General features: G+C 40.5%; 1 protein-coding gene across 1 annotated transcript; it reads left to right on the top strand.

Moving 5' to 3' along the window:
- Window positions 1-29,037: 29,037 nt before the first annotated feature.
- Window positions 29,038-71,622, top strand: IP6K3 (inositol hexakisphosphate kinase 3). Its single transcript, XM_070745262.1, has 6 exons — window positions 29,038-29,334; window positions 42,272-42,670; window positions 65,490-65,700; window positions 67,765-67,943; window positions 68,837-69,012; window positions 70,199-71,622. Exons 2-6 carry the CDS (start codon window positions 42,472-42,474, stop codon window positions 70,649-70,651), a joined length of 1,218 nt encoding a protein of 405 aa, XP_070601363.1. The 5' UTR covers window positions 29,038-29,334; window positions 42,272-42,471; the 3' UTR covers window positions 70,652-71,622.
- The last annotated feature ends 467 nt before the right edge of the window (window positions 71,623-72,089 follow it).

Genomic DNA, 72,089 nt, shown 5'->3' with positions numbered 1-72,089 from the left:
TTGGTTGTGAGCCACCCAGAATTTGGTATAAGATGGGTGGCTATATAAATGTTTGAAATAAATCAAACTAATAGGCAGGCAAATATGTTTAAAAGTTCACGTTTTTCTTATAATATCAGCTCTTTATCTCTCCTTGATATGAATCAATGTTGCTAAGAAGAATCTATTCCTTTATTCATCATATTGACCTTCAGCATTGCTTTAGGGTATGCTCTAAGTGTGCCTTTTAATGGTATAACAAGCCTGTTAGAAAAGAATTGTGTTGAACCCATAATGTATATTTTTCAATTCAATAATATAAGTTCAGGGTGAGCTAATGTTACTTTCCTGCTCCAGAGAACTCTATTGCCGTGAGTCAAGGATGTGCAATGGGAAAAACAGTGACTGAGCCACACTTTTATTCTGCTTCCCAACTCCATCTCCTGACACAATGAGCTCTAGATGTTGCTGGTATCTGTGTCATTTGTGGCAGATGATCTTATATGTGTTGATCCTCCACCATGACTGTTTGTCACTTCTCATCCTAATAAATCTGAATCTTGAAGCTTTGTCTCAGGACCCTTCCCAAAGAATTATGAGGCTGCAATGCAGTAGCTATAAGTGATGTAGCCTTTCCTTTTTACCAGGTCTGTTTAGAAGTTCTAAATGGAGCTTTTGAGCAGCCTAGAGAGGTTATAAATCATGCCTATACTATGAGAATTGGGATGGGGATCCCTGACTGGTGACTGTATTATAAATCAGCATCTTTGGTATGGGTCAAAGAATGGATTAATCTAAGAAATAAACAATTATTAACATTATAGGGACATGATGATCTGTTAAAAGTGTGACATACCTTCCTTTGGGATAAAGGAGACAAACAATATACTGTACATACTTTAGAAGACACAAAATTAGAGAAGCATTGATGCAAATATGGCAAGAAACTAAAAGGAAACATATAAAAATCCCTGGGTGGGTATCCCCAATGGAAGTGATAATTCACCCAAATACTTTAGATGGTTGATTACCAACGACTTTTAGATAGGCAATAATTGGAAGACCAGGGCATAATGATAGATGGGTGGCCATATATGCAAATTCAATCACGATATTAAAAAGATAAAGATGGATATGGATTCGAGACAGTTCCACATCAATTAGACAAAGTATTGACAGGACTAGATGAAAAATCAATAAAAAATATATACTTACCTATTACAATTTCACCCAGCAGCAGACATAGTACAAGGAGTTATGATAACATGGGCAAAAAATATTGGATGTGACATAGAATTAGAGGACTGAGAGAAAATATGGAAAAGAAATTATAAAATAACGAATCGGCAAAATATAAAGAGAATCAATATAAAATAGATGGTATATGCACCAGCAAGATTGGCAAAAATGTATCCAAGCCCAGAACCAAACTGTTGGAAATAAGGTTTTAAAAAAAGCATTTTTAATCATATATGGTAGTCATGTATAAAGTACCCAAGAAATATTGGGTAAAAAATCATAAATGGCTCCAGGAAATAACAGGTCTTCAGGTAGAATACAGACCAGAATTATTCTTGTTAGGGATTGTCAAAGGGGATTATAATAAAACTACTGTATACATTATTCTATATGCAGTATTATAATAGCAGCAAGAATAGCATTTGCACTATGTTGGAAACAAAAAAAATATACCCTTGGAAAGTTTGGTAATACAAAAAATAAATGATTGTGCTGAAATGGATAAATTAAGGATTAAACTGAAAGGACAAATGGACTCGGAATACTAAGCAATATGGAAGCAATGGTATGAATGGATTGAATATAGAAAATGAGGGGGGAAAAGAGGTAAAATGTAAGAGAAAGTAAAATGTATAATTGAAAAGTATGGAATATGTGGATTTGAATGAAAGGAAATGTAAATATTATGTATGAAATACTCTCAAATTTGAATGTAATGATATGTTAAAAATAGACTTGTAAGTAATAGCCAAATGAGGACAGTTATGTATAAAGTATGGAAATTTATTAAATGGAAAAATACAATAAAAATCTTGGAGGGCAGGAGGAGAATTGCTAGCTATGCACAGAGCGGCATTTAATATGGCAGATTGGATGGATGGATGGATGGATAGATAGATAGATAGATAGATAGATAGATAGATAGATAGATAGATAGATAGATAGATAGATAGATAGATAGATAGAGATAATAGATAGATAGATAGATAGATAGATAGATAGATAGATAGATAGATAGATAGATAGATGATAGATAGATAGATAGATAGATAGATAGATAGATAGATAGATAGATAGATAGAAAGATAGATAGATAGATAGATAGATAGATAGAAAGATAGATAGATAGATAGATAGATAGAAAGATAGATAGATAGATAGATAGATAGATAGAGATAGATAATAGATAGATAGATAGATAGATAGATAGATAGATAGAAAGATAGATAGATAGATAGATAGAGATAGATAGATAATAGATAGATAGATAGATAGATAGATAGATAGATAGATAGAGATAGATAGATAGATAGATAGAGATAGATAGATAGATAGATAGAGAGAGAGAGAGAGATAGATAATAGATAGATAGATAGATAGATAGATAGATAGAGATAGATAGATAATAGATAGATAGATAGATAGATAGATAGATAGATAGATAGATAGATAGATAGATAGATAGATAGATAGATAGATAGATAGATAGATAGAAAGATAGATGTTGATTGAATAGACAATTGTGCAATGTTTTCCAGGCTGAGGTTCTGGGATATGCTCTAGAAATCCTTTCCCACTAAGGTAAATTTTTCAGCAATCTCCACTAGGAAACCCTGGTGTTTCTTATGTGTCCCGGCTAACACAATCCTTGACTGATAGGCTTTGATACCATAGTATTCCTAAAGTTGCTGTGGAAAAGTCTGAAGCTTCTATGCTTTTAAAATATTTTTTCCCAAGCATTTTTGTTTGGTTTCCATTTTTCCTCCAGATTGTGCCAAAGAATGATATTTTCTCTCTTCCCCCACCATTTTTTGTTCATGAGACTGAAATATGGGGTTGGTGTGAAATCAATGGACAATTGACTATTTTTTCATGACCTTTTAAAATGTGCCATATGTGTCTCATGATCTCAGGCTGTCTTAAGCAAGGTTCAACCCAGGGGAGGTAATTTTGCTTGTCACTAAATAATTAGAAGTAGACTTGGTCAGTTTCTGCTCTGACATCTTTGGGCTGATTGGGGCAAGACAGGGATTATCACCAGTAGTTGACCTAGTTACATGGTGCTCTTTCGTGGCCTGATCGAGCCCAGCTGATATATCAGAGTAAGTAACACTTGAAGATGACGTCAACAATTAGGCAGGCCAGAAAGGATATCCTCAAAGTTGTGAGGGACAGAAACCAAGCAAACAAGTTATGTTATGATCATTTACCATGGAAGAAAATGGGCAGGTATAGAATTTAGTCAGAATTATTGAATGGCATGGAAATAACTAAATTAATAAAAGGAAACTCACTGCCTGATTCCAATACATTGCCTGAATTACACATTGCTGTAATTCTTACTGATACTCATTAAACTTCATTTAAATGTTGTAATTTTGCATATATTCTTATCTATATTATATGCTATTGTACTTTTCACATTTATGTAACTGCACCTAAAGAGAATTGTGGATGCAAGGCTTAGAAATATATTGTGTTTCAGGATCAGATGCCATAGGCCAATCATAATGTTGTGTGTGTGTGTGTGTGTTGGTCTATGAGGACTGGCTTTTACATACCTGGAACTTTTTTTAATATATTAGATTTGTTCTATATGCTTTGTTTTATATCTATTCTGTGAGCCGCCCCGAGGCTTCGGAGAAGGGCGGCATACAAATCTAATAAATTGAATTAAATTGAATTGAACATATGTATGTATTTTGTGTGTGTGTGTATGTGTATACATGTACACATGTATAACATATAGCATATATCTAAGGCAGTTTCTCTCTTTTTGAATAATTTTATTAAAAGTAAAATATAATACAATCTAGAAAAGAAAAAAAAAAGTGCAAGGAAGAAGAAAATAATGGTGAAAAAGAGAAAAACAATCATGAAAGGAATTTCCCACCCTCATCTGAAGTATAAAGAATTTTACTATCTCTTTGTCTCATCTAAATTCACAGATATAATACTGTTCAATCCCTAAATAACTAATGTCTTCTCCAATCCAAAAAATCTAGACAGAGCCCTAAAACAATAACATTAATTAACATATATAAAGTCAGCATTTCACATCTCAACTGTTAACATTTAGAAAGTAATTTGTATCCTAGTGTGAGCAAAATACTAAAATTTAACATGCCCTTTAAAGAAAACAAGCTCATAAAAATCCTTATTTTAAGTGAAAGAATATAATTAGATACAAAGTCAATTTAAATGCTGTCAGATTAGGGCACATAAAGAAACTGTAGGGAAAGGCCTAAGCATCAGGCTTAGCTGTACGGAAATCTAATATACATTTTTCCACTCCAGAAAATCCCCCAAAAAAGGCCTTGAAATAGCATGTCCCATTTTAACCCTGATCAAATAAACCAATTTTGTGTTCTTTCTTTTTATGTAAAACAATCTTATTCTTTAATCCATTCAAATGATTGTTGATCCTTTTTAAAATTTCTTCAATACTTTAAACAGCCGCTTTTGTAAATGCAATAAATAAAAATTATTCCAATTATTCTCTAGAATTTTTATTTTTATTTCCTTTTTAACTGTTAAGCATCATCAATTTTTAAATGTTTAATAATAAATTCCTGTTCAAATTCTTGTCCAATAGATCTCAAATAGATTTTATTGTATATTTACCCTAACATCTTCTTCTGGGAACAAACTCTTTCCAGGAAGATAAACACAGTTGACATTATTGATTCAAAGTCCCAATGCTGTTCCCCAAAAATGGCTCTTAACACCATTATCTTGCAATGTTGAAAACTATCCTCCAATATTGAAAACTATATTCTTTCCCACAAAAATGCATTTATTCTTTAAAATTTATGTTAAACTCCTAATACAAGTAGTCATTAACTTACAATTCTGCTTGTGACTTTTTGAAGTTACAACTGCATTGAAAAAAAAATGACTTTTCCTCTGGTCTTTGCACTTAAGACCATCAAGGTTTCCCGTGTGATCAAAATTTGGATGTTTAGCAACAATATGTAATTACAACAGATCAGGGATGAAATTCAGCAGGTTCCGACAGGTTCTGGAGAACTGGTAGGGAAATTTTGAGTAGTTCAGAGAACCAGTATACCATGGCGGCCCCAACCCTATGGAACCAACTCCCCCCAGATATCAGAGTTGCCCCCACCCTCCTTGCCTTTTGTAAGCTCTTAAAAACCCACCTCTGTCGTCAGGCATGGGGGAATTGAAATATTGAAATATGAAATATTCCCTTCCCCATGGCTTATAAAATTTATCTATGGTATGACTGTATGTATGACTGATCTCTTAAATTGGGGTTTTTAGATTTTTTAATATTAGATTTGTTTACGTTGTCTTTTTATTGTTGTTAGCCGCCCCGAGTCTGCAGAGAGGGGCGGCATACTAATGAATGAATGAATGAATGAATGAATGAATGAATGAATGAATGAATGAATGAATGAATGTCTGGCTGGCCCCAGAGTGAGGTCGGAATGGAGATTTTGCAATATCCTTCCCCTGCCATGCCCATCAAGCCAGGCCCACAGAACCGGCAGGGGGGAATTTTGAATTTCACTCCTATTTCTGTTGCAGTTCAAGGATCTGTTTATCACCTATAATATCATTCATGATATACGACCTGGTTTCTTGAGGAACTTCCTATCCCTAATGTGTCCATCCTGTTGAGTCTAATAGAATTGGCCTGTCCCAGGTCACATCAATGTAGTAGTGTCACCTGTTCTGCTGCAGCACCAGCCCACTGAAGCAGAAAATCCCCCAGCTATCCATACAGCTGTCACTGTGCCTGCATTCTTGCTTGTATCCAAAGCCTGACATAGATAGGTTGAATGGATACGATGAAGCTATATTGTCTTTTTGTAATTTCCCTCAATATGCTGAGTTTATTTATTTATTTGTTCAAGTTTTTTATACCGCCCTTCTCCTTAGATTCAGGGTGGCTTACAACATGTTAGCAATAGCACTTTTTAGCAGAGCCAGCATATTGCCCCCACAATCCAGGTCCTCATTTTGCCCACCTCGGAAGGATGGAAGTCTGAGTCAACCTTGAGCCGGTGATGAGATTTGAACCGCTGACCTTCAGATCTAGCAGTCAGCTTTAGTGGCCTGCAGTACTGCGCTCGACCCACTGTGCCACCTCGGCTCTGAATATCCCATTCTTTATTTGGTATTGTTTTCTAATATATTCTTTTACTGTATGAAGCTGCCCAGAATTGTCTGGGATGTGGGATGTAATAAACAAATAGTATATGATAAGGATCAATTCTTATTTGTACAAGAAAAGATTGTGTATAGTAACATCCTCTTGCTTTGTTTAGATACATATCTGAGACAAAATCCTAGACATCACATGGATTAGCTGTGGCTCCAGGGGTTTATCACTTGCATTCCAGACTCAAAATTCTTACAGCAACTAATAGGTTGAACTTTCTGTAAGCCTGTGCAAAGATGGTATATAAAGCTTTGATAACCTATTTTGCAAAGCAATCAAGTGCCTCATTTGGAAATTTTGATCATGCTTGCCCCAGGCATGGCGAGAATAGCTGGAAACACCTGCTTGCAAGTATCAACGGGACCTTTGTCTCCCAGTGGATTCTCTCCTCCTATCATTTAGCATGTGCTGTGCCCTAATGATTCTGAACACCATTGGCTGCCAATCTGTCTAGTTACCTATATTTCAATCATATGAATTATGCCACTGCAAGGATACTGGTGGGAGTTAGCATGGGTTAAGTAAACAAGCTGAGCCATTTTATGCTAATTGCTCCGCCACAAGGAAAGAAACTTCCTGAAATGTCTAAGAAAATGTTAGCATTATTTGAGCTCAACTTTTGAAATATGATAAAAGAAAACCAAAAAAGACCGTCCAAATGGTCCCTTTGCTCCAACAATGGTACTTGATTGTCTAAATATATTATTATTATTATTATTATTATTATTATTATTATTATTATTATTATTATTATTTCTTAGATTTGTATGCCACCCCTCTCCGTAGACCTCGGGGCGGCTCACAACAGTGATAAAAACAATACATGGTAACAAATCTAATAATTAAAATCTAAAATAAAGAACTGGCCTTCTGTTTCCCAGCATGAGCATGCATGGCAGTAATTGGAACACTGTTTCATAAAATTAGGAAGCCAAGTTTAAGGGAAAACAAAAAGATGCAAGATACATTAAATCAATTGTCAGACTCAATATTCATTCTATCACACAAATCATTAATGGACAATGTATGCCTAATATAAATACACTAATTGTGGGGGGAAATGATTTTATAAGAAAACATCTATATTCTTTATTCAGAGCATAAAGCCATATAAGTGTGTAAGAATCACAAAAGGCTATTGCATCTGATTGTAATTGTCACACTGGCTGTGGAATTCTGAGAATAGGAACCTACACATCCAGAGGTTATTCAGGCTGAGAAGGGCTACTTTCAGTGAAGGGCTACAAAACTGTTTACTACCACACTGTGGGCATAGCTTATTGTGTGGGTGTGGATTGATGGTCATGTGACTAGATAGGAGTGGCTTGCCAGCCATGTGACCAGTAGGAGTGGCTTAAAAATCGTGACTGGGTGGGTTAAAGGTCATGTGACTGAGTGGGAGTGGCTTACCGACCAAATAGGTGCTTGGACTTTTTTTAGGTTGATTAAGTCACATTATTTGAGTAGCCGCAAAAAGGACAAAAAATAGACAGCCTTATTTGTTGAGGAGCACAGTAACATTTTAAGGTTTTTGTACTGAACCCACAAGGTTCAGTTGGATAACAGATTAGGCAAGTAGCTCAATTTTCTTTAATTGCTATAAACCATTTGGGTTGTCACCAAGTGCTCCTCGACAAGAAGTTGCTTCAAATAGTTGCCATCCAAGGAGTACAGTTTTGCACATCCTGCAAACACTGATGAAAAAGAGAGAGAGAGCACTGAAGGGGAAGAGGTCAGAAAAACATTGCAGGAAGGTATTGAGATAACCTTTCTATGGTTCCACATTTCATACCACAGAGTATAGTCTGGAATCTCAATTCCCTCTTCTGCTCCCCGAGCTATAAAAAGAAATGAAATCACTTGGAAAAACACTGCAGCCCATTCAGACTGGTTTTCCCAGATTGGGAAGCATTATTGTATGGTTAAGGAACTACATCATTTTAAAAAAAATAAAAATCCATCTGTGGAAATAAACTGCTTTTGCAATATACACACATAAACACACACACATTTGGGATCAATCAATAAAAGAACCCTTGGATTGTGAAGTACAACAATAAAATGCTAAAGCCTTGTTATTGTTTTCAGCATATGATGTTGAGGCCATACAGCTGTGATGTTTATTTAGATAACTTTATCCCTGAAAAAAGCTTTGGTTGGCCGTCTTCATTTATATCAAGTTCTCACCATAACTGCCAGGTATCTTCAATACAGGAACTCTGTCTTGCCTATGGCTACCCAGCAATTTGCAGTAAACTAACATACTATTCTTCCCCAATTCAGTTTTCTCCAAATTGAACATCATTCCTGTCTACCACCATTTTCAGAATTCTTGGTGACTGCTATGGTAGTCAGTTCAGAAAAAGCTGTACTAGATGCTACTGGATGGTGCTGTGTTCTGTTCATGTGTATGTTGCTGTGAACTGCACCTTTTGTGGGTATCTTAAGGAGCCAGGATTTGCAGACGGAGGCAAATACCTTTTTGGAATATGGCTGTATTCATTTCCTATTGGCAGATCTGTGCAATAGTTATACTTTTGATACTTTATTTGGAAATAACAGATCAGACTGCACCAGGAAAAGAGCTCCAATAAAGTTTTTAAATGACAGGCTAATTTTCTATCTGTAGGCAATTTAAGCAGAGAAAAAGGGAAAGGATTCTAAACCAGTAGTCTGGAGATTATCACCTTCTCCACTGCACTGGGAAGGAGAGTCCAACATGGAACATGGGTAATTACCAATCCTATTGGTAGAGACTGAGTTAATTTAAATATTTAAATACGAGGTAGTCACCGCCCCTTAGCAGCCCCCAATACCTCAGTTTTAAAAACTCAGTCTAAGAGTAGAGATTTGAGTTTGTTCCTCTACATAAGTAGTAGTGATTGTGTATAAATAAATAACCTGTTTAATGTTGTTTTTTCTTCTCTTCCTTTCTATAGATCACAGATTGAAGAGGAGTATTCTTCAAGGGGTCTCTGTCCTCCGTGGACACCACCCCCACCGTTTTTCTCCCCGAGTTTCCCTTCCCTCAGCGGGTACAATTCTAAGCGGGGAGCGACCCAGCCTGGGGTCACTGGCCTCAGTGGCCAAACCTGGCTGGCGGCCGAAGGTGAGGGGGTCCGTCCCCCTCACTGGAAGGTCTGTGGAGCGCCTTCTTGGAGAGCGGAAAATCTTGGCGCGGCGCCAGCGCCTCTCAGCTGTTCGGCGGTGAGAGGGAAAGCCGCCGCCGCCGCCGTAATCGCCATTCCTGGGAGCCTTGAAAGCCGCTCTGATCGGCGAAGAAGGCATTATAAGGAAGGACGGTGGGCTCGCTTCCTTTATTGGGGTCATTGATAAGCCCCGAAGGAAGCTGGCGGTGAGATTGCGGATCCGCCATTTTCGGCGTCTTTTCGCGCGCGCGCCATTGCTGTGAGGACAGGATTGCGGCTGGCCAATCAGCAAGCGAGGTTCAGGCTGCAGGGCGCATGCGTGGATTGCTGAGGTGATTAGTCACCATTTTGTGAGAGTTATTGTGACGACTCGTTATTTCTGTGACTCTCCAGACCTTTGTTGCTCATTAACAACTGTTAATTGTAAGTAATGGAGGATAAAATGCCTGAAAAAATCTCCTCCCCCAGCGTGGTGCCCAAGGATAAGGGCAAGCCAAAGCCAAAAGATAAATCTAAGCCTTCATCTACATCGCTCAAAGAGGCAGAGAGAAGGATTAAGGCTTTGGAGCAGAGGCTGGAGGCAGCCATTCTGACACCTAGAATTGCCTCGCCTCTCCCTGCGCAATTGGTGTTCCAGGCCAGGGATTTGCAAGCTCCCCAGTTGGGACCAGTGGAGACCTTGTCAGAGAGGGATTGGTCCCCAGAAAGGCAGACCCCATTTCTGCCTCAACCTGTTTATTCAACCTCAGGCCTCAGTCAACCTAGGCCTGCTTCTGCTTCTGCTGCTCCTTCATTTAAAAGTGGGCCTACAGCAACTTTTACTCCCACTGCAGCTGGACTCAGAGTAAACCCTGATACCTGGCAACAGATGTCTCCAGCCTTACAGGAGCTTATTACTGATGCTTATTCGCAGGGGATGGCAACAAGAGTGCAGGACACACGCCCTGGCCCAACCAGAAATCCTTGGTCAGTACCGCCCCTCTCGGGTATGGGGTCCTGGGTTGAAGAACCTTCCCAGCTAGAAGACACAGAGAAGGAGTATGATTTCTCTGATGACGAGACCGCTCCTGAACCTCCAGTAGTAGCAGGTCTCTTCAAGGCGTCCTTTTTTAAGGTGTTACTTCATAAGGCTAAACAAACAGTGGACCTGCCAGGCTCTACCAAAGCTACAGATTCCACTGAGGATCCTAAACCATCTACAGTCCTCTTTAAAGAACCCCAGCCTGAGACTGACCATGTGCCATCTTCAGAAATCTTCAGACAAGGTATTAAGCGTCCCTGGCTAGCTCCAGCAGCTGCTCAGGGACCTTCGGTCATGGAGCGTAAATTCTATACGCTGGATGAGGATATGGAAAAGTTGTTGGAGTTTCCGCCCATTGATCAGCCTGTAATGACTCTGATTTCAAAGGCTTTAGTTCCTTCTGAGACTGGCGATAGCCTAAAGCCAGAAGATAGAAAGGCGGAGATTTTATTGCGTAAGTCGCACTTAATGGCCAGTTGGGGGTTTCGGGCAGCTGCGGCTGCTTCATTTTTCAACCGGGCCTCTATAATATGGCTGCAAGAGGTGCAGGCTCGTCTAGGCCCAGATGATGGCCGTTTAAGACAGGACATCAGTAAGCTGTTAGCGGCAGCTGAATTTTCCGCCGATGCCACCCTGCATGCAGCGAAGTTTTCGGCTCGGGGGATGGCGACTTCTCTGGCTTCCAGACGACTCCTTTGGCTGAGGAACTGGCCGGCGGACCTCAAGTCCAAGTGGAACCTGGCGTCCTCTCCATACCAAGGAGAGAAATTGTTTGGGGAGGCGTTGGATCCAGTCCTCATTGAGGATAAGGACAAACGGAAGTCCCTTCCCAGAGCGTACAGACGGCAGGAGCGTCGGGCTAATCCTTATAATCGTCGCCAGCCATTTCGACGGGACTCCTCCTCGTCGGTGGGTCAGAATGTCAGGCCATTTCAGCAGGGCCAGTATGGGCAGTCAGGCTTTCGAAGTGACCATGCGACATTTCAAGACCGACCAAGGGGGTATCAGCAGGCGAGGCGACCCTTCAGGGGAAACCAACGAGGCTTCAAACGCAACTCCAAGTGACTTTCCTTCGCTGGCGCCCATAGGAGGCAAACTACAACTTTTCAGTGCCTCCTGGAGAACTATCTCCACCGACAAATGGGCGATAGCCACAATTTCTCACGGGTTGCATCTGGAGTTTCTTCAGCCCCCACCACAACGTTTTGTCCAATGTCCATCGACCCGCGATCCGTTGAAAAATCTTCATTTGCGGCGGGAAATAGAACATCTTTTGCATATCAAGGCGATAGAGAGAGTGCCCGAGCATGCCAAAGGAACAGGGTTTTATTCCATCGTTTTCCTTGTGCCAAAGGCATCAGGAGGGTTCCGCATGATCCTCAATTTGAGATCCCTGAATGTCTTCATCCGGTATCGGAGATTTCGGATGCACTCTCTCCAATCGATTCTCGCCTCTATTCGTCATCACGACTTTCTTACGTCAATAGACTTGAAAGATGCTTACCTGCACATTCCTGTTTGGCCGGCTCATCGTCGCTTTCTCAGATTCTGCCTAAACGGTACGCACTACCAGTACCGGGCAATGCCGTTCGGCCTGTCATCTGCGCCTCGGACATTTACAAAGCTGATGGACATCTTGACGGCGCATATCAGGGCCCAGTCTGTGCGGGTGATGGCATACTTGGACGACATCATCGTTATGTCCAAGTCACTGCCTCGGGCGCAACAGGATTTGACTCTCACACGAGAGGTCCTGGAGCGCCACGGCTATACCATCAACGAGGAAAAGAGTCATCTTGTTCCTTCTACAAGCATCCAGCATCTGGGGTCTATTATAAATACCACCCAGGACACGGTCTCTTTGACACCGGAAAGGCTCCTCAACATTCGGCGACTGGTCAGCAATCTGTGTCGACAACATCAGGTATCGTTGGCCATGTTGTCCAAGGTACTCGGGACTCTGGTATCAGCTATTGGAATCGTGCCATGGGCTCGTCATCACATCAGGAGGCTCCAGTGGTTCCTACTCCCGTACCAAAAGAACAAGGTCAGCCATTCTCACCGGCAGGTGAGGATTCCGGCATGCGTAAAACAATCACTGAGATGGTGGTTGTCCCCAGCTTTGTTTCGGGGCTCCCCTCTCCACAGTCACGACCACCTGGTTCTGACCACGGATGCGAGCCTGTCGGGTTGGGGGGCTCACATGGGTCCTCATATGGCTCAGGGTCTATGGTCCCAGGACGACCTAGCTCCTATCAATATCAACTTTCTGGAGCTCAGGGCAGTGTTTCTGGCACTTCAGGCCTTTTCTTTCTGGGTTCAAGGCAGAGACATACTGGTTCTAATAGACAATGTAGCGACCAGAGCCCATCTCAATCATCAAGGGGGCACGAAGTCACAGCGTCTCATGCTCGAGACTACGGCTCTCTTCGATTGGGCCGAACGTCATCTGGCTTCGTTGAGGGCGGAGCACATTGCGGGGACCAGCAACGTGCAGGCGGACTGGTTGAGCAGGGCGACCCTAGATCCTTCGGAATGGAGACTCGCTCCGGCTCTTTTCAACAGCATAGGCCGCCGCTTCGGGGTACCATCAGTGGATCTATTTGCAACCCCGGACAACGCCCAATTGCCCAGGTTCTATTCCCGGTTCACAACGCCAGGTGCGGAAGGGGTCAACGCCCTGTTGTCTCCCTGGCCCAAAGGTCTGCTTTACGCATTTCCACCTACATGCCTGATTCAAAGAACATTGGACAAGATGGTGCAAGAAGGAGCGGAGTTGATATTGATGGCTCCCCATTGGCCGAGACGTCCTTGGTTTGCCGACCTGACAGCCTTTTCTGTGTCTTCCCCGTGGAGGATTCCAGATTGCGAAATATCGTTGAGCCAGGGGTCAGTGTGTCATCCGAACCCGCAATGGTTCCAGCTGACCGCCTGGCACTTGAGAGGCTCAGGTTGAGAAAACAACTTATCCCGGACAATGTGGTCGCTACCATGCAAGCTGCTCGTCGTCCGTCTACGGTACGGATTTACCAAGCTACATGGGCAGCCTTTTGTAGGTTTTGCTTTGAGCAGCGTGCTAACCCTCAACAAGCTTTGGTTATTCTGGTGTTACAGTTTCTGCAAGCAGGAGTTGATAGGGGTTTAGCGCCAAATACCTTGAAAAGGCAAATAGCGGCTCTCGCGACCATTGTACAGGTACCTTATTCCCGTTCACTAGCACAACACCCTTGGATAAGGGAATTTGTTAAGGGAGCAGTCAACTCACATTCACCTCCGGTACATAGGTTCCCGACCTGGGACTTGTCCCTCGTGTTGAAAGCTCTTACTGCACCTCCCTTTGAGCCGCTAAGGTCTATTCCACTTCGTCTGTTAACATTTAAAACGTCATTTCTTGTGGCGATCACATCAGCGCGCCGAGTGTCCGAATTGTCGGCCCTGTCTACTCGATCGGAATTGTGTGTGTTCCACTCTGACAGAGTGGTGCTGAGACTAGACCCGGCCTTTATACCCAAGGTCAACTCTGGATTTCACAGATCGCAAGAATTGGTCCTTCCTGACTTTTGTACACACGGCCAACATCCTTTGGAGTTGAGATGGCACAAGGTGGATGTTAGGAGGGCCTTAAAGATTTATATCAGAAGAACTGCTGAGTTCAGGAAAACTGACAGGATGTTTGTGTCATTTGCTCAAAGATCTATGGGACTTGGGGTCTCATCTAAATCCATTAGTCGCTGGCTTAGGGATTGTATTGCCGAAGCGTACAAAGCTAGGTCTCAATCTCCTCCGGCTGGCATAACTGCGCATTCCACCAGAAGTGCGGCTGCGTCTGCCGCATGGAATACCCAAGCATCTATTGAAGACATTTGTAAGGCAGCGACTTGGGCTTCGCCTACAACCTTCATCCGTCATTATAAACTTGACTCGGCTGCTTCGGCTGAAGCTTCCTTTGGGAGGCGTGTGTTGCAAAGGGTGTGTTCCTCTCCGTCGACCATGGCACAGCCTTTTCCCTCCCAAGGGATGTGAACTTTGGTATATCCCATGTTGGACTCTCCTTCCCAGTGCAGTGGAGAAGAACCGTTGTACATACCTGAACAGTCTTCTCGATGCACTGGAAGGAGAGTCCAAACCCACCCGGCGTAGTTGCCAGGTCGCCGGAGTCGTTGGGTTTGCGAGGTTTAAAGTTAATTGTTATATGGTTGAAGTTCAATAAATTGTGTTACCTCTATACTGTCTTCGTTTTTAAAACTGAGGTATTGGGGGCTGCTAAGGGGCAGTGACTACCTCGTATTTAAATATTTAAATTAACTCAGTCTCTACCAATAGGATTGGTAATTACCCATGTTCCATGTTGGACTCTCCTTCCAGTGCATCGAGAAGACCGTTCAGGTATGTACAACGGTTCATCCCCCCCCACACACACACACAAATTACCAGGTAATAGCTACAATCCATACCAAGGGTTAAAATGAATAAGAAGGTTATTATACCCTTTTCTAGAGAGATTGTATGCCAGTGATTGCATGACCTCTATAGATGCTGTATGCTAAATAAAGGATAGATGGTGGATAGATAGATAGATAGATAGATAGATAGATAGATAGATAGATAGATAGATAGATACAGACAGACAGACAGACAGACAGCCAGACAGCGTAAGCAGCTGCATTGTTCCAAAGAGGAAGCCTGTAAAAAAGGTGATAAAATGATGTACAATCAGCCCCAAAAAGTTTTAACAAGGAAGATCAGAGCAGCAAAAAGAAGCTACTCTGAAAGCTAAAGAATCAGTTCTCAACAAATGAATCAACAAACATGTGGAGAACTCTTTAAAATATCACTGGATACAGCAAAGCACCTTCCCAGGCTGAAGGAAATCAACAACTGGCAGATGACCAGAACTTACTGCAGGTTTGAAAGGAAACTACATCCACCTATCTCCAGATATCCCATATCAGACACACCAACAATAGCCAAGCCTCCTACAACTGACCCCATACCATTGGGGTCACAACCCCTAGTGATCACAGAAAAGGAAGTGCAAGACAAAAGCTCTAGGCCCAGAGAAGATAACTTACAAGTCTGTGCTGACCAATTGGCCCCTGTCATCACCCAAATCTTCAATAAATCGCTAAAGATGTGCTATGTTCCTTCTTGCTTCAAATGGTCTACTATCATCCCAGTGCCAAAAAAACCCACCCTCAAGCAACTGAATGACTACAGAACAGTTGCTCTAACATAGTTATGAAAACTTATGAAAGGCTAGTGATGTCCCTCTTGAAAACCATCACAGATTCACTGTTAGATGCTCCACAATTTGCATACCAAGCAAACAGATCAATGGATGATGCTGTTAATATAGCTCTGTATTACATCTGTACTACAATATCTTGAATCTCCAAAGACCTACGCAAGGGTCCTCTTTGTAGACTTTAGTTCAGCATTCAATACCATCAATCCAGACACTTCTAACTAAGCTGAACCAGCTAGAGGTAACTGAACACACTTGTAAATGGATCATAAGCTTCCTAACAAACAGGAAGCAGCAGGTGAAGATAAGCAGAATCACAACAGGGGGCCTCTAAGGCTGTGTGCTCTCTCCACTTCTCTATTTATACCAATGACTGCATCTCTAATGATCCATTTGTTAAACTACTGAAGTTTGAGATGACAGTGATTGGCCTCATTTGAGACAATGATGAATCTGCATACAGACAGGAGATTGAACAACTAACTTTGTGATGCTACCGGAATAATCTGGAATTGAACACACTCAAAAACGTAGAAATGGTGATAGATTTTAGGAGAAACCCACCCATACTTCCACTTCTTACTATACTAGACAACATAGTGTGAACAATAAAGACCTTCAAATTTCTAGGTTCTACCATATCTCAAGATCTAAAATGGACACCCCATATCAAAAATGTCATCAAAAAAGCACAACAAAGAATGTTCTTTCTGGTCCAACTCAGAAAGCTGAAACTGCCCAAGGAGCTGCTGATACAATTCTACAGAGGAATTGTTGAGTCTGTCATCTGTCATTAAGTGTTGCACCTTATAATTCTTGACAAAATTATCTATAACTGTCTGGTTTGGTTCTGCAACCCAGAAAGACAGACACAGACTTCAGAGGATAATTAGAACCGCAGAAAAAACAATTGCTACCAACCTGTCTTCCATTGAGGACCTGCGTACTGCACAAGTCAAAAAGAGGGCTGTGAAAGTATTTACAGACCTCTCGCATACTACTGTTTCAACTCCTACCCTCACAACGACGCTATAGAGCACTGCACCAAAATAACTAGACACAAGGCAGTTTTTCCCTGCACGCCATCATTCTGCTAAATAAATAATTCCCTCAACACTGTCAAACTATTTACTAAGTCTGTACTATTATTAGTCTTCTCATTATTCCTATAACCCATCTCTTCCAACTAGTGACTGTATGACTGTAACTTTATTGCTTGTATCTTTACAATTTATATTGACTGGTTCCTAATATGATTTGATTGCTTATTTGTACCCAGACTATCATTAAGCATTGTACCTTATGATTCTTGATGAAGTGATCTTTTATGTACACTGAGAGCATATGCACCAAGACAAATTCCTTGTGTGTTCAATCACACCTGGCCAATGAAAAATTCTATTCTGTTCTATTCTATTCTATTCTACTGTAGACAACCAACCAACCAACAATCACACTGATAGACAGACTAACAGAGGGGTGTTTATAGTCCTGTGAATCTCCCAGATGTCTCTCAAGGGAATTCAAGAGTTTCTCCAGGTTGGGGGGGAGAGTTAAAATCAGAATGTAAATTTTCCATTGCTTGATTTTATTATTATTTATTATTACTTTTTATTAGATTTGTATGCCGCCCCTCTCCGAAGACTTTCCTAGTAACATTACATTGAATCTTTAAAATCACTTAAACAAAATGAGTATCCTACTTTTTACCTTCTTATCTAGCTCTGCTCTAGCCAAAAAGCTGACTAATGTAGTCGAATAACTTTTTTTCCAGGATTTTTTTTTCTCTACTCCAATCACATATGCAATATAATTTACAGTAGTACCTCACCTATCGCTGGTGTTACGTTCCAGACCTGGCCAAAGTGAAAAACCAGCATGTTTGATAAATTTACCCAATGAATGAACAAAGCATAGTGCTTAAAAATAATGCTTTTCTGGGTCTTTTAGAATTGATCACATATAAACACACATTCTTCTTCCTTAAAAATCATCATTTTTCATATTGCAATATTTGCTTTGCAACTATATTCTTCCACATAAATCACTGGATAGTGCTAATGATTAGCTATGATATATGAAGCTTTTTTTTCATACGTTCCATTTGCACGACTTCACATACTGCCACAATTCTGTAAAACGTTGTTCTGAGAGTTTCCGCATCTTCTTTTCTTATATTCATTTTCTATTCATACGATCAGGAAATTAATCCATCTTCTAATACTTCTTGTGGGTTTCACAGGTCCTCCTCCTGTAATCATTCTACATTCACTCTGGTTTCTTTCATTCCCTTTCTTTTCCCCATTTTCCCCTAAGACGCATTCCTGACGCTATCAAACTATGATCTGTCCCAGATTCAGAATATTTCATCACTTTTTATCTAGCTGATTTATTCATTGGATTAATTTATTCAACACATAGCCATCCATAATTTGCCAGCAGCAAACAAATATTATAATGCCCCCAATAAATACAAATAAAAATTAATAAATAAAAATATCTTAACCAAAACCTAGAAAAAAATAACAGCCAGAATCCTGCCTGCATATGATTTGTCGATCTATTTGCTTGGTATGCAAATCTATTTGCTTGGTATGCAAATTGCAGGGGTTCTAATGGTGGATCCGTGATGGTTTTCAAGTGGGACAGCACAAGCCTTTTAAAAGTTTTCATAACTACAGATGTTAGAGTAACTGGTCTGTAGTCATTCAGTTCCTTGATTAAGGGTTTCTTCAGCACTGGGATGATAGTAGAATGTTTGAAGAAAGAAGGAACATAGCACTTCTCCAGCGATTTGTTGAAGACTTGGGTGAAGATGGGGACCAATTGGTCAGCACAGACCTTTAAGCATGAAGCAGATATCTTATCTGTGAAATCGATCTTTCACTTCCTTTTCTGTGATCACCAGGAGTTGTAAACCCAATTGGATGGGTTCCATTGTAGGAGGTTTGGCTGTTGTTGGTGTGTCTGGGATGGAGGTTGTGGAGATAAGTGAGCAGTAGAACACATTCAGGTCATGTGCCAGTTGCTGATTTTCTTCAGCTTGGGAGGGTGGTTTGCTGTAACCAGTGATGTTTTTAAGTTTCCCACATGTTTGCTGGTTCATTTGTTGAGAACTGATTCTTTAGCTTTTCAGAGTACAAGCCTTAACTTTGCCACTTCAGTCCAAGCCGTCACTGATTTAATTAGGTTTAGGTTTATTGGATTTATATGCCGCCCCTCTCCGCAAACTCGGGGCGGCTCACAACAATAATAAAAAACAGTACAGTACATAATACCAAATCCAATGCCCACCCATCTAGTTACAATTTAAAATTAATAATCTCATAAAAACAGTATATATAAAAAACAGGCACACAGTCAATCAATCAACAAAACAACATGGGCAAGGGGGAGGTGTTTTAGTTCCCCCATGCCTGACGGCAAAGGTGGATCTTAAGGAGTTTACGAAAGGCAGGGAGGGTGGGGGCAATCCTAATCTCAGGGGGGAGCTGGTTCCAGAGGGTCGGGGCCCCCACAGAGAAGGCTCTTCCCCTGGGTCCCGCCAGATGACATTGTTTAGTCGACGGGACCCGGAGAAGGCCAACTCTGTGGGAGCTAACCGGTCGCTGGGATTCGTGCGGCAGGAGGCGGTCCCGAAGATATTCTGGTCCGGTGCCATGAAGGGCTTTATAGGTCATAACCAACACTTTGAATTGTGACCAGAAACTGATCGGCAGCCAATGCAGACTGCGGAGTGTTGGAGTGATATGGGCATACTTGGAGAAGCCCATAATTGCTCTCGCAGCTGCATTCTGCACGATCTGAAGTTTCCGAACACTTTTCAAAGGTAGCCCCATGTAGAGAGCGTTACAGTAGTCGAGCCTCGAGGTGATGAGGGCATGAGTGACTGTGAGCAATGACTCCCGGTCCAAATAGGGCCGCAACTGGCGCACCAGGCGAACCTGGGCAAACGCCCCCCTCGCCACAGCTGAAAGGTGTTTTTCTAATGTGAGCTGTGGATCGAGGAGGACGCCCAAGTTGCGGACCCTCTCTGAGGGGGTCAATAATTTCCCCCCAGGGTAATGGACGGACAGATAGAATTGTCCTTGGGAGGGAAAACCCACAGCCACTCCGTCTTGTCTGGGTTGAGTTTGAGTTTGTTGACACCCATCCAGGCCCCAACAGCCTCCAGGCACCGGCACATCACTTCCACTGCTTCGTTGACTGGACATGGAGTGGAGATGTACAACTGGGTATCATCGGCATATTGATGATACCTCACCCCATGCCCTTGGATGATCTCACCCAGTGGTTTCATGTAGATATTAAATAGCAGGGGGAAGAGGACCGACCCCTGAGGCACCCCACAAGGGAGAAACTTCGGGGTCGACCTCTGACCCCCCACTAACACCGACTGCGACCGACCGGAGAGGTAGGAGAACCACTGAAGAACAGTGCCTCCCACTCCCAACCCCTCCAGCCGCCGCAGAAGGATACCATGGTCGATGGTATCGAAAGCCGCTGAGAGGTCAAGGAGCACCAGGACAGAGGACAAGCCCCTGTCCCGGGCCCGCCAGAGATCATCCATCAACGCGACCAAAGCAGTTTCCGTGCTGTAGCCGGGCCTGAATCCAGACTGCTGAGGACCTAGATAATCGGCTTCATCCAAGGACCGCTGGAGTTGAAGTGCCACCACCTTCTCGACAACCTTCCCCATGAAGGGAAGGTTGGAGACTGGACGGTAGTTATTAAGCACAGCTGGGTCCAGGGAAGGCTTCTTGAGGAGGGGGCGCACAACCGCCTCCTTATAAAGGGGCAGAAAGGACCCCCTCCCCAAGGAGGCGTTGACAATCTCCTGGACCCAGCTCCGTGTCACCCCTCGACTGGCCGAAACCAGCCAAGAGGGACACGGATCCAGAAAACAGGTGGCGGAACTCACAGCTCCAATGGCCTTGTCCACTTCATCAGGTGTCACCAAGTCAAACTCCTCCCAGACAGATGGACAAAGACGTTTAGCCCCAGTCACCTCGACTGACCCATTGTCAGTCGACTCTGTTTCACAATTGGAGTCGAGGTCCGCTCGGATCCGGGCGATTTTATCAGCAAAAAACGTGTTATAATCCTCGGCACTACTCTGCAAGGGCTCCCCAACTCCCCTCTGATTAAGAAGGGAGCGGGTTACCCTAAACAGATCGGCCGGGCGGGATTCCGCTGATGCAATCAAGGCGGCATGATACGCGCATCTTGCCGCCTTGAGCGCCACTTTGTAAGTCTTAATATGAGCTCTTACAAATGTTCGATCGGATTCGGACTTACTCTTCCTCCATCGCTTCTCCAGACGTCTCTTCTGGCGCTTCAACACCCGGAGCTCCTCGTTGAACCATGGAGCTCTACGGGGTCTAGTGCCGCGGAGAGGTCGCAACGGCGCAATCCGGTCAAGAGCCTCCCCTGCAGCCTTGTTCCAGGCCTCAGCAAGAGACTCTGCCGAACTGTGGACAAGTGTATCTGGAATAACCCCAAGCGCCATCTGGAAGCCTTCTGGATCCATCAGGCGTCTGGGGCGGAACCTCCTAATTGGTTCCGCCTCCCTGCGGGGAAGGATTGGAGCCAGGAAGTTAAACCGCAGTAGGAAAAGATCTGACCACGACAAAGGCAACACTTCTAAGCCCCTTAATCTCAGATCATTACTCAGTTGCTCAGAGAGGAATATCATATCGGGTGCGTGCCCACCCTCGTGAGTCGGACCCTGAACTACTTGAGTCAGGTCCATGGCTGTCATGGTGGCCATGAACTCCTGTGCCAGTCCAGAGGAACCGCCGAGCGACGGCAGATTGAAGTCCCCCAGGACGATAAGTCCGGGGAACTCCACCGCCAGCCCGGCCACCTCCTCGAGTAGCACAGGCAGGGCTGTTGACACGCAGCTGGGAGGCAGGTACGTGAGTAACAAGCCCACCTGAACCCCTAAGTCCAACTTCACCAGGAGGGACTCGCAACCCGCAACCTCTGGAGCAATGAGCCTACGCAGGCCAAGACTCTCCCTGGCTATAATAGTCACTCCTCCCCCCCTTCCCTGGGGTCGAGGTTGGTGCCATACCCGAAACCCAGCTGGGCAAATTTCGGAGAGAGGAACTCCTCCCTCCGGGCCCAGCCAGGTTTCGGTCACACAAGCCAGGTTGGCCTCCTCATCCAGGATCAGATCCCGGATAAGGAGAGCTTTATTTACCACTGACCTGGCATTGAGTAGCAACAACTTGAGCCCAGGGCCAGAATTACACTCATCACCAGTGCCTTGAGTTAAGCTCATGGAGCCTGAAGAAGGGATCGCTACTAAGCAGCGATCCCTCCTTCCCCTGGAACGGCTAGCTCCATGGCTTCCGCCATACCTGCCTCTCCCCAGCAAGACTGGGATATTTTGACCCTCTGCCACCCCAGAGATAAGTGTCCCCTCCCCTCCTGCCCTTCCAGCATCAGGTGTGCCAAAAATTCCATTCATGTCATATTCATTCATTCCATACATATTATAATCCCCCCCACCCACTCCATTCCATCTATCACCCCCCTCCCATTCATTTTCATTCACAGTATTCCATTCATTCCAATAATTACTAAAATAGTCCCATTCATTCATGCCATCACTACCATCCTCCCATCCACTTAAAAATCCCCACAATAATTTAATTAAAAAGAGTTAATATAAAACTAACAGTTCATATTATTAAAAATATAGATAAATATAAGTAATAAAAATAAAAATATAGGTAGAAGATATTTCAACTGGTCAGTTAATTAATCAATTAAGCCAAGTTCATATAGATATCATCCAGTCTAAAAAGGTGAGTCCAAGGGATGTATGATGTTATTAGTAGGACAAACAGTCCTGAGTATAAACTCTGTCCTCCCAGGTTTTCTCTTTGCCACTGTCGTTGTTACCAGCTTTCTCATCTCCACGACACCCCCGGTCTCTCATGGGTCACCCCAAATGTCTACCAGTACCTCTGCTGTTATTTGAGAGGTATCTCTGTATCTCCTGGTCTTCAGTTATAGCATCCAGCAGCCACAAGGTTTTCATACTGTCAATTTCAATCTGGCAGTCTCTTTCTCACAATCTCCTTGTTCACTATAATGGCAGGCCCTCCTTCTTCCAGGCACTCCAGCACCAAGTATGTCCACCGCAAAGCCCTCCGACGTCGAGCGTGCCCACCATGTAACCACTCGGCGTCCAGCATCTATCCGGTAGATCCCGTTGTTTTTGGGAACGTCCTGCTGTTGTGGGGGACGTTTTCCTCCATCTACTTTCCTCCTCGGCCTGTGCACAGTCTGCCCAGCATGCTCGCCCTTGTTGGTTTTGTGGCTTTTAATCTTTGTTTTCAAGCAGGTACAAGGTGAATCATGCAATGATCAGAGTGGCCCACAGCTGCTTGTAGTAAGGAACAATAAGCATCTTTTAGTGTTGTGTAGCAGTGGTCTAAGATATTCAGCTATGGGACAATTGACATGCTGAAAATATTTTGGTAGCTCTTCCCTTAAGTTTGCCTTGTTTAAATCTCCCAAAATAATGGCCAGTGAATTGAGGTATTTGGCTTCATCCTCCATAATCTGATCAACTACAGTTCTTAATGCCTTTTTTTACCGATGCTTGTGGATGTATGTAAACCCCAAGTATTAGGAATGAATTAATCTCTTGAGGAGAATAAAAGGTTTTGCAATTAATAAGTAAGGACTCCAAGTTTTCATCCCAGAATTTTTGTATTATAGTTATGTCCTGAGACCAGCTGCTGTTAATATATATAGAATAGAATATAATTTTATTGGCCAAGTGTGATTGGACACACAAGGAATTTGTCTTGGTGCATATGCTGTCAACATACATAACATAAAAAACATATACATAAGCGCCTCCTCCTTTTTTCCCCCCTGATAATTCTGCAGTTCTGTCTGCTTTAAGTATCTGAAGCATATGGCAGATGCGTTGTGAAAATCAAAATTGTACCTGTTTAAAAGGAATATTTCATCCATCTTATTGGCAAGTGAACGTAAATTGGTAAGAAAGGGTGCAGGGAACTTGAAGAAACATGATCAACATTACATATGCCAATGAAAAAGAAATTAGATACAACCAATTTTGGGAACAAGATTTATGACTTCTAGCATTTATGACTTCTAGAATTTATATAGAATGCACAGAATGTTCTTCAGTTATGTTTATCTGCAACAATGATGGGAGAGGATGTATCAATAGTGGACAGTCTGACCTGCAAGTGATATTTAAGTATCTTATTTTGCTTTGGCTGGCTTTCCTACAGGAGTGGGTCTATGACAATTCACGACAGCCAACTTGCCCCGGCCAAATCACCAGGGCCAGCTTTGCCACAGCCAACTTGCTGCAACCAATTCACCGCAGGACAACTCACTGTAGAACAAGAGTTACACTAATATCAAAGAAATGATGGCATAGAATCATTAAAGAAAGGATGCAAAAGGAGAAACAAAAATGAAATGTGAATGACAAAAATTAAGATAATTTTTATTTACTTAAAATAATTAAATTGAATTGTTAAGTTGTCCTATGCTCCAGTGAGTTGTCCCATGGTCAGTTGTCCATGGGAAGTTGACCGTGGCGAATTGGGTACAGTGTGTTGTGGCAGGAGTTGTCTAATTCCAAACAGATTCCATTTTTCAGGATCTATCACAAACTTGAATTCTGAAACAGCCCCACGATTTTGCAGTAATCTTTGACTTCTGTTGTGGTCCGCCAGTGGCCTGCAGCAAAGTCGGACAATGAGGAGGCTTGGGAGGAACATGGGCCAGGCCTGGCGTCTAGAGAAGGCTTGGTGTCAGAGGCAGAGATTTAGCCTGGGCCATCTTGGAGGTCTGTGCTGAATCCAAACCTCCAGAGACTGACATGAGTGAGGCAGAGGAACAAGGGGTGTCTGTTCCCAATGTGCAAACGCGCAGAGCTGCCAGAAGGCAAGAATAGTTTAAGGAGGAAAATGGCTACTTGGGAGTAAGGCTTGGAGATGATTGGTCCCACCTATAAGACATAAAAGAGGGGCAAACGGGTGTGCTTGTTGCAGGAAGCAACTTGGTTCAATTCTGATTGGTGTAACTCAGCAGCTCTGTTCTCACTAAGTGTTCTGTATGACCTTGCAAAGCTACTCACCAATTAGGTTTTTGTCAGCATATCAAGAGAGATAAAGGTCGGTGCTTTATTTATTTTATTTATTTATTTAATTATTTTGTCCAATACACAATGAGGGTTTTAGTGGGTATATATCTATATACACATAGTAAAATACATGATGAAGGTGTTGTCGTTCAGCCTGAGGCTGCTCAGGGACCGGCTGTGTCTCTGCTGGCTCCATGCCCAGAGGAGGATGACAGCGAAGAGGAGGGGGCTGAACAGTCGGACAGGGGAGAGGAAAATCAGGAATGGGATGAAGGAGAACAGCATGAGAGCCCCGGGGGGGGGGGGGGCTCTCCCCAGCCAGTAGCTTGGAATCATTAGGTGATGAAGCTCAAGCCGTCATTGACAGGCGACAGAGACGTTCAGATCAGAGAAAGGAGCAATTAAAGAAGTATTATCAGCACTGAATTAGGAACAGCTGGGCTTGGGTGTGGTCCTCCTTAGCAGGGTTTAAAAGGCAGGCAAGCCCTTGAAGCCATGTGGAGTGTTATCAGTTTGGAGTTACGGTGTCCTGCTTTGTTCTCGGCATCTCTGTTCCTGGCTTGTGGCCCAGCAGCTTTGGAAGACCTGTGGGAGGTGTAGGTCTGCTATCTACAGCCTCGGCTTGGTAGCAAGAATTCTGTATTGCTGCATGAACTTTTGCCTTCGTGGATATCTCTGAAGATTCAGCATTTTCCTGTTTGTAAGGACATTTTCTGTTACCTGTGTTTTTCTTGAATTTTATAAAACTGCCTTTGCTTTTTACCAGTGTGTCTGGATTCTCTTTTTGGGTTGGTATTGGCTACTGGAGTGACCCAGACAGAACAGAAGGTTATAGAGGAGATACTCATAGTAAAATACATCTAAGAAATAATAGAAAAGAAGGTATAGTAATAGAACATATCAATGAAAGAATAGAAGAAGAGATATAGGAATAGAAGAAAGGTATAGGAGATATAGGAGAGCAATAGGACAGGGGACGGAAGGCACTCTAGTGCACTTGTACTCTCCCCTTACTGACCTCTTAGGAATCTGGATAGGTCAACCGTAGATAATCTAAGGGTAACGTGTTGGGGGTTTGGGGATGACACTATGGAGTCCGGTAATGAGTTCCACGCTTCGACAACTCGGTTACTGAAGTCATATTTTTTACAGTCAAGTTTGGAGCGGTTAATATTAAGTTTAAATCTGTTGTGTGCTCTTGTGTTGTTGAGGTTGAAGCTGAAGTAGTCGCCGACAGGCAGGACGTTGCAGCATATGATCTTGTGGGCAATACTTAGATCTTCTTCTAAAAGACTTCTGTCAGACTAATTAGCAGTTTGGGACTTAATACAGCTGTGAATGGACACAGCCATTGAAATAAAAAGACGTTTTTTGGGGGACTCTGTGCTTTATTATTTATCAAGAAGCCTAGGTCAGAACAACTTCTAAGAATGTTCTGTGCGTTCATATCCATGCCTAAGGGGTGAATTCTGTCCCTCTTCCCAGTTGGTGGTGTCCTCTTTCACAGACACAGCTTTTCTTGCTTTTTATGCCCCTTGGAGGAAAACCTACTTTAGGAACATATCCTAGATTAAAAAATGATATTATATCAACAAAAAAGGTTGTTCTTTCTACCTCTCGGCTTATTTCATCTCACTTTTCTCCTGTCTCAGCTAATTTGTCCTGCACCTCTCAGCATTTCATACGGCCTTGCCACTCCTGTGCATTTGGCATGATCTGAGACTGAACACTTTGAACATTTGTCTGGCTCCCAAAGTGGGTTCTATGAATAAATTTCCCCCTCCCCCTTCTTTTTAAAAGTATTCATAGTAACCTTGGCAGCAAGAAGTTTAGTCCTGAGGGAACTTTCCCCCTTTACCATCCCCTTAATTAAAAATATTTTCTGGAAGCTGCTATTTGCTTTAGAGGATAAAATATACCGGTAGTCAAATTATATCTGTACATTTAACCGTGTGTGGTTGCGGTCTCAGAAGTCATTGGAAACACACACAAACACACACACTCTTACAATCTTGGTCCAATCTCTCTTTTCTCCCAGCAGTTTCAAATTAATGTTTTAATTATAGCTGCTCTTATTCACAAATCTCCCCTCCTACATTTATAATTTGGCCTCTAGCAACTCCTAAAGGAAGCTTATAGGAGCATCTGATTTCCCTCAAGCTAATTAGATGAGGCAGACCGGCGTTGTTCCCAAATTGGTTTTCACAGAATATTTTGAGGTAAATTAATTAAAGTCCAATATATTATCAATGTTCTTCTTGCCCACATAAAGCAGACCTAATACTGCAATATATGCAACCTTGAGTTTTTCTCTCAAACGGAGAAGCAAGAGAGTTTTTCCACAAAAAAAAAAAAAAAGCCAAAACTGGAGGATGGAAGCATAAAAAGTTAAATAGGGAAGGGAACCCTTGAGTTTATGAACAAAATCTAAATAAATAAATAAAATAAATAAATAAAATCAGGAACCTGAGAAGAAAAAAATGATATTTTTACCCAGTCTTATTTTTCCAATTCCTGTTTGCATTACATTGAATTCAATGTATTCAAGAGAAAATGGAAATGGCGTTCAAAGAAGTCTGGATTGCAGACATAATCTCATCCCATTTGAGCATCACAAAAATAAGCAACAAATGCTTGGGAGAAGCCTCCTAATTGCTAATGCATGGATTTGTGTTGTTTTCATAATAACAATACAGAAGCAAACTGCCATTGTGGTGGGTTTTTTTCTGTATTTTTTTCTTTTGTTTATCTTTGTTTCTTTATTTCACAATATAAACTACAGTTAGATATGTCCTAATGATCTCTTGATTGGCAAACAGTCTCTTGATTGGCAGACTGTAATATTGTTGAAGACTACTACAATATCTGCAAAGAGTCATTAAACTATATGTACCACCAATAATCCCCAAACCAAGAAAAACAGATTTTCCATAAAAATAAGGAAGCTCCAATCCAAAAAAAGAATATCTCTTTGGCGGAAAAACAAAACTGACTACGTTACAAACTTTAAAAGCTGCTACAAAAATCTATGCCACCAAATAAAGACTGAATGCACCAATTACCACATCAATCAAGAAGAAAATCTTCTGAGCACAAAATCCACATGCGCCTTCTATAACTTTGTAAACAACCAGCTCAAAGACTTGGAATCCATCCCACCTCTAAAAGGACCAAATGGTAAAGAATAACTAAAACAATCTAACACAAATCGATTGTACAGAAGATAATGTTAGAAAGACATTATGCAACTTAAAACCATCCCTGTGTATTGGACTCGATGGACTATAAGCATACTTCTTTAAAAAGATCACCCCATTCCTAAGAGGTCTGTAAAGGACGTGCATAAGCGCACCATTGTGCCTACCATCCCTGACCTACTGTCCTATTGCCTAATTTACCTGTACCTACCTTGCTAATGTTTATGTTTATACCAATAGCTACTACCTTGTACATGCTTGACAAAATAAAAAATAAATAAACCAAGTCGATGTGGCACTGCTACTTGCTGTGAAAAATATTGAAACGTGCTCCCACACAAGGCAAGTGACTGTCAGTGGATTCTCATACACTGATTTAATGAACCTTTGGTTTGCCTTGAGAAAGTAAAATGGATGAAGCAGCCCATAGTCACAGCTTTGTTTCCTTCAATGTCATAAGTGTTTTTCCCTTTCCTAGTGTCTCCATTTAACCCCATGTAGTCCAATTGCATCAGCTGTTGGCGGAACATAATTCATGCCTGCCAAGAATGTCTTAAGAAGGTCAGGTGATGGTCGATGATCCGTTTTCCTCTCTTACTCCCAGCTCCCACACTAAGGCTACACATCCTTGCAGGACTGCAAAGCAATCTAGCAGAAGCACTCTGCTGATTGTAGGATACTTTCAAACTACTGTGGGCCATGAATGTAATGACTGTCAACAAAGAAAGGAGTAATTGGTAAGTAACTATTTTTTAATGGATTTATCTGTATTGTTTGTTTTTTTGAGAGAGTTTTACTCTCCATTTGATTCTAAAACTATGATCTGTTAGAGACGATACTTAAAGTGGTATATACCTTGTTTATTGGAACAGAAAGAAGCAAGGTTAGTAAAGATGATGAAGGACAATATTAATCCTGAGACCTGAACAATGCATTCTCTCTAGAGAAAGCTGTGTAAAATGTTATGATTTCTATTGCAAACTAATTAAGGTAACTAGCTAGCCTTTAAGATTCCCCAAATCAATTTTCCCCAAAGAGCTGACTTTCAAAAGTTGAGCTCTCCAAGCTGATTCAACTGGCTAGAAATAATAATTAAGGTAACTGAAGTCCAGCACGTCTGGAAGGATGTGATTGAAAAGTCTGAGAAACTACAGAAGAACTGCTTTGGGTAAGGACAAGCCTCAGTGCTTCCTATAGACTTTTCCCTATCCAGATCCTGACCTAAATGCTGCTGTAAGCATAGAGAAGAAATGGATTATTATTATTACATAGTCAGTAGTCAGTTTATTCCATTAAGACACTAATTTTTCATGAGTGATGTCATTTTGGAAAAGTTTCGTACATCACTTTTAAATGCTTTTTGAGAAACCTAGTGAAATACCCATATCCTTTTAAATCAATTGAAGTTTGATACATTACAGGAAAAAGCTCCCAGTGGCCAGCCAAATATAAATCTGAAGCAATTATCAGGCAGCAGCTAGAGGCAAATGAATGGCAGATACCCATTGCAAACATGTAGTTTCTTCACTTTTCTTCTCTGCTTTGACAAAATCACCAGACATAAAAATATGGCTACAAATGTAAACTACAGAGAGATTTTGGGAGTTGGCATTGTAAAAAGCGCAAGAAATAAAAAAAAATTGCAAGCATGCTTACAATATTTAAAATGAACAATGGTCTTATCCATGAGTTCATTTTCAAAGAGATGTATGCCTAAGATTTGAACACTATAAAGAAGTATATCCTTATTTTTTTTCATTTTGAAAATTATTATTATTATTATTATTATTATTATTATTATTATTATTATTATTAATTAGATTTGTATGCCGCCCCTCTCCGTAGACTCGGGGCGGCTAATGACATTCAAAGCTCCAATTTGCTCCTGTAAATTCCTTTTTCTGATCTGTGTCTTAATCTGTGTCTTCATCATACCAATGAGGGTATGATGTTACCACTAAATACAGACCACGGCTTGTTTTAATAAAAGCATTACTAGAGACAATGGAGAGAGGAAAACAGACTTTCCTTCTTCCTTTCAATCTCTTACATAACAACAGATCGTCTTCTCATTTATTCTTGGCCATGTGCTCCATCTCTCAATTGGAGACAATTATTACATTTGTGTTTCTGAATTAGAAGCTGATTCTCAGAATATTCTTAATTCAGTAGGTTTGTTTTTTGGGGGGGAAATAACCCAAATCTACACTGCAAGGAAAATATTAAAAGCCGAGTGATTTTACTACGCTGAAAAAAAGTTTAGACAAAAGTTTAGACAGGGAAATATGATTGAGAGCCACCCTATCAAAAAGGTCTCGAGTCAAGCTTCGCGCCTGATGACTACATATACGAGGGTTATTCGGAAAGAAAGGTTACAAGGCATGCAGCTCTCGTGGGGAATCTTCGCAGGAGAAGTTAGTATTACTAGTATGCAGCGGGAAGTCAGTGGAAGAGAACAAGCAATGCCAGTGGTCAGTAGATCATCAACTGGCATTGTGGTGAATGTTAGAGATGAGTGTCCTCATCCTGTTTCCCTCCAAGTGCGAAGTGCGCACTGTAATACGCTACCTGAATGCTAAAGGCATGAACGCTGCTGAGATGGGTGCCCAAGATTTGTGTGTGATGGGTGCCCAATATTTTTCTCGCCGAATGCTGAGTTTTGAATTTTTTGGCTGGAGGAAAATAGGTATGGTGCCAGTGCATTGATTAACGTTTGCTCTCTGGAGTATGGCGATAAGCTCAAGTTTCATCTCCTGTCACTATACAGTTGAGAAAAGCCTCACCTTCAATCTTGAAATGGTCAAGAAATTCTCAGGCGACACTGACTCTGTCGATTTTGTGTACTTCAGTAAGCATTTTGGGCACTCATCCAGCAGTGTTCATGCCCTTAGCATTCAGGTAGCGTATTACAACACGCACTTTGCACTTGGAGGGAAACGGAATGAGGATGCTCATCTCTAATCTTCACTACGACGCCAGTCGATGATCTACTGACTACTGGCACTGCTTGTTCTCTTCCACTGGCTTCCCGCTTCATGATAGTAATACCAACTTCCTCCAAGATTATTCTCCATGGGAAGTACATGCCTTGTAACCTTACTTTCTGGATAATCCTTGTAGCTTAATCAAGCTCCCAAGTAGACCAGACATGAAACATAACAATGTGAACTAATTCCATTTTATTATAAGACTTTATTTATTTATTTACTTACTTACTTACTTACTTACTTACTTACTTACTTACTTACTTACTTACTTACTTACTGATTTGATTTTTATGCCGCCCTTCTCCTTAGACTCAGGGCGGCTTTCAACATGTTAGCAATAGCACTTTTTAACAGAGCCAGCATATTGCCCCCACAATCCGGGTCCTCATTTTACCCACCTCGGAAGGATGGAAGGCTGAGTCAACCTTGAGCCGGTGATGAGATTTGAACCGCTGACCTACAGATCTACAGTCAGCTTCAGTGGACTGCACTACAGCACTCTACCTGCTGCGCCACCCCGGCTCTATTATACAGTATTAACATAATCTTGCAAGTCTTAAAATATAAATCTCCCTCCAACTGTTTTTACTGCCAGTTTAGTTAGGCTGGAACCTCTTCTCTGCCATTACTCAGTTCCATTCTCCTCCTCCTTTTATCAATTGTTTCCTATGAAGCATCTCTTTTCTCCCCATCCTCTCTTCTGTCATTCTCCTATTCCATTACAATCTTCTTGGCAATGTAAGTGATTAGTATAGTCTTCTTCAAGAATTTATTTTTGTTGTTGTTAGTTTTTTATTTTCTCATCTAACTTATTCCCCTGGGATTTCCTTGTGGTCTCCATTTCAAGTGCTATACAAATATCAGTCCCTTTAGCTTTCAAATAACGCTAGCACTAATAATAGCACTTAGATTTATATACCGCTCACAGTGCTTTATGACCCTCACTAAGCAGTTTAAAGAATCAGCATATTGCCCCAACAATCTTGGTCCTCATTTTACCGACCTTGGAAGGATGGAAGGCTGAGTCAACCTTGAGCCTGCTGAGAATCAAACTGCTGGCAGTCAGCAGAATTAGCCTGCAATATTTCATTCTAACCACTGCACTACCAAGGCTCTTTAAATACAGCCAAAGTTGTTTATCTTCTGCTTAGGCTTGGCCAAATATGTACAGTGATACCTCTACTTACGAACTTAATTCATTCTGTGACCAGGTTCTTAAGTAGAAAAGTTTGTAAGAAGAAGCAATTTTTCCCATAGAAATCAATGTAAAAGCAAATAATGTGTGCAATTGGGGAAACCACAGGGAGGGTTGAGGCCCTGTTTCCTCCCAGATTCCTAGAGAGGCCCCATGGAGGCTTCTCCCCGCCTTTTCCGGCCCTGTTTCCTCCCAGGACATTCCTAGAGAGGCCCCACGGAGGCTTCTCTCTGGTTACAGTTTTAGAGGCTCGGGTTTGTAAGCGGAAAATGGTTCTTGAGAAGAAGCAAAAAAATCTTGAACACACGGTTCTTATCTAGAAAATTTCATAAGTAGAGGGGTTCTTAGGTAGAGGTACCACTGTATTTTGATTAATAATAATAATAATAATAATAATAATAATAATAATAATAACAACAACAATTTATTGGATTTATATGCCGCCCCAGAAAGATTAATCTTTCTGATCTATATTATTTATTTATTTATTTATTTATTTATTGGATTTGTATGCCGCCCCTCTTCAGAGACTCGGGGCGGTTAACAGCGACAATAAAACAGTGTACAATAGTAATTTGGTATTGATGATTAAAAATCAATTAATATAAAAACCAAACATACATACATACATACCATGCATAGAATTGTAAAGGCCTAGGGGGAAAGAGGATCTCAATTCCCCCATGCCTGGCGGCAGAGGTGGGTTTTAAGTTGTTTACGAAAGGCAAGGAGGGTGGGGGCAGTTCTAATCTCTGGGGGGAGTTGGTTCCAGAGGGCCGGGGCCGCCACAGAGAAGGCTCTTCCCCTGGGTCCCGCCAGGCGACATTGCTTAGTTGACGGGACCCGGAGAAGATCCACTCTGTGGGACCTAACTGGTCGCTGGGATTCGTGCAGCAGAAGGCGGTCCCTGAGGTAATCTGGTCCGGTGCCATGAAGGGCTTTATAGGTCATAACCAACACTTTGAATTGTGACCGGAAACTGATCGGCAACCAATGCAGATTGCGGAGTGTTGGTGTAACATGGGCATATTTGGGAAAGCCCATGATTGCTCTCGCAGCTGCATTCTGCACGATCTGAAGTTTCCGAACATTTTTCAAAGGTAGCCCCATGTAGAGAGCGTTACAGTAGTCAAGCCTCGAGGTGATGAGGGCATGAGTGACCGTGAGCAGTGACTCCCGGTCCAAGTAGGGTCGCAACTGGTGCACCAGGCGAACCTGGGCAAACGTCCCCCTCACCACAGCTGAAAGATGTTTCTCTAATGTGAGCTGTGGATCGAGGAGGACGCCCAAGTTGCGAACCTTCTCTGAGGGGGCCAGTGATTCTCCCCCCAGGGTAATGGAAGGACAGATGGAGTTGTCCTTGGGAGGTAAGATCCACAGCCACTCCGTCTTGTCTGGGTTGAGTTTGAGCTTGTTGACACTCATCCAGGCCCTAACATCCTCCAGGCACCGGCCCATCACTTCCACTGCTTCGTTGGCTGGACATGGGGTGGAGATGTATAACTGGGTATCATCGGCGTATTGATGATACCTCACCCCATGCCCTTGGATGATCTCACCTAGCGGTTTCATGTAGATATTAAATAGCAGGGGGGAGAGGACCGACCCCTGAGGCACCCCACAAGGGAGAGACCTAGAGGTCGACCTCTGATCCCCTACTAACACCGACTGCGACCGACCAGAGAGGTATGAGGAGAACCACTGAAGAACAGTGCCTCCCACTCCCAACCCCTCTAGTCGGTGCAGAAGGATACCATGGTCGATGGTATTGAAAGCCGCTGAGAGGTCAAGAAGCACCAGGACAGAGGACAAGCCCCTGTCCTGGGCCCGCCAGAGATCATCCATCAACGCGACCAAAGCAGTTTCCGTGCTGTAGCTGGGCCTGAATCCAGACTGTTGAGGACCTAGATAATCGGCTTCTTCCAAGGACCGCTGGAGCTGAAGTGCCACCACTTTCTCAACAACCTTCCCCATAAAGGGAAGGTTGGAGACTGGACGGTAGTTATTGAGTATGGCTGGGTCCAGGGAAGGCTTCTTGAGGAGGGGGCACACAAGTGCCTCCTTATAAGGAGCCGGAAAGGACCCACTCCCCAAGGAGGCGTTGACAATCTCCCGGACCCATTATCCTGAAATCCATAGTTTAAAATTTTATAACTTATATCTTTTATTTTAAAAAAATCATAATTAAAAGCAAATAACAAAAATAGCTATAAACATGTTATTGGTGGTTTAGCAACCATTCAGAGTTACTCCACCTAGAGCCACTCCAGGGCTACTTGCAACCCAGATACAAAGTTTAACAGCCAGGCTCACCCCTCAAAGTCACAAAATTGTATTTTAGGGACTTTGCAACCAGCCCACATTTACATTTGCAGTCTCCCTTGGTCATGAGACTGCGGTTTACAACTTTTTTCTAGCATTTACTTCTGGTTTCTGACAAAACAGGCCTAATGTGGAAAACTGAGCTGCTTAATAACTGTGGGAATCACTTAACGGCCATGGTATTCACTTACCAACTGTCGCAAAAAAACCAGGTCCAGCCCTGTGGTGCCTCAACTTATGACTGCAATGACTTCTGACTGTAATTCCAAGCTCAATTATGCTTGTATGTCAAGGAGTATCTGTAGTACAGCCATAGACACCTCATCTCACCCCTATTATTCCAGAAGTCTTGGCAAGAAACAGAGCGTTTTAGTGGCCAATCAATCCAGGAAAATGTGACTCCCATCTTTTCTGCAATCCTCCAGCTTTGCAAAGCAATCATATAAATCTTAGAGGGAAACAAATGGTATCTTCCTTTGCTTCATGTGCACGAGGGATGCTGGGACTAGCTATAAAGTTTATGAACATCATATTCTTTCAGGAAAGGAAATGCAAGATTAAAAGGGCTCAGGTTTTGTGCAAACAAGGATTTATGGCACCGGGGCTGAAACGTGGCTCCTTGCAGAGAATGGAGCTTTTCATTTGCAATGCTCTTGTCACCAAACATAGTTTTTCTTTTAGATGAGGGAAGAGGAGCAAAAGGAGATTTATAAATACACGGAAAGATAGCACCGCATCTAGTCATCATGCATGAAATAGCCACATGGAAATAGCAAAGAGTCTACTAAAATTAAGCAATTTTCTCCCCATATCTACAAGCAGCTGTTGATCAGACATTAAGTAATCCAGGTATAAATCAACAGAGAGACTTAATGCGTATATATAACTCCGTAGCTGTAATGGGAAACTGAAATGCACAAAGGGAAAAGTAAGCAGATTGCATCAGTCAACTATTTTTAGATTCTTGGAGCCAGTGGTTGGTTCCCTTTTACCCTGCGTGATCTTGAAAATTGGAACCACACAGATGGCTTTCATGCCTAGGCAGGACTAGAACTCAGGATCTCTTGGATTCCAGTCTTTAGTGTATTCTCCACAGATCAATTAGTCTTGTTCCAAAGACTATTAGTCTTGTTCAATATAGGCAGTTTACATAGGTTGCGAAAGGATGCTACTGATTTTCCTTGGCTGAAAAGAAATTATTATTATTATTATTATTATTATTATTATTATTATTATTATGAATTTATGAGCCAAACTAAAGAGTCCTCTTGTAAGGGAGATGGGTGGCATAAAAATTAAACAAACAAACAAATAACTCCGGTTGCCTGTAGAAAAACACAGATTCAATAGCTTCCTACAATTTCTAGTCATCGATTCAATCAATGAGATTTGAAAATTGCATAGCTTCAGAAATTCAGAGAAATCCAATTGTTGTCCAAATCAAATGTACATGTAATGCTTTACAAAAAGTTGTAAGCTTAATACCCTTACCATATAGAAAATATATATAGTTAAGTCACTTATCTTACTTTCACCTATGGCTAAATAACATGCTACCATTTGATAGCATTGAGTAAAACTATGCATCCAATTTTAGTTTTGTAATTATGGTTTCTAGTCTATCTTTAGCCTCTATGAGACCAGGAAAGAAAAATAAAGACTTTTTTTACAACAGCAACATTAGAAGGTCCAAATGTTAATAAGGGCCTCCTGCCTCCTTTACTGTTTGCTAGCAAAGAGTATTTTAATACCTATTGCTGCATGTTCTTAGTTGAAGGAGATGTGTCCCAGTCTTCAGGTGACCACTTGTAAGGGCAGTAAAACCTTAAAAAACCCGAAGAAAAGCTTAAATGGCACATTTCTTGAAAATCACTTGCCTTGATTCGGTTCCTTAACTACACTTCTCATTTGTGCTTTAAAATTTAACATAACACGCTTGCATCAGCACTATTTAAATCCTGTTAAAAACATCCTGAAACACAAATCCACAATCCACTTCATACATTCTTGTTGTCTGCTAGTTAAAATCACATTTCTTCCTAACATTTGTATTGTAATCTGGCATTGGACCAGATTACCTCCGGAACCGCCTGCTACCGCACGAATCCCAGCAACCGATAAGGTCCCACAGAGTTGGCCTTCTCCTGGTCCTGTCGACTAAACAATGTCGTTTGGCGGGCCCCAGGGGAAGAGCCTTCTCTGTGGCGGCCCCAGCCCTCTGGAACTAACTACCCCCAGAAATTATAGTTGCCCCCACTCTCCCTGTCTTTCGTAAACTACTCAAGACACATTTATACTGCCAGGCATGGGGGAGTTGAGATATTCCTTCCCCCTAGGCCATTACAAGTTATGCATGGTATGTTTGTGTGTATGTTTGGTTTTATAAATAAGGGTTTTTAGTTGTTTTATTATTGGATCATCACATGTTGTTTTTATCATTGTAGTTAGTTGCCCCGAGTCTACAGAGAGGGGCGGCATACAAATCCAATAAATTATTATTATTATTATGTTTATCTTGTCCTCCAAATTGAAAACATAGTGTTCCATAAGTCTGGTACACAATACTCCAGGCATGATCTCACTTCAGCGTTATTTAAGTATTATATTGGCAATTCTGTTTTCATTTCCCTTCCAAAGATTCCAAGCAGTGGATGTGATGTGCCGGACCGGTGCCTGGAGGCTGCTGGGGTCTGGATGGGTGTCAACAGACTCAAACTCAACCCTGATAAGACGGAGTGGCTGTGGGTTTTGCCTCCCAAGGACAATTCCATCTGTCCGTCCATCACCCTGGGGGGGGATTACTGACCCCCTCAGAGAGGGTTTGCAACTTGAGCATCCTCCTCGATCCATAGCTTACATTAGAGAAACATCTTTCAGCTGTGGCGAGGGGGGCGTTTGCCCAGGTTCGCCTGGTGCACCAGTTGCAGCCCTATTTGGACAGGGAGTCACTGCTCACAGTCACTCATGCCCTCATCACCTCGAGGCTCGACTACTGTAACGCTCTCTACATGGGGCTACCTTTGAAGAGTGTTCAGAAACTTCACATTGTGCAGAATGCAGCTGCGAGAGTAATCATGGGCTTTCCTGGATATGCCCATGTCTCACACCAACACTCCGCAGTCTGCATTGGTTGCCGATCAGTTTCCGGTCACAATTCAAAGTGTTGGTTATGACCTATAAAGCCCTTCATGGCATTGGACCAGAATATCTCCGGGACCGCCTTCTGCCGCACTAAACAATGTTGTTTGGTGGGACCCAGGGGGAAGAGTCTTCTCTGTGGCGGCCCCGACTCTCTGGAACCAGCTCCCCTCAGTTGCCCCCACCCTCCTTGCCTTTCGTAAGTTCCTTAAAACCCACCTCTGTCGTCAGGCATGGGGGAATTGAGATATCCCCCTCCCCCCAGGCCTATACAATTTATGCCTGGTATGTTTGTGTGTATGTTTTGCTTTTTTAATAAGGGGTCTTTAGTTACTTAAATATTAGATTTGTCATACATTGTTTTATGTCTATGGAGAGGGGCGGCATACAAATCAGATAGATAGATAGATAGATAGATAGATAGATAGATAGATAGATAGATAGATAGATAGAGAGAGAGAGAGAGAGAGAGAGAGAGAGAGAGAGAGAGAGAGAGAGAGAGATTTTACCTTTCTTTACAGAAACTGCATATGGGCTGATGTTTTCAAAAAAATAAAGGGAACACTCAAATAACACATTTTAAAAGCAGCAGTTCCACTATTGTGTGTACATCTCACTAGTGTTACCTGTTTATTCCCACTCTCTTGTTTCCTGATTTTTTTAAAATTCAAATGCCAAGCCACGAAAGTATTTGTCCTTCTATACAATGACAAATGAGTTAGCTGAGGAATTTTATCAGATGGTTTTTGAAAATCTAGTCCAGGGATGGGTTCTACTTACCTTCCCCACCAGTTCGCATCGCGATGGCAGTACACATTTTACGCATGCACAGAGGGGTTTTTTGCAATCCACAGAGATCGTAGTACTCTGCTGCTGGTTCAGTGAACAGTGCCAAATTTACGCTAATGTTTCTAAAGAACTGTTCTGAACCAGCAACCCACCACTGATCTAGTCATACAATGACACCTTGTGTACATACTTGTTGATGCCCTCAAAAAAAGATCTAGAAAATAAGTGAAACTAGATTTTCTTTTACAGAAATTACTGTTTTCCTTTTTTTCAGAAAGGCTTGTTTTTCTATGTTGGTTATTTTCTTAAAATACTTTCCTCAAAACAGATGTTAGCATAACAGCTTTCCCTTATCACCCATCAATCTCTTTTCAAAAACTGAGGTCACATTGACTGTTTCAGACCTTGGTAACAGATTCTCATGTTGAAGAGTATTTGACTATTTTTATGAAAAATTCAACAATTTCATGTTCAAGTTCTTTAAGAATTCTTGAGGGGTTGAGGACTATCTGGCCCCGGGATTGTTCTATCTTTAGCTTATCCATTTAATTTTTTAACATATCTCTTATTACAACTATTAGTATCCATTGTCTAGCTTTCCCCAGCTGAAGTTCTATATCTTTCACAGTGAAGAAAAAAATAAAGAATTCCATTCAATTTCTCTGTTATTATTCTTTGGTACTCATATAATGCTCCAATTGTCCAACTATCATTCTAACCAATTTTCTATTCCAAACAACCTGGTGATCTTTTTGTAAAAAATCATCTTTGCCATGTGTTCTTCTAAGTCTTATTTTGCATTTTTTAATTATAATTTTGTTAGCCCAAAGAGTTACAGGCAGGGTAGTGACATAATAACATTACTGGAAAGAGCAGAGATATGAACAGGGTGTTTCCTGTTAGTTTTTTCTTAACGTTTTCTCTGTGTATAAACCTATTGAGTCTAATAACTACTTTTATGTAAAGAGTTTCCCACTGAAAATGGGCAGGAGACATAAAGTTGTTGCTTAGCAGTTTGTGTTAAATTTCATCGCCATCCTCTTAAATCTGGGGACAACAATAAATAGGCTTGGAAACAGACTGCAGACTACTGTAATGGATTAAGTGATAACATGGAGCCAGAAGACATATTGTTGCTACCCTGTATTCCAGATCCTGTGTCAGATGGAGATGCAGGTGCCATAGTCCCACCTGGTTCTATTGATTTTCTTCAGAATTCTACCCAGAATTTAGTATAAGTCAGGTCACATCATGTTGCAATGTGTCCTGCACTCTAGCTTTTACTATCCCCTGTCATAAAATCACAATATATATATGGTATGATCACAGTTTTTATGGGCTATGTCTTAGGTACTTTGAAAGATAGCAATACAAAATTGTTTCTTATGCCCCTAGATTTATGTTAAAGACACTCTGACCTATTGCATAACTTTAACTGGGTCACATATTGCACTAAATTTTGTTGAGTAAGCCACAACCATCTCTACATTATAACCTGATAGGAAATGTCAACCCAGTCTTTGTGTTTTGATGTGTGCAAAAAACAAAAGGGCCACTACCAAAATTGAGTAGGTTGTCAATCATAGAGGAACCAGTAAATATCTGTGGTATAAACATCACAGGATAAAAGATGAATCCTGAATTTTTGTAAAGTGAGCTGTAAAGAAGTGAGGGGAGGTTGAAATCTACCTCCCCTGCCTTTAACCATTTTAAAAAGATTTTATATCTGTAGTTTCTTTTCTTCCTTTCTCCTGAAATCACATCAATGTATAATTAATTAATCTGAAAAAAATAACAAAATATAATAATATTATAATATAATATAATAATACAGTGTTCCCTCGATTTCCACGGGGGATACGTTCCGAGACCACCCGCGAAAATTGAATTTCCGCGAAGTAGAGATGCGGAAGTAAATACTACCATTTTTGGCTATGAACAGTATCACAAGCCTTCCCTTAACACTTTAAACCCCTAAATTACCATCTCCCATTCCCTTAACAACCATTTACTCACCATTATTACTGGTACTCACCATTGAATAAGACACTTAGTGATTCTGATATTTATAAACATAATTATTTATTAACAATAATTATTTTTTTTGTTATTTTTTTGCAAAAATTATTAGTTTGGCAATGAAGTATGACGTCATCGGATGGGAAAAAACGTGGTATAGGAAAAAACCCGCGAAGTATTTTTTAATTAATATTTTTTTAAAAACCGTGGTATAGGCTATTCGCGAAGTTCGAACCCGCGAAAATCGAGGGAACACTGTATAATATAATATAATATAATATAATATAATATAATGCCCTGATGTGACTTCAGGAGGGATAGGAAGGAAGAAACCTCCTTCCCAAGTCCTAGTCTGAAGTAGAGAATGTTCTGATCTCAAGTATCTTTTGGAAAGATAGATAGTGTAATGGTAAAATGATTCCCTGAAGGAAGGGTGAATATCCCTTTTACTAGCACTATATTGTTAAAGCCCAGAGGCTACTATTCACAGAGCAGTATTAATAACCTTCTTGGTAGGGAACATTCTGCTCCAGGGCTTCATGAATGAAGGTTGAAAAGCCAATTGGGAGCAGCAGCTTTGGGGTAAACAAATTGAGCATTTTTCCCCTTCAACCTGGATTCTCTTTAAGAAGAGAGAAGAAACTTCTTATCAGTAAGTTACTGTTAGATGGCTGTTGGGATGTCCAGTTAGGGTGCTGTCAGTGAGGCAATTTTAGCCTGATGGCTCTTCTAATTTAACTTTCTTTATCTTTCTACTCAGACACTGCTATCCATGCAATCTAACTAGAATCCATTTTAGTCTTTCAAACCTGGAATCCTAGAAAATAGCTCACCCTTTCCCAAAATTAGGAATACAGTGATACCTCGTCTTACAAACGCCTCATCATACAAACTTTTCGAGATACAAACCTGGGGTTTAAGATTTTTTTAGCTCTTCTTACAAACTATTTTCACCTTACAAACCCACCGCCACCACTGGGAATCCCCGCCTCTGGACTTCCGTTGCCAGCAAAGCACCTGTTTTTGCGCTACTGGGATTCCCCTGAGGCTCCCCTCCATGGGAAACCCCACCTCTGGACGGAAGTCTGGAGGTGGGGTTTCCCAGCGAGGGGAGCGTCAGTGAAATCGCAGCATCGCAAAAACACAGAGGTCCGGAGTTGGGGTTTCGAGGACTTCAGTGCTTTTGCAATGCTGCGATTTCACTGATGCTCCCCTCGCTGGGAAACCCCACCTCCGGACTTCTGTTGCCAGCGAAGCACTCATTTTTGTGATGCTGAGATTCCCCTGCACCATCCCAAAAACACAGAAGTCCAGAGGTGGGGTTTCCCATGGAGGGGAACCTCAGGGAAATCCCAGCAGCGCAAAAACTGGCACTTCGGCTGGCAAAAGGGGTGAGTTTTGGGCTTGCACGCATTAATCGCTTTTCCATTGATTCCTATGGGTAACATTGTTTCGTCTTACAAACTTTTCACCTTAAGAACCTTGTCCCGGAACCAATTACGTTTGTAAGACAAGGTATCACTGTACATCCATTTAACATATGCAAAGTTATGGGCCAGAGTATTAAATGTTACATACAAGTGCACTAGAGAGTGGATAAGTGGATGTGTTACAGGAGAAGAAATGATGCCATTTGCCTTTTTTTTCCCCCTCAGCTTTTGAATTTGTACTCTGGGGTTCAAAAAAGTTCTGGAAGGATTATTCAACTGCCAAGGTGAATATATGCTTCATCGCTGAGCTCACTTGCTGGCATAAAAGCCTCAAGACATCTTCTGTCCCTAGTTAGATAGTGGCTTCTACATTTGAGACCCAGCAACAGCCAACAGAAAAAGACTCCAGTATCTCTGGTTACATCATGGTGGTGCAGAATAATCTGGATATTGGGGAAACCAGGAAAGAAATACTGCTGGAACCATTCATCCACCAGGTTGGAGGACATATGAGCATGATGAAGTACGATGACTGCACTGTCTGTAAGCCACTTGTCTCTCAGGAGCAATGGTTCTATGAAGCTCTCCCAACAGCAATGAAAGAGTTCACTCCTCATTACAAAGGTAGGACCAAGACTCAAATTTGGGATGCACAAGTCTGTAAATAAGGGCCAGTAGATTCTGAATAAATGTAACATAGAAACATAGAAGACTGATGGCAGAAAAAGACCTCATGGTCCATATAGTCTGCCCTTATACTATTTCCTGTATTTTATCTTACAATGGATATATGTTTATCCCAGGCATGTTTAAATTCAGTTACTGTGGATTTACCAACCACGTCTGCTGGAAGTTTGTTCCAAGGATCTACTACTCTTTCAGTAAAATAATATCTTTCCCCCAACTAACTTCAGATTGCGTTCCCTTGTTCTTGTGTTCACTTTCCTATTAAAAACACTTCCCTCCTGAACCCTATTTAACCCTTTAACATATTTAAATGTTTCGATCATGTCCCCCCTTTTCCTTCTGTCCTCCAGACTATACAGATTGAGTTCATTAAGTCTTTCCTGATACGTTTTATACTTAAGACCTTCCACCATTCTTGTAGCCCGTCTTTGGACCCGTTCAATTTTGTCAATATCTTTTTGTAGGTGAGGTCTCCAGAACTGAACACAGTACTCCAAATGTGGTCTCACCAGCGCTCTATATAAGGGGATCACAATCTCCCTCTTCCTGCTTGTTATACCTCTAGCTATGCAGCCAAGCATCCTTACATCCCACATAGGCCATATTGCAAGGTTAATAGTGAGAGGTTAAGGCAGGGGTGAAATGCTCCCGGTCCACTCGTGCCTGTTGGTCGTTGGAGAGCCAGTCACGAAGGCAGCACAGGACTCCAGCCATCTACCCGGATGCTGCCATTTGCATATGGGCAAAGGGTAAAAGAATCCAAATGGTGGCGTCCGGGCAGGTAAGCGGAGTCTCATGTTGCCTTCATGACTGACAGGCACAAACAACCTGGGAGCATGAACTTAGCAACTGATGCTTATAAAAATATATATCAGAAATACCACCTCTTCTGCTCCAGTTGCCAGGAAAGAAGTGAAGTTACTAGACCCTGTCACACAGAGAAATGATATGTTGTTGAAAGCCATTAAAATATACAGGGCAGTTGTTAGCAACTAGTGTAAGGAAAGAATGAAACCTGAGACAGGAGCAAAAAAGTGATTGTTGTGTTTTTCTTGGTATTTGTAAGGCAAGATGATCTTACTCTATAAAAGTCTCTCTGAAAGCAGATGTCCTACCTTGGTTACCAAATATTATGAATGTTCAGACATCATTTATCTTTTTTTTTTCATATTTCTGTCTACACCTTGTTCTTCAAATACCTCCTCCAACTGGGTGTAACTATGGTTAAGAACCTGCAAATATAAATGTGTTATATGCAGAGGAAATGAAATATGTGATGGAGGATGGCACATGCCAATGTTTAAATAATCTGCTTTTGTAATAAGTAGGCTTGCAAAGAGTAAGAAAACAGAAGGATTACAAAACCTATTGTGTGCTCTTACTAATTAGAGATGAAAAGTTATGCTTTTAAATGATGCTGAAAGTGAGGGAGTGATTTACTTCGTTGTTTGAAATGACAGATGATACCATGGATTGTGTTGTCTCAATTGTCCAGGAAATAATTGCACTAAAGTTACTTTAAGATAAAGTTTGATACTGGTGATCCTCAATAGGTTTGGTAAGGATAGATTAGCAGATGGGGGGGGACTTCAGTGTCTTATCGGTCAGGATCAGCGGTGGATTGCTCCCAGTTCAGACCAGTTCTTAGAACCGATAGAACCAGCAGCAGGAGGCTCTGCTGACCCGCCCAGGAGTGTGCAGGTGTGTAGGCAAACTGGTGATAAAATACTTTGTAATCCATCACTGGTCAGTATGCAGCCAATGTTGCTTTAATGAATCAGATGAACAAACACCTGCCAGTTAAAAGCTAGTTGCAGTTGTGATTGCAAACCCAGATCATTAGAATGCTTTGCCACTTTTATACCACAATTTGAAGAAGGTGAAGTTAAAAATAATAATAATAAATAATAATAATTTATTAGATTTGTATGCCGCCCCTCTCCGCAGACTCGGGGCGGCTAAAAACTTTGAGCACCCATGAAAGAAAGGAGAAACAAAACATATAAAGTTCTTTTCCAGAAACAGAGGAAGCCAATTTACTACTAATAAACAAGATCTCCAAAGTCCTATCATTTATTTTAAGTATTGGGGTTTTTAGAGTGTATTTTAAATTTAGATTTCTTACATGTTTTGTATTAATTTTGTCGTGAGACACCCTGAGTATAAGGGGGAGGGTAGCATAAAAATCTAATAGATAGATAGGTAAGTAGATAGATAGGCAGACAGACAGACACAAACAGATAGATAAATTTATGTAAGCATTTTTTCCATTGATGCTGCAGATATTTCAGCAATAGTGATAAGAGCTTGTACTGTAAGTTAGTCCATTTGGATTTTACCATGTTTTGATTCCATGTAAAGAAGCCATCTCTTCATTTTATACCTTCCATAATGATCTTGGATTAGTTATTTCTAGGAAAGAAGATCCAAACCTAAAGCCAACTAGCAATGCGATTGGGGTGGGAATATTTTTCCATAGCTTATTTTTCATTATATTTTGATTTATTTTAAATCATGCTATTTGTTATTGTAAAAATTTGATTGGGAAGGACTTAAATTGCAGAAAAGCTTCCATTTTGATCATTATTTATTCCATATATGAGGGGCACAATGATCTTGGACTTGAACCATCCTTTTAGTGTCTTTTAGTTCTCTTAGAAAAATAAGCCGATATTCAAAGTTTTATAAACAAAAGCATAAGGGAGTGGCAAACCAAAATACAATAAACTTTAAATTAGTAAAATCAGATGATATTCATCCTTGCCCATTTCCTGGTATGAGAAAGAACACATAAAAAGAAATACTGGGAGATCAGAAACAGAATACCAGCCGAGACATTTTATCTAATTTTGATGCTGATATCTGCTCCAAAGATGTTGCACCTGCTCCAAGATTTCATAATCTCTTGGCCCAAGTGTCTTTTCATCAGGAATACTGTGGGAAGATTTCTTTGCATTTAGTCATAGGTTCCTTACAGAAATGGTAAGATACAAATAATAGAAAAGCAGAACTCAAAGAAGCTTTAAAGAAGTAGAAGTTGGGATAAATCCATTGCACAGTAATTATTTGAACAACTGTAATGTACTGGTATTATGTGTTAAAGTCTCACAACTTCATGTTTGAGGAGAATATAGAATAGAATTTCTAAGATTTAGGATTATTTATTTATTTATTTATTTATTTATTTATTTATTTATTTATTTATTGGATTTGTATGCCGCCCCTCTCCGGAGACTCGAGGCGGCTAACAGCAACAATAAAGCAGTGTGCAATAGTAGTCTGATGTTAGAAATAATTAAAAGCCCATTAATATATTTAAAAAAAACCAAACATACATACATACATACCATGCATAGAATTGTAAAGGCCTAGGGGGAAAAGGGTCTCAGTTCCCCCATGCCTGACGGCAGAGGTGGGTTTTAAGCAGCTTACAAAAGGCAAGGAGGGTGGTGGCAATTCTAATCTTTGGGGGGAGTTGGTTCCAGAGGGCCGGGGCCGCCACAGAGAAGGCTCTTCCCCTGGGTTCCACCAAGCGACATTCTTTAGTTGACAGGACCCAGAGAAGATCCACTCTGTGGGACCTAACTAGTCGCTGGGATTTGTGCAGCAGAAGGCGGTCCCTGAGATAATCTGGTCCGGTGCCATGAAGGGCTTTATAGGTCATAACCAACAATTTGAATTGTGATCGGAAACTGATCGGCAACCAATGCAGACTGCGGGGTGTTGGTGTAACATGGGCATATTTGGGAAAGCCCATGATTGCTCTCACAGCTGCATTCTGCACGATCTGAAGTTTCCGAACATTTTTGAAAGGTAGCCCCATGTAGAGAGCATTACAGTAGTCGAGTTTCGAGGTGATGAGGGCATGAGTGACTGTGAGCAGTGACTCCCGGTCCAAGTAGGGTTGCAACTGGTGCACAAGGCGAACCTGGGCAAACGCCTCCCTCGCCACAGCTGAAAGATGTTTCTCTAATGTGAGCTGTGGGTCGAGGAGGACGCCCAAGTTGCGAACCTTCTCTGAGGAGGCCAGTGATTATGTCTGTGTCAAGCCAGATCTTCAACTTCTCTGACTTATTTGCTACTTCTAGGCCTAAATTTCCTGTCTGAACCTTGTTTCCGATGTCGAAGTAAGATTCAGTTACCAATCTGGTCAGTTTTCACACAGAAAGGTAAAACAAAAGACTAATGTCAACCTGTTGAGCCTTTAGATTTGTTCTGACTGGGAATAAGAGTTTCTGAAAGATTGCCAATCAGATATTAATATTTTCTGTAGAAATACTTTTCATTATATCATTACATTTTACTGAAGCCATACTATGACACTGGCTACTTAATAGACAATAAAATCTGGAAACCAAAATATAAAGTACAAACCAGTCAATAAAGCTATAAACACAGGTCGCTTCAAATCAACAGCAAAATTTTTCATAATTTTGTTAAGCTGAATTCATGCAGACCCAGAATTTGAAATAAGGCCATTTGTGTAAGAGAAAACTTCATTTTGAGATATAGAAAGAGCTTGCAGTCAATAATGTTCAAAATGGGATAAAGAACAAATACATTGGTATGAATTATGTAATAAGAAATATCTCTGCTTCAACCAAAAATACCCTCCTTCCCATTTCGCTCCAATTTTATAATATGTATTCAGACTGCACGTTGCTTCAGTTGTTGTTCATTCTACCCTGGCTGTGAAGCAATGGAAAAGGAGCTGACCCAATTAAAACCCCTTCCACCCCATTTCTTTCTAAGAGGCAAGATTTAAACATAAAATTGTCCCCCTGGAGCTGAGTTGGTATTTCTCCAACCGAGAGCTGTTTTACAAGAATGCCTGCATTTTAAGAGTTCTTATCTGAGCTCAATAGAATATACAATCACCTCCCATGTCTCTTATTTCATTCTTTAACCATTAACATGAAAACATCAAGATGGTTCATTTTCCCTTGAAAAAATAATGCATACTTTACAGGCGTTGCTTGTATAAAAAAAAATCATCTCTTCCTCTCTATAATATTGCAGAAAAAGCTATGAAATGAAGAAATCTTTTCATAAGTGCTAGCTCCCGAAGGTTTTCTGAAATCCTACTCTATAGCAGAGCTACCATATTTGGCCTGTAGAAGTCCAGATAAGACTCTAGATAGCAACAAAACCAGGGATGGGCTCCTACGGATACAGTCAGGTACGCAGTACCAGTAGCAAAATTTTGGTCGAGTACACAGTACCGATAGCAAAATTTTGAATTTTTTCCTTTTTTTCCTTCTGGGCTCTGGGTATGTTTTTCCTATCACAGTAAATGAGGTTGAATGTGTATAATTTTAGAAGAGCTGTGCGTGTGTGTGTGTGTGTGTGTGTGTGTACATACACATAGAGTTTATATAGTAAACAATGTATATTTTTGTGTGCCTGTGTGTAATATGTATGTACACATATGACATGTATACATATAATTAAATAGTATATTTTGGATGGTCAGTAATAGTAAATAGATAGGGAAATTGTGTCTCTTTGAAGCGAGGAGAGGCCAGGCACCCAACCCCAAACCCTTGATGTGAGTGATGTCAAGTTGGCCATCTTTAAGCCAGTCACATGACCTTTAAGTCACCCACTGGTCAAGCCACTCCCACCAGGTCACATGGCTGGCAAACCACACCATCAAAATAAGCCACACCCACAGTGTGGGAGTAAACAATTTTGTAGCCCTTCACTGAACAAAACTGTACATTTTCCTTTTCTTTTTGCTATCATCTAATGAGTATCTGAATTTTTACAGCTTATGTACTGTATACTACTGTAGTACTAGTCCTCTATAAGAAGAAGCATTTTTATTTCCATCTTCTTTTGTTATCCCACTGCTATTTTTGGCTGGCTACTAGTGTCCCAAGAAGGTTTCTATAGCCAATGGCAGATAAATTCACCCAAGCATTTCTGCATATGTTATTAATCAACAGCTCAGTTATATGCATCTTTCACAGATACCGTATACCATGTGAAATGCATTCAAAGGTATCCTTGTAACTATGCTCAAAGGCAACTAACTTTTTTGTGGGCAAAAAAGGAACATGACTTTGTAGTTTCAGCATATTGCTTTTACTTTTAGCAAGAAGGTATTTCATGTCTGCAAAAACCATCAGAAAAATTCACATAAAGTGTTGCCATTTCAAATAGGTTGAAGCACTTTCACAAAAGTAAATTCTACACAGCAATACCCAGCCTGCTGCTAGAAACTAGAAAGTTTCTTCAGACAGTTGTTTGAAACTGTAAGAGTCTTCGGAAAGGGGTGGCATATAAATCCAATCAATCAATCAATCAATAAATAAATAAATAAATAAATAAATAAATGAAATAATGGGTTTTCATATTTTTGCTTCAGATATTCTGTTCTACATGGCTGTCATTCAATACCTTTATAATAAGGATCTGATTTTCCTATAAGCATGGCAATAGAATTCCTAATTTGGAATACTAAAATGAAATACAGATTCTACTGACTAGACCCCTATAATATTTTAGGGTATACCACCCCAAAAAAACCCTCATCTGGCCTGGTATCAACATATCTTTAGACATCACCTTTGAAAAAATCTGAACGCTTTCCTAGAAAAACAAAGGTCAGGCTGAACGTCAGTAGAAATAGCGCTATATTTTTGGCATGGATTCTCCAGTGGAGTTATGGAGTTAGATATTTTTATAGAGTTGCATATATTTATAGCTCCTGGAGGTTTTGAGGTAGTTTAAGAGCCATTAGGAAATGATATCACTTTATAAAATGTTGCCCAACTACCACCAATTATGTCTACTACAAGCTAGCACTATTTCAGAAGGCTACTTCCAGATAAAATCGTCCTTTTTATTCATTTCAGTACAAATTAGACAACCTTGAAACAAATGCCTTCCTTTGGGCAACATCTTCTCTTCCAAAATTACTTGTCTAGTTAAGAGCTCATTATGAGATTAGACTTATTTTCAACTAGGTTTTGCTTAGGTTTATGTTGCACATGGCAGTAAATAAATGTGCCTATTTATTTAAAAATACACATCCAGGAGCGTATAGCTATACAGACTCAAAGCAAAACAGCTTCTAAGAATTGCCGAGATGTTTCTAACCTGATACCTTCTGTAAATATTCTCCTCTGCCTGCCATTGCCCGGTACAAAGCTAAACAGATTTGAGCCCTGCAGAAATAAATGTGCTGAAACTATGCTGCATATGTTCATGGATTCTACAGTCATAGATATCAGTGATGGCAACCTTTTTTTTCCCTCGGGTGCCAAAGGTGTGTGCGCCTGCACTGTCACGCATGTGGGAGTGCCCGCACATATAATGCAATGCCCCTCCCACAAGTCCCACTCTGTGCATATGCACACGCGACCCACCGCGCATGCACGTGTGACTCCCTCCCCCTGTTTTGGCCTCACATCTCAAAATAGCAGTGGGAGGGGGGGAAGACTCTTTCCCAGGGGTGAACTCCAGCCGGAATGCCCAGAATGATTGTTCAGCTGGGTAAAGCAGAGCGCTGGCGAGAGAGGCACCGGGGGTGGGCAGGGCAAAAGGTGGCCGGCGGCTGCAGGCCGGCGCTGCTGCAAGAGGTGTCGGGGGTGGGCAGGGCAAAAGGCAGCTGCCGCCGCGAGAGATACAGGGGAAGGCAGGACATAAGGCAACAGGGAGCCGCCGTGACAGGCTCACAGGGGGGGGGACAAAAGGTGGCGAGTGGGGTTAATGGCAACGCCAAGTGGCCACTTACCCTTTTTTAGGGTATTTCTGGGGTTTTTTCATTTCTGGGCATGCACAGACGCTAAAAAAGACCCAGAAATGTCATCCTCGTGCGAGATTAGGCTTTGGGGCATGCGCAGCTGCTGATCCCACATGGGGTGCGCACACAGGGGTGCGCACGCAGGGGGCGGGGGAACTCAGGGGGCGTGCGCGCTCCCAGCCCATTCCGGTAGGGCTGGGAATGGTAGCCCGCCCCTGCTCTTTCCCCAAATTGAGTTGGGAGGGGGGAAGCCTTGCGTGCCCAAACAGCGCTGGGGTGGAATCTCCAGAGATCTGGGAAGGCACAGGCGGCAAAAAGTGAGGAGAAATCATGACCCAAAAATCAGCTGGCCGGTGAGAGGCACTCGCGCAAGTGCAGTGGTGCTTAGCTGCTCAAAGGCTCGTGTGTCTGCAGCAGGGCACGGCATGCTATTTGTGGCACACGTGCCACAGGTTCGCCATAACAGATATATACCATTCATATTAATGCAATGAAAATCTTGGCTGTTTGTGATGCAACAAGCTCATTGGAATCTGGCACATTGTTTTATTTGCAAGGTTTTTTCCTACTCTCATTTTACCTACCGGTAAATGGCTTTCTCCACAGTATCCACGGTATGTTCCAAATATGGATCATTATGTCATGATTTTTCTCCCCACTTTTGCTTTTATCCTTAGGATTTTCATATAGAAATTTTGAAGGCTACTTTAAAGACAATAGACCACTTGGCCTACTTTTTTCTCTTTTCTCTTCTGTGAAAGGAAGGAAGATAGGAAGATGCATATTTGGCAGGTATCGATCTTCTAGTACACCTACAATGTGGGGGAAAGCAAAAGCTGGAAAGTGGTCAAGAGTTTTACCAGTTTGCAATTGTCTCCCAGTGATTCCAGTTGGCTTTGTGGGAGCACTAGATACAACCCCAGTAGGAGATGTTATGGTCATTTCTTTGGAATAAGTGGCAATTGTACAATGTAGCCACTCTTCCAATGACAGTGGTCATGAGTGGGACCTTGGAGTCCTAGTGGACAACCATTTAAGTATAAGCCAGCAATGTGCAGCAGCTGCCAAGCAGCCAACACAGTTCTAAACTGCATTAACAGAGGGATAGAATCAAGATCATGTGAAGTGTTAATACCACTTTATAAGGTCTTGGTAAGGCCACACTTAATGCATACTGCATTCAGTTTTGGTCACCATGATGTGAAAAGGATGTTGAGATTCTAGAAAGTGTACCAAGAAGAGCAACAAAGATGATTAGGGGACTGAAGGCTAAAACACAAAGAATGGTTGCAGGAACTGCATATGTCTAGTTTAATGAAAAGATGGACTAAGGGAGACATGATAGCAATGTTCCAATATCTCAGGGGTTGCCACCAAGAAGAAGGAGTCAACCTATTCTCCAAAGCACCTGAGGGTAGGACAAGAAGCAATGGGTGGAAAGTAATCAAGGAGAGCAGCAACTTAGAATTTAAAGAAAACATTCCTGACAGTTAGAACAATTAATCCGTGGAACTGCTTGCCTCCAGAAGTTGTAAATGCTCCAACACTGGAAGTTTTTAAAAAGATGTTAATAACCATTTGTCTGAATTGGTAGAGGGTTTCCTGCCTAAGCAGGAGGTTGGACTAGAAGACTTTCAACTCTGTTATTCTATTCCAGTGATGGTGAACCTATGGCACGTGTGCTACAGGTGGCACACGGAGCCATATCTGCTGACACACAAGCTATTGCCCTAGCTCAGCTCCCACATGCATGTGTGTGCCAGCCAGCTGATTTTTGGTTTACACAGAGTCTCTGGGAGGGCATTTTTGGCTTCTAAAGAGCCTCCAGGCAGATGGGGGAGGGTGTTTTTATCCTCACCCGGCTTCAGGGAAGCCTTTGGAACCTGGGGAGGGCAAAACACGAGCCTACTGGCTCTACCAGAAGTTGAGAAACAGGCTGTTTCTGGCCTCCAGAGGGCCTCCCGGGAGCAGGGAAAGCTGTTTTTGCCCTCCCTAGGCATATAACTATGGGTGTGGGCACTCGCACATGTGTGATAGCGAATGCCCACGCTCTTTCAGCACTCTAGGGAAAAGAGGTTTGACATCACTGTTCTATTCTATTCTAGTAACTGAATGATTAATTTTTCAAATTAGTATATGCTAATTGCATCCTTTAAATATCTTAAGTCATTTTGTGAGTCACATGCACTACAAAAAAATCAGGCTATATTATAAGCTAGTGGAAACAATAGGCCTATTGAAAAAACACAATTACCATACTTAACCAAAATTCATAGTATACTAATCACAGTTAACAAGCTTTCCCAAGATGCTATTTAAAATCCAACTGCCGGTATATTATGGCTTATCACAGTGTAGAAACCTCACCATAAGAAAAAATTTCTGGCTCTATGGTCTCTCTTCGTTTGATTGATGAGCAGTTCTGCAGTATTCAAAGACTTGTAACTTTGCAACATTTCACTTAGTTCTTCTGCTGTGGATTTTGATTTTTTCAGCCGACAGTAGCATGAGCCCTTCCTCCAAACCATTTGGAAGCCTGTACAACAAGGGAAGGTCCACTTGTTTAGTTCTTTTCTACTCAGTTACTACCTTCTAGGTCAAGAAAAGAAAATGCAAGAAATGGTCTTAGGTGACCCTCCTCTATTAATTAGAGACCTCCAAGTGTTTCTTTTCAAAACAAGCAATTGGAAAGCAATTTCTTTATCTCAAAGAACCTACAAAGAATCCTTTGTTTAGGCTTATCCATTCATATTAGGTTTTTTATTATAGGATATTAGGTATCTAAGGTATTGTTGATCAATAAAATGATCTGCCCTCTTTCAAAAACAATTTTTTTAAAAAAACCAACCAGCATTTATTGCAGCCTTAAGACTCTCAGTTCTTGGTTCTTCCTGTACTTGTCATTCTATTCCAGCTCATAAATTAGGGTTATTTTTACATTGTTTTGCTTTAGCTATTAAATGTCCCTCTTCACCTGACAATTCAGGATTGAATCTGTCCCCATTTTTAGATAAAACATAAAAATAGACAGCTTGATTCATGAGTCAGAATGGCCTTCTGTCTCTTTGGGTACATAGAGCAAGCATTTTTAGGCACCAAGAGGAAGCTGATTCAGCTTGCCTGACATAAAGAGGAGGAATATATGAAAAGCTCTACTTTGATATCATACAATCCAAAGACTAAGGGGATTAAATCTGACAGTGAAATCGATACATTATCACACCAAAAACTTCTGATACACACAAACCCCTTGTTTCACATATTTCTTCTTCATTTTTATGAATTTAGGACTCCAATACAGATGCCAGGTGTTGGCTGACATATAAATATATCTTTCAGATATACTCTTGTATTTTCCCTGGTCTTATTTAAACAGATGGAAAAAGGAACAGCGTTCCAGATTTTCCAGTATGTGAGAACAGGTGTTTAGGGCATCTTGACACCCCTGAGCTAGGAAAATGTAATGAATGTTAAATACAGGCAAAACAAGGTTAATAAAGTAAGAAAATGCTGCTATGCAGCAAACTTTTTGCTATGCAATTTTAAATGAATTTTGGATATATTCCTTGGAATCCTCTGGTATATAATTTATTTTTTAAAAAATGATTAGAAAAATATAATTTCTTGTCAATTGTTGATAAAAATAAGAATGGCAATTGTTTATGCCGAATTTTGGAATGAAAACATTTGATATTCCATCACAACTTGTACATTTATCATCTTTGGGTATATTTAGTTTGCAGATTACCTTAACAACTGCTATTGATTCTAAAGTTATCCCCTTACTTCTGTCCCTTGAAAAGTTTGACATATTACACCTATAGATTATAGTTGTTGGCTATAAAAATACTTATCTGCCTTGGAATATGGCCCCTGGTGGGGCCGAGAGGCAAAAAGGAGCTGTGACATTCCTTCAATATATCAGGGTGGTTCGACAAAAAATCACACAAGCTGATACAGGAGTTGAGCCTGTAAGGCAGAGGCCCAAAGTTCAAATCCCAGTAAAAATGGTGTAGCTACCTGATGAAGGGTAATAAGACCGAAATAAATCTATAGTAGTCTCCCTTCATTTTCATTACCAGCAAAAATATGTTACATACATACATATACCTTTTTACCTGAAAAAAGTGCTCCAAAAGCTGGGTGCATCTTATATACCGAATGCAATTGGGTGGTGGTCAGCAGTGGCGGCAACAGCCCTCCCGTAGTCCAGTGGTGGCGGCTTTCCATGCGGTTTGGAGGCTGGTGCCGGCCTCCGCTACCAATCTACGTGAGAAGCCGCTATTGCCGGACTATGGGAAGACTGCTGCCGCTGCTGCTGGCTGGCACCGCAGCCACCCTGCCACAGGTACCCTGTCCTTCTTCCCACCACCGCACACACACTTTCCTTCACTGCCATCCCCACCCCGGTCTCCTCTTCTGTCTCTTATGTCAATGCCGCGGAGCTAAGCCGAGCTTCTGCTGGCAGCGGCATTTGAGGTTCCCTTTCACACAGAAGTCAAGGTTTGAAAAGTAGTTTGTACATCTCATTCCACAAAGAAATGGCCGGTAGATAAAAACAAAACAAAACCCTCTGCTTTATCATCTGCCCTCCCACTCTTGCCAAGGCTTGTAAAAAAACCCAAGAATGTTTTTTTTTAAGTTTTCAAACTTCAAAACCTTAAGTCCTAAAAAGCAGTGCCTCCCCTTTCTCTCACATTTTGTAACTAGTCACCTTCATGTAAGAAAATAATATAAATATACTTAAGCACAGATTAATCTTAACAAAAAAACCCACATTAGCTTAATTGAAATGCAATGCAGAGAAATTACTGGAAAGTTTTAATGCAGTACATATGTGTTAAGATATGGATATAATACAGTCATACATCTCAGGGAATGGGAAATAACCGTACATTCATCTTGAGATTTGTAATATTGCCATAGAAGACAGAAAGGTCTGGTTTCCAAATGATTGAGGGTAGATTTATGAGTGCACATAAGTATTGGGAGAGGAGTGGATACGTCCATTTATTTATTTATTTATTTATTTATTTTATTACTTAGATTTGTATGCCGCCCCTCTCCGAAGACTCGGGGCGGCTCACAACACGTGGAAACAAATCATAAATAATCTAACAAATTAAAATTAAAAGATTTAAAAGACCCCATATACTAACAGACATACACACAAGCATACCATATATAAATTAAACATGCCCAGGGGAAGATGTTTCAATTCCCCCATGCCTGACGGCAAAGGTGGGTTTTAAGGAGTTTACGGAAGGCAGGAAGAGTAGGGGCAGTTCTAATCTCCGGGGGGAGTTGGTTCCAGACGGCCGGTGCCGCCACAGAGAAGGCTCTTCCCCTGGGGCCCGCCAACCGACATTGTTTAGTTGACAGGACCCGGAGAAGGCCCACTCTGTGGGACCTGATTGGTCGCTGGGATTCGTGCGGCAGGAGGCGGTCTCGGAGATATTCTGGTCCAATGCCATGAAGGGCTTTAAAGGTCATAACCAACACTTTGAATTGTGACCGGAAACTGATCGGCAACCAATGCAGACTGCGGAGTGATGGTGAAACATGGGCATACCTAGGTAAGCCCATGACTGCTCTCGCAGCTGCATTCTGCACGATCTGAAGTTTCCGAACACTTTTCAAAGGTAGCCCCATGTAGAGAGCATTACAGTAGTCGAACCTCGAGGTGATGAGGGCATGAGTGACTGTGAGTAATGAGTCCTGGTCCAGATAGGGCCGCAACTGGTGCACCAGGCGAACCTGGGCAAACGCCCCCCTCGCCACAGCTGAGATATGTTTTTCTAATGTGAGCTGTGGATCGAGGAGGACGCCCAAGTTGCGGACCCTCTCTGAGGGGGTCAATAATTCCCCCCCCCAGGGTAATGGACGGACAGATGGGATTGTCCTTGGGAGGCAAAACCCACAGCCACTCCGTCTTATCCGGGTTGAGCTTGAGTCTGTTGACACCCATCCAGGCCCCAACAGCCTCCAGGCACCGGCACATCACTTCCACCGCTTCATTGACTGGGCATTTAGCACATCTGTTCCCAAAACCTCTAGATTCAGACCACATTAGTCTTCTGACCACAGTGCAATCCATTAAGGCAACAGCATGGTTGACCCAGAAAATGTCATTTATGTGATTTCTTAAGTGATGCTATTGCAACATTACTTGTGTAGCTCACTTGATGTTTAGCGGTTTTCCAGTATTTCCTGGTATTTTATTAAACAATTCAATACTACCCCATTTGGTTCAGAATACTTTTCCCCTTTTCTTTCCAATAAAAAAATAAATAAATAAGTGTGTGTGTGTGTGTGTGTGTGTGTGTGTGTAAAGGTATGCTTGTGTGTGTGTGTATGTTAGTATAGGGGTTTTTCTTAAATTTATAATATTTTAATTAATTGGATTAATGTACTGGATTGTCTTTTCACTTGTTGTGAGCCGCCCCGAGTTTTCGGAGAGGGGCGGCATACAAATCCAAATAATAAAATAAATAAATAAATAAATAAATAAATATTTTGAGATTAAAAATAGTCAGTTGACAACTTTTCTTTGCCCTGATTTCCCATCTAAATTTTAAAATTATTCAAACATTGCTTCAGGTAGCTCATGTTGCTGGGTTGGGCTGTAGAAGAGCAACGCTATGTAAGACTCTCAGTGGGAACAGACGAGTGGAAGTAGAGCTAGAATTAAAAATGCCATGCTTACTAAGTAGAATCTGCAATAATCCTTGAGAAGATGGTCCATTATCACTGATGTGTCATCAAAAGGTCAAAGATGCCTTATCCACTAGCTATGCTCAAAAGTGATCTGTCATTTGAGACTATGAGCTGCAACTGTGTCCCCGCCAGGCTTTATTGGGAATGGCATAAATATGTCAAAAGGCTGTCTGACACCTTAGCCATGTGAGCTCCATTTAAGTCAACAGGGGAAGCATGGCTGAAATATAGAATTACAGAGCACTGTTTATTACACGGAATAAAATACTAAGGTGTTTTTTTATTATTCAAAATTAGATTTGCCTTGTCATGATGTAGAATTAGTCCTATGCCTTTTGAAAGTAGGAAAAGACCCTATCAAAATAACTCTGATTTTTTCCCCATCCGTTCCTTAGCCATTTCCCCCTTCCAATCTTGTAATCATTTTGCTTTTTGGCAGCTTGGATGAAAGGATTGATAGCAAAACCAGTGGGAGAAGCCACAGTTTCTTTGTCTACCACAGCAGGCGATTTTAAAAGTACAGAATAAATCTGTAGCAGACCTAAATTGAATGTAAAGATCTAAGGCTTACCTCGACATACAGACCCAAATTTTCTCCTGCAATGGTGTTTGCAACCTTCTGGCACTATCCAACTGGGAGAGAAATATTTTTTTAAAAAAACTTTTGGACTGTGTACATTAAGATTAATTTCTTTACCTACTGAACCCCTGGGATATATAATGGCACATACTTGTCCCATTCTCACTGTGGGTATTTATCTCATTTTGAAAGGGCAGCAATTTTATGTCTTAAAAGAGCCATTAAGCCCAAATCCTAACTTACTAGTACAATGTTCCATAATTGAAACAGACTTGGAGGATAGCTTCTTATTTAGCCATGATTTTGTTCAAGTGTGGTTTCTTGGCTGAGTCATTTTTGGCTGGGTATCACATATATTATACATCCAGTTTTGGTCATCACAATATAAAAATAATATTGAGATCCTAAAAAGAATGCAGAGAAGAGCAACATTAATGAGCCGAGGCGGCACAATGGGTAGAGTGCAGTACTGCAGGCCACTAAAGCTGACTGGGAGATTTGCAGGTCAGCGGTTCAAATCTCATCACCGGCTCAAGGTTGACTCAGCCGTCCATCCTTCCGAGGTGGGTAAAATGAGGACCCGGATTGTTGGAGGCAATATGCTGGCTCTGTTAAAAAGTGCTATTGCTAACATGTTGTAAGCCACCCTAAGAAGAAGGGCGACATAAAAAATTAATTAATTAATCTGATTAAGGAGACTGGAGGCTAAAACCTCCTTAGAACAGTTACAGGAATTGGATATGTCTAAGTTTAATTAAAAGAAGGAACAAAAGGTGATATGATAGCAGTGTTCCAATATCTAAGGGGCTGCCGCAAAGAAGAGGGAGTCAAGCTATTCTGCAAAGAACTTGAAAGCAGAATGAGAAGCAATGGATAGAAATTAATCAACCAACCTAGAAGGAAGGAGAAATTTTCTGACAGAACAATTAAACAATGGAACAGTTTGCCTTCAGAAGTTGAAGGTGCTCCAACATTGGAAGTTTTTAAGAACATATTGGACAACCATTTGTCTGAAATAGTCTAGGGCAGTGATGGCGAGCCTTTTTGGGTTCACGTGCCAAAAGGGTGTGTGTGTGTGTGTGTGTGTTTGTAAGCAAGCACGCATGTGCCCACAACCATTCCTTCCCCCCCCACGCATGCCCCCCTGCGATGCTCCTGTGCACAACCCCCCTCATCCCTGCACATGCGCACAGAGTTCACTGAAGCCTGGGACAGTGAAAAAAAGGCCTAATGGGCAAACTGGAAGTTTGGAAAACAGACTTCCGTTTTGCCCAGTGCGCTGTTTTCCACACTCCGGAGCCTTCAGGAAAGCTTCCTGAAGCCTCTGAAATGCAAAAAAACCCAGCATAACGGCAAAATCGGAAGTCAAATTTTCCAATCTTTGGGACTTCGGGGAAGCTTTCCTGTAGCTTCCCAGAGGCAAAATGACCTTCCCCAAGGCCAAAAATCAGCAGGCTGGCACACGCTAGAGCTGACATAGGGCAATGCCTCACATGCCCTCTGACATAGCTACGTGTGTGCCACCTGTGACATGCGTGCCATAGGTTCACCATCATAGGTATAGGGTTTCCTGCTTGAGCAGGGAGTTGGATAGCAAGACCTCTAAGGTCCCTTCCAAATCTGTTATTCTGTTATTATATTAAGCATCAATATAGTTTTCAAGACCACCATGGCTTAATTCATTCAGTAACTAATCCAAAAATCAAACATGCATTTTGTAACAAAAGAGATTGAAGTCATTTATAGCAGTGTTTCCCAACCTTGGCAACTTGAAGATATCTGGACTTCAACTCCCAGAATTCCCCAGCCAGCGAATGCTGGCTGGGGAATTCTGGGAGTTGAAGTCCAAATGTCTTCAAGTTGTCAAGATTGGGAAACACTGATTAGAGTATATAGACCATTCTGTGCTCAAGGCAAGTGTCAAAAAGATTATTATTCTGTGAAGTTCTTGGTGTTTTTGAGATTGTTTTCTTGCAGACATTTCATTACCTGACTAAGTAATGAAGATTCTGATAATGATTACTTAGCTGGGTAATGAAGCATCAGCAAAATAATAACCAATCCCAGAGAGCACTAAAGCTCTCAGTAGTATATTTTCTTCTATTAGATTATTATTATTCTTTCTGTTTCTGAAGATCAGACATCAGAGCCGGCCTGTAATGGTTCCAGTGGCACAAGAGAGGAATATCAAAACACTTGCAGGGAAGGGGAAAAATAACATGTTTAGATTCAAAAGAAGCAAGACTTACTAGCTTGTCAATTTTATATTCTCCAATGAACGCGGCTGCAGGATCCTGAGGTTTTTCAGAAATTTTTTTAAAAATGTGAAAGCCTCTTAGTTGTGTGGAGGAAGTGATGAGCTAATGAGGTCATGACATACTTATTAGCTGTAGAATGCTTACCATCTTTGGGGAAAGAAACAGAAAGAAATGCATGGAAGAAAGATGGAACTAAGTACAGTGGTACCTCTACTTAAGAACTTAATTTGTTCCATGACCAGGTTCTTAAGTAGAAATGTTTGTAAGTAGAAGCAATTTTTCCCATAGGAATCAATGTAAAAGCAAATAATGCATGCAAACCCATTGGGAAAGAAATAAAAGCTCCAAATTTGGGTGGGAGGAAGAGGAGGAGGAGGAGGAAGAAGAAGAGGACAGTCGCTGCCGAAGGGAGAAGGTGAGGTGAGGGGAATCAAAAAAATCCAAAACTTTAAGGCTTAAAAAAAAGAGGGACTCTGAGGCAGCGAGGAGGAGCATGAGCCTCCCAAACACCCGGCTTGAGGCTCCCTCCCATACACTGCGCCACAGAGAGAAACCCAGTGGGAATGGCAGGCAACTGGACAGGCCTTCATGACGCTCTCAAATTTCCTGGGAAATTTTTCCAGGCTCAGGTTCTTAAGGAGAAAATGGTTCTTAAGAAGCGGTAAAAAAATCTTGAACACCCGGTTCTTATCTAGAAAAGTTCTTAAGTAGAGGTACCACTGTACTCTTGTGAATATTTGGTTGATTGACTGACAACTCTTGTCAGAGGGTTAAAAAAATAAGGGTATCACTAACCACAGCCATTGGCAATGCTAGGTTTCACCCATAGGGGTCACCATCTCTTTGGCATAGAGAGGAGACCTAGAAGTGAGTACAGCATGACCCTCTCTCTCTTTTGAACTTGTCTGCATTTTGTAGGTGGGTGCTTTGATGAACTTTTGACAAGCCAAGCATCACTGAATAAAGATAAAATAAGATAATTTTAAGAACATGCTATAGTTTTAAAGTATCTGCAATATTCTTTTCACTACAAAAATAACTTAATGTACTTGTAATCTCAGTCAGAAGGATAAAATATTGGCATTATTCTCTTATTAGAAATTCTAGGAAGCTATTTTTTATACGCAAAGTAATAATCTGATCTGTACAAATAGTTTGACCTCTTCCATCACCCCCTTTCTTCTTTTGTTTTATTAATTTTGTTTCATCTTTGGACAAAAGAATATAATATATGGATGTAATATAATTTTTGAATATCAATTTCATTTTAGCCCTGAGTTACAAATGCCCTTCTTTCTTTCTTTCTTTCTTTCTTTCTTTCTTTCTTTCTTTCTTTCTTTCTTTCTTTATTAAATTTGTATGCCACCCCTCTCCGCAGACTCGGGGCGGCTAATATAACTTTATTAATATAACTTTTGCTTGCACTATTCCCATATGGAGTTTGGAGTACCAGTTTGGTGTAATGGTTAAGGTACTTTGGCCTAGAAACCAGGACATCATGAGTTCTAGTTCTGCCTTAAGCATGAAAACCAGCTGGGTGACTTTAGGCCCATGACTATCAGCTCAATTCATTTCATTGAGAAAATAGGAGGAGGAAGGAGTGTTATGTATGTTTGCTGCTTTGAGTTATTTATAAAGTAATAAAGGCAAGATAATAATTTAATAAATAAGTTGTAAGAATAAACAAAAATGTGGATGCTCTGTTTAATGTAAAAACATACACCATATGTCAGAGTAAAGATTATGCATTCCATAGTATAACAGTATTAGTATTAATAGGATTAATAAAATAACTTTTAGAAGTTTTCTTGGTCAACTTTACAAGTGAAACAACTATTTAATTTGCAATTACTGCCCAAGAAAACAGGATAATACAAATTATTTACACATTATTCTGAGCCTTCAGCATTTGAAAAATTATACAAACATATGAGAGGACTATTATTTTATTTTATCATGTTTGTTCCTGTTTGGAAGAAGTTCTAACATATTTCAACAACAAGTCCTACTTTCTTAGTAACAGGCAGATTCCATTTTTACTTTCCATGATGTATTATTTTAGGGCAAGACAGATTACTCAAATGTCACATATGTGGCAATGTGAAAAAGAGCTTGTTCTATTTTAGACCAAGCAAAGCAGCACTCTAGGTAACTAAAGGAAAGGTTAAGATTAGATAATATGGCTATACTCAGTTGTGGGCTGCTGTCTGGACAGGGGGGAATGCAGTGGGGTAGCAAAAATGGAGCTCCGCCCCAGAGTACCCAATTTGTACTGAAAGATGTTAAAAGAAAATGCAGGGTGTCCTGCATAAGCCACGCCCACAGTGTGGTAGTAAAAATTTTGGTAGCCCTCCACTAGCTATACTACTTTTTAATCCCAATTTACATTGGGATGAAATCAAATCCTAAAGAAATCTTCTTCTTTGCCCGATTTGGATTTTATTTGATTTCCAAATATGATTATCTCATCTGGAGAAATTAAAGGCATTTCATGCTCTCTTACTATTTAATAGTGAAGCTCAAGGGAAAGACTGTATGTAATAGTAAATCTGAACCTTCTAATCAGATAACTTCAGAATTCCTATTGAATGGGCACTGGAATCAGTTTGAAATACAAGAATAGGATGCTGCACAGGATAGTCATAATTTGTCTTTTACAGAGGTCAGTCCTGGAATTAGACTATGTAGATCCAGTTTGGTTTAATTTTAAAGGATTTTGACATCTCCATTCAACAGAACTGTGTTTCCCTGAAAATAAAATCCAATTTGAAAATAAGCCCTAATGTGATTTTTCAGGATGCTCATAATATAAGCCCTACCCCCAAAATAAACCCCCTTTAAGATTGTCAGCCAGACGGAAACATTTACTGTATTTTCCCCAAAAGAATTAACTGAAAAATAAGCCACAATGTATCTTTTGGAGCAAAAATCAATATAAGACTCAGTTTTATTTTTGGGGAAACATGGATAACAAATTAAGCAAGTATACTAGTGTTTTCCAATATTTAGTGAACAGGATGAAATTCAGCAGGTTCTGACAGGTTCTGGAGAACTGGTAGCGAAAATTTTGAGCAGTTCAGAGAACTGGCAAATACCATCTCTGACTGGCCCCAGAGCGGGTAGGAATGGAGATTTTGTAGTATCCTTCCCCTGCCATGCCCACCAAGCCATGCCCACAGAACTGGTAGGGGAATTTTTTTGAATTTCACCCATTAGCAAGATATATTTTAATTTAATTTATGGTAATTATTTCTAAATATCTATCTTTTTATCTATATATTTGTCATCTATGTATCAATCATCTGTCTTTAACCTGTGAAGACTTTATAGTTCATTTCTGTCATCTCTTTTGGTGCTGTGAAGATGACTATGAGAATACAGACACAATTTTCTTGCCAAGATTTCTCTCCTTACCCAAATTGGAGGGCATGGAATGATACTGAAAGGGGGAAAATGGAAGCAAAGAAAGACAGACTGGAAGCTATTACAGTTGACTGTGTAATTTAACTTATATATTATTGTCTACTTTACGGGGCAATTTGACACACCCAACATTCCGACACAGGGATTAGGCCTTTGGAGTATATAATTTGCTGGCCAACTTCCTGAAACTCAGGAGCTTGAGTACATGGCAAGAATTTTGGATCAATATGAACATAGAGAGCAGAGATTGATTATCCCCCATTTATAGTTGACATCTCAACATACTTTAAAGAAATGGCATCACACTAAAATAACATATATCTGTCAGCCCTTCAGGGTAACCTAGGTCAGGGGGAAAACACTACATAAAATACTGGGGACACTATTTTACTGATATAGGCTATAATAATAGAGTATCGAAATCCTGTCAGTATTTCTTCTTCTCTACCCCCTAAAGAGAATCAAAGCAAAGTCTTCAGCTTCTTTCTTGTACTTCCTTGTTTTCCTGGGCCAAATTCATGTTTTCATAATAGTTGCTGCAGGAGATGAAGCAGAACTAATTATCAATTTCTGTATCCAATGATTTCTTAACTAATATTTCTTCACATATCTAAACAATGCCTGTATATAGACATCATCAAATGGAGTACATAAGATTAAGTGACCATACTATTATTAAAAGGAGGTATAGCAACTCAGTTATAGCATTAAAAATATGGTCAGGTGCTGACTGTGGACCACAAACTACTCATGTGCAAGTGCTAAGCTAAGGAGAAAGAGGTGGGGGTAGGAAAAGTTGGTTCTTCTATGACACTTGGACTTCAACTCCCAGAATTCCTGAGCTAGCATGATTGGCTTAGAAATTCTGGGAGTTGAAGTCCACAAATCATAGAAGAACCAACATTGCCTACCCCTGGTCTAGTGAAAAGAAGGACTATGGGTGGCATGATAGCAGTGTTCCAATACTTGAGAGGCTGCCACAAAGAAGAGAGGGTCAACCTATTCTTCAAAGCACCTGAAGGCAGGACAAGTAGCAATGGATGAAAATTAATCAAGGAGAGAACCAACCTAGAACAAAGGAGAATCTGTCTAACAATGAGAACAATTAAATAATGGAATGGCTTGCCTTCAGAAGTTGTGGGAGCACCACCTGGGGAAGTTTTTAAAAAGAGACTGGACAGCCATTTATCTGAAATGATATAGGGTTTCCTGCTTAAATGGAGGGTTGTACCAGAAAATGTCCAGTGTCCCTTCCAAGTCTATTTTGCTATATTTTTGTATTTTAATACTATGAAAAAGAAGAGTGGAATGAGTAGATGGATTCAGTTACAATGAAAATGTGTGCATTTTTGGATGTAGGACTAGGTTAGGGACAAATTGTGATAGAGAAAACTATGGGGTCACTAGAAGTTGACATGATGGCATTTAATCAATCAGTTATCTTCAAGGCTGCCTCTGTACTTCTCTATAAGTCTCTGTAAGTCTCATATAAACATGGTTTGGATGTTGAGCAAATAAAAAGAGTTCAGTTGTGATCTGATCAAAGTTTACATAATGCAACATCTGCGGAGAGGGGCGGCATACAAATCTAAATAATAAATAAATAAATAAACATTTTGTTTCCACAAAGGTCCACCAGAATTTGATGGAAGGCTGAAGCATTTTCTTAATTGCATTCCCTAGAAATTTGTAACAAGAAACTTGTTGTTTGTGTTATGTAGCTGTATTACATAGGCATAGTTAATACCTGCTTGTCATTGCTTACTTTTCTTTCCATGATTTTGTTCCTGTTCTTTTAAAATCATCCAATATTATAATCATCACTGCATTCTGTGGCAAGTTGAACTGCAATTTATGTATGAAGAACTAGAGTTTATTTTGTTTGCTTTGAATATGGGGGTTCTCAAATTAGCAGTGAACATTTGTTGAATTAGAAAAAGAAATCTGGGATTGTATCAGATTTTATGTATATGAATTTACATATCAAATCTCCCACGTTGATGCAATTTATTTTTTTCCACTCCAAAGGTATAATAGCTGTTTACCTCAAGAAGGACAGCATGGGAAATCTGAATCTTGTAGCCTGTCCACGCACAGATAATCACAATTCCTTGGATAATACCACAAAGGAGTGTTCAATGACAATATGGCAGAAACTCAACCAAGCAAAAACCGGCAAGAACGATCACACATTTGTCAAATGGAATCACAGCCCATTCACAAATGTCATTGAAAGCAGGTAAGCACTACAAAAAACCAGAAATGCAATGCAAAAGAAGAAATTTTCTGGTTTCCATCCAGTAAATTACTAACATAAATCCCACATTTATATATGGGCCTTGCCCCACAAATGAGTTCTAGGATTATCCAATTATTTTGACTTGCCAGAAAACTGTACTAGCATGAATATTTTTAAATGAACTGTTAGGTTTATATTCCTCCATTGCCAATCACAGTCCTGCTTGCGTTGCCTCTTATTTCCAGCCCAGATACGGTACTTGATTTCCATCTAAGATAATAGATGACAAAGTCGAACAGATTTTATACACCTTGAGGCTGCCCTTGGACAGAATAAGCTGCTTAACTTCACCAATATAGTAATTGAGGAAGATGATCTATCTAATCTTCCATTGGCAGGAGGGAGGGAAGAGGCACGTTAAGCTCATGGACGTTTTTCTTTTAGATAAAAGTGGACTAAGTCTGAATTATTTGCACAATCTGGGGGATTTATTCTCAATTAAAATGTTGGTTCGTTGTGCTGTTCTTAAACTATAAAATAAAGTTTCCCTGTCTTTGTTAATCAGGAAACTGCTTGCTGGTCGTGGCTATTTTTTTTAATCAATTCCCTCCAGAGATTCGCACTACCCCCACCCTCCCAGCCTTTTGTAAGGTTTTAAGAACCGGCAGGCCTGGGGCTGTTGAACGCTGGTATCCTGCTCCAGCCAATAATATGGGTGAATGACTGTGATAGGATGAGTGTGGGTGCCTGTATCCTGGGGTTTGAGAATTAGGTTTTATATTTGGGTTTTTTACATGTTGTATTTATTCTTGTATTGTAAGCCGCCCTGAGTCTACAGAGGTCAGCATAGAAATACAAACAAACAATTGATAACTGTGTGCATTGCCTATACGTAAATGGGTCTACAATTATTAACATCGGGTAGATTACAATCCTTAGCATTCTGTCTCACAATGAAGACTGCAGTTTAGTGCCCATATTCTTAAGAATGAGTCAGACTGAACTTGGTAAGGTTTAGAAAACAATGTATCAAATGGCTCTGTCAGGCTGCAGTCTGAATTGTGTATTTGCAGAATCCCACTTCTGACTACATGGGTTTTATTTTATTAATTTTATTTTTTATTTTGTTTGTTTGTTTGTTTGTTTGTTTGTCAAACATGTACAAGATAGCAGGTATAGGTATAAACATAAACAAAGTAATTACATCTAAATCAAAGCATGGAACTCACTATCAGACTCTGTAGTGTCATCTCCTAACCCCCAAAGTTTTATCTTTAGACTGTCCACTGTTGACCTCTCCCAATTCCTAAGAGGTCAGTAAGGGGCGTGCATAAGTGCACCAGCGTGCCTTCCATCCCCTATCCTATTGTCTCTTTAAGTTTTACTAGCATCATATATATGAATACTATTATTTCTAATATTTTTCTAATCTTTTATTCATGTATATTATTATGAATATATCTTCAAATACCTGCATTATGTTCTAGACAAAACAAATAAATAAATAAAATAAACAATAAATAAATAAACAATAAGACAATAAGACAGGGACGGTAACCATCAAAGTGCACTTTATGCCTGTCCCTTACAGATCTCTTGGGAATGGGGTGAGTTCGACTGCAGACAGTCTAAGGTTAAAGTTTTTGGGGTTTGGGGAAGAAACCACAGAGTCAGGTACTGAATTCCAGGCATTGATCACTCTGTTGCTGAAGTCGTATTTTCTGCAGTTGAGTTTATTTATTTATTCGATTTTTATGCCGCCCTTCTCCTTAGACTCAGGGCGGCTTACAACATGTTAGCAATAGCACTTTTTAACAGAGCCAGCATATTGCCCCCACAATCCGGGTCCTCATTTTATCCACCTCGGAAGGATGGAAGGCTGAAGTTTGCAGTGGTTTACATTAAGTTTATATCTATTGTGTGCTTGTATATTATTGTGGTTGAATACTATGTCTAAAAGCCTGCTGAGATTACAAGGATTTAGAAATACGTATATATGCTGAGATGTATAGTGGTAATTTTTTCCTTCCAGACAATAAGCTAATCAGATTCCTTTGCATCTAGCTGCCATGGGAACACACGACTGCAGACAGATCTTCAGTACCACCAAAATGTATCATCACTTATGGAGGATGCCAATGGGAACCAAGAGGCAAATAACAGCTTTAATCCTTGGGGATTGCACTGTCACAAACAGCATCTAAATCGCATGTCTTCAAAGTATAAGGAGAATAAACCTCATCGTATCTTTTTTCCTGAATTAACCGAACATTAGAGTACACATGTATAATTGATAATTTGTATTTTTTTAAAGGCTGCTAGCACTGTTATAAATATAAACATAGAAGGGACAGTCTAAGTCTAAATTACACACTGGTTATGTTGGTAAACATGTATTTCAGTGGGACCAAGATTGCAGCAATGCACACACTAAACTTGATGAAACTTATTCTCAAATATTTTGATCTGGATTTGTCTACAATAGGAAAAATGTAGATTTTAATTTATTTAACATTTAACAATTATCAGAAAGGTGGCTGTATATCTCCAGTACAGTAATAATTAACAGTGTTAATCTTGTTTACAAATCCTATTTCTAGATATTCCTATGACAAAAGTGTTGCCATAACCTATTTAGTAAACATTTGTGGGAAAGCAAATTTGCATCTCATATATTTTTGAGTTTCACACTGTTTGATGTGTAACAACTCAGAGTTTTGGATTCTTATAATCCAAATTATAAAAATATTTAAAATACTGCATTTTTACTAGAATGTTACACAGAGACACAACAAAATTGTGAATTTGTTCTGAGAGTCTTTTCATATATATTTTAAAAAATATATGCACTTATTGATTTCAAGGAACTATGATACCCACATCCTAGTAGTATCTGAAAGCCCATCCTTGTAATTAAAACTATCCTTCAATGTATGTACATTGATTGTTGACCTCTCTAAGAAGAAATATTCTATTGACCTTTACCAGGGATAGAAACTGATGGACAGATTCCTCTGAGACACATTTCTCATAATAAATGAGTTGAAATGGAAACAAGAAGCTAAGCATGGAAACTAATGGAAAACTGCAAAGTAAACCAAAGTAAAATACTGATTTCCTTAACTAGTATATTCAGAATTTCTTTTACTGGAAAATGTTGTATCCAAATATAAATACCCTTGCATTCTAGACTTAAAAATGGGAACCAGGCAGCATGGTGATGATGCATCAGAGGAGAAGAAAGCACGCCAAATCAAGAAATGTGAACAGAGTACATCAGCCTCCCTTGGAGTCCGTATTTGTGGCATGCAGGTGAGCAGAAATCTGTTTTGAAAATTAAATGTGTTACCATGAAAAAGTATCCTGAATTTAATTATTGTAAATAAAAGAAGGGGGGGGAGTAAATTTAATTCAAATACAATTTTCCATCCAAGCATCTCTGTGTTAGCCTAGGTCTGTGCTTAGAAAGACATAGTATAGCTGAAACGTTTGTTAATCTGTGATAATTACAATTTTCAAAAAAATAATTTGCAAAAGGTATGTGTGCACTTCTGAAATCTTTTGTGAAAAAGATTGGTCATGTTAAAAATCACTGAAAACCCAATCACAGCGCAGCTAATATTAATTAAAAAGCAACCACAACAAAATGTCATCTTTTATCTAAGATAAGCAAGTGTATGGAGACACAAATATGCAATGACTGTAGTCCACTATTCAGATGAGGAATGCTCATTTATTTAAATGTATCAGAATTACCCTTACACCCTGAAGAAAGTTAAACAGCAGCTTCTTTGCCACTAAAAATAAGGATAATTCATATAAAGCAAATATGTTAGAATTCCAGATTGTATTTTAGGGTTTGATCCTCCTACTAACTACTTTAATACAGAGAGACACTTTAGCAGATGATCTAAGTCAAAGACAATCATCTACTAAATAAATTATTCCTTAGTGGGAGAACACAAAGCTGTCCTGTGGATTTGAATAATTGCAGCAGTATAATCATCAAAGCAGTCATTTCTTTCAGTGTGGCAAGTGAAAGTAAATTTCAGAACAAGATTGCCTGAGTGTAAATTTATTTTGCCATCAAGCACTATTAAATTAAATTCCTTGACATATATATTTTTTAAAAGATGATATAGTAGCTGTGAATGTTGCTGGGTAACATGGAAACCAGCAGCTAGCTCAGTACGTCATTGGTTTACTGAAAGAATGCACTGAATAGACTTTGAAAAGAAATATATTATACAAATATAATAAATAATGTTAAAATGAATGCAAAACCTTGATCCCAGATTGTACTTTCTCAACACTTCAATTCCCTGTATGCAGGACATTATAGTTCTGCCTTGCGGTGATAAAGATAAATATAGTAAGCTTCTAAACGCACACATTCAAAATGTACTATTGAGGCTTCCGGGAGTACATAAAATCACTTAATGAATTACAATCTGCAAAGCAGATGGCTAATATAGATTGTTATTGTTTTTAATTCAAGGTTTACCAGGCTGATACCATCCAATATATTTGCAAGGATAAGTACTACGGACGAAAACTTTCACCAGATGGCTTCAAGCAAGCCCTTTGCCAGTTCCTTCACAATGGGAATCATTTTAGAACAGACCTTGTGGAACCAATTTTGTTTCAGCTGAATACTCTGCTCTCTGTCGTCAAAAACCAACATTCTTACCGGTTCTTCTCTAGCTCACTTCTCATAAACTATGAGGGACTGGAGAAAACAATGTCTTCAGACAATGACCCTCAGGGACACTATCAAAACATAGTCTGCTCTGCTTCACATGGAAATAGCCATCCTAAAGTTGATGTTCGCATGATAGACTTTGCTCACACAACTTACAAAGACTCAAGATATGAGGGGCCAGATCAGGGTTATATTTTTGGTCTAGAAAACTTAATTAAAATTTTCAAGAGTATATCCATGGGAGAATGACAATTACGGAATGAAAGACTCATGATTTGAAATAGCAGAACCTGTACATTGGGCTATAACAGTAGGAAGCCGTCCAGCTACCACAGCAATAAAAAGGGCAGTTTGTTAAGGAAAGCTCAAATTATGCTATATGCTGCTATGGGTTGAGCAGAAGTTCTCATATTGTGAACCATTGGACGATTTTCTTTTCTAATTTCACTGTTGCCTATTCATGTCAGTTGTGAAATAGAATACTTGAAAAGAACTTAAAGAGTCAAGGACTTTTTTAATGAAGAGCCATTCAGATTTGCAGGGCGAGTAAGGACCAAGCAACTATGAAACTCATGAAAAAGAGCTATGAAGATAGGCTGGCAGGTCCTTGAAACAATTCAGCTTAATTCATCCAATTTGATGGGTTAAGAAGGACAATCATTTTTGAACAAGCTTAGCTACTAAACAGCAGTAATTTAAAAACTTTAAATTAACTCCTTGTTCCTTTGTATTCCATGCTAGTGTCTATGCCAAAGTATTTTCCAAAGAGTAAATACAATCAGAGCCACAATCAAAAGCAGAAGGTACCAGATATTCTCAGAAAAATAATGTAAGATATTGATGGAAAAATAAGAAGAGACTTATTACAGAGAGGTTGCAACATCTGGAAAAAGCAGTTATGGAGGAATTCACTGCAGAGGAGTTAAGACAATCTTGAAACATGGGTGTATCAATCTCCTTATGGGCCCAATAATCCTCTAGACATGTTATATCAACATTTCTATGCATGTATGTATTTTTCTTGCATGTGGGAAACCATTACAACAAACTTCACAAAATGTTTACAGGAGTTTGGAGTATATTACTGATAAATAAAGAACACTGCTCCCATGTCATATGAAAAATCCGCTGAGTGTTGTAAATACAAAATGTAAATTTAGAAATATGCAGGGGAGATGGAATGTGAAACTGTAAATAAAGTGTATGGGCCTTACAGCATATTGACTGTGTCTATGTTTCCTTGTGCTATTTCTCACAGATCTGTCAATATTTACATAATTGCTGAAAATCATGTTTTCCTGGTTAAAATACCAAAGCTCCAGGGAAATATTTTTGCTATCTAGATGTTTCTTTAATGTGGCCTGTGAGTAACCACAAATTGTGTGACAGGCAGATTAAATCATTAAGCCCAATACATATTCCACTTAGTCTGCTGCCCAGCTTCAGGAAATTGCTAGAAATTATTTACAATGTTGAATACAGTTAATATGCCACTGACATCGAAAAATCCAAAGCAATGCCACATAGACAGTCATAGACTCCGGGTGCAAAAGGATTTGTCTTCATTTGAGCTGCTTGTCAAAATGAAACTCTTGTTGTGTCAAATATTTATAAAATAATAATTTGACATTAAGAAAGCAATTTATTCACATGTTCATTTTCTGCAACAATCTAGATTATAACTGTT

The sequence above is a fragment of the Erythrolamprus reginae genome, chromosome 3 (assembly GCF_031021105.1).
Source record: "Erythrolamprus reginae isolate rEryReg1 chromosome 3, rEryReg1.hap1, whole genome shotgun sequence".
NCBI classification, from domain to species: domain Eukaryota; kingdom Metazoa; phylum Chordata; class Lepidosauria; order Squamata; family Dipsadidae; genus Erythrolamprus; species Erythrolamprus reginae.
Note: the sequence above shows the minus strand (reverse complement) of the source record. Positions and strands in the feature narration are given on the sequence as shown.

What these genes read in the sequence shown, in the direction of transcription:
- IP6K3 (XM_070745262.1), top strand. Translation starts at nt 42,472, where the DNA reads ATGGTGGTGCAGAATAATCTGGATATTGGGGAAACCAGGAAAGAAATA. An exon ending in GTTCACTCCTCATTACAAAG is followed by an intron (nt 42,671 to 65,489) that starts GTAGGACCAAGA and finishes TCCACTCCAAAG; the next exon opens with GTATAATAGCTGTTTACCTC. An exon ending in TAAGGAGAATAAACCTCATC is followed by an intron (nt 67,944 to 68,836) that starts GTATCTTTTTTC and finishes TAGTATATTCAG; the next exon opens with AATTTCTTTTACTGGAAAAT.